Source organism: Pelmatolapia mariae, linkage group LG16_19, assembly GCF_036321145.2.
Source record: "Pelmatolapia mariae isolate MD_Pm_ZW linkage group LG16_19, Pm_UMD_F_2, whole genome shotgun sequence".
NCBI lineage: Eukaryota > Metazoa > Chordata > Actinopteri > Cichliformes > Cichlidae > Pelmatolapia > Pelmatolapia mariae.
In genome coordinates, this window is record NC_086241.1 from 19609921 (window position 1) to 19682009 (window position 72089).

At 39.1% G+C, this 72089-nt stretch overlaps 1 protein-coding gene and 5 long non-coding RNA genes across 10 annotated transcripts; 3 read left to right on the forward strand and 3 right to left on the reverse strand.

Annotated features, from left to right (window-relative positions):
* The first annotated feature begins 27849 nt into the window (after positions 1-27849).
* Positions 27850-29283, forward strand: LOC134646221 (uncharacterized). 2 transcript variants are annotated; one of them, XR_010096625.1, is made up of 4 exons: positions 27850-28055; positions 28173-28295; positions 28763-28924; positions 29174-29283. It is a non-coding gene; the product is annotated as an uncharacterized LOC134646221 (long non-coding RNA). The 2 variants fall into 2 exon arrangements; XR_010096626.1 differs by lacking the exon at positions 28173-28295.
* A 2909-nt stretch (positions 29284-32192) lies between these two features.
* On the reverse strand, positions 32193-36558 carry LOC134646291 (uncharacterized). Of its 2 annotated transcripts, none has more exons than XR_010096648.1 (5): positions 36284-36558; positions 35042-35152; positions 34141-34298; positions 33661-33707; positions 32193-32746 (listed from the first exon to the last, which is right to left on the reverse strand). It is a non-coding gene; the product is annotated as an uncharacterized LOC134646291 (long non-coding RNA). The 2 variants fall into 2 exon arrangements; XR_010096649.2 differs by having other exon boundaries at positions 32194-32746; positions 35049-35152; positions 36284-36557.
* Positions 36559-43855: 7297 nt separating this feature from the next.
* LOC134646317 (beta-1,3-galactosyltransferase 1-like) lies at positions 43856-44977 on the forward strand. Its single transcript, XM_063500180.1, has one exon. It carries the CDS (start codon positions 43856-43858, stop codon positions 44975-44977), a length of 1122 nt encoding a protein of 373 aa, XP_063356250.1.
* Positions 44978-57134: 12157 nt separating this feature from the next.
* On the forward strand, positions 57135-58568 carry LOC134646220 (uncharacterized). 2 transcript variants are annotated; one of them, XR_010096623.1, is made up of 4 exons: positions 57135-57340; positions 57458-57580; positions 58048-58209; positions 58459-58568. It is a non-coding gene; the product is annotated as an uncharacterized LOC134646220 (long non-coding RNA). The 2 variants fall into 2 exon arrangements; XR_010096624.1 differs by lacking the exon at positions 57458-57580.
* A 2908-nt stretch (positions 58569-61476) lies between these two features.
* On the reverse strand, positions 61477-65912 carry LOC134646292 (uncharacterized). Of its 2 annotated transcripts, none has more exons than XR_010096651.1 (5): positions 65569-65912; positions 64334-64437; positions 63426-63583; positions 62946-62992; positions 61477-62031 (listed from the first exon to the last, which is right to left on the reverse strand). It is a non-coding gene; the product is annotated as an uncharacterized LOC134646292 (long non-coding RNA). The 2 variants fall into 2 exon arrangements; XR_010096650.1 differs by having other exon boundaries at positions 64327-64437.
* A 4792-nt stretch (positions 65913-70704) lies between these two features.
* Positions 70705-71365, reverse strand: LOC134646184 (uncharacterized). Its single transcript, XR_010096620.1, has 3 exons — positions 71294-71365; positions 70881-71198; positions 70705-70795 (listed from the first exon to the last, which is right to left on the reverse strand). It is a non-coding gene; the product is annotated as an uncharacterized LOC134646184 (long non-coding RNA).
* Between the last annotated feature and the right edge of the window lie 724 nt (positions 71366-72089).

A 72089-nucleotide genomic window follows, 5' to 3' on the forward strand; every position in this document is an offset into this window, starting at 1 on the left:
TTTAATGGTTGAAGAGGGTTACAAATTAAATTTATCAGAAGAATGCAAAATTCAATTCAATTGTTTTACTTTTTATCAACACAATGGCCTCAATGCAATTTATATGAAAAAGTAAAGACCCTACAATAATACTGAGAAAATTATCTATGGGTAGCTATCTAAGTCAAAGTTTTTTGTTTTTTTTGAAGAAAGCGCCATCTCTTGGTGACACTCTGCAAATGAATGAAAGGGGCATGTTTATAGTGGAAAGTAAATATGCTCCAAGGGAAGGAGGTCAGACCCACACCTGACATGACACATACACTACGAAAAACATAACCCCTTTGGATGAGGTAGTAATAAAGATAAAATGTAAAAAAAACATAAGTAAAAATAAATGTGAAGCAAGATCTAATGTGCTCTTATTAATTATAGTCTTCTACAAAAAAGGTAACGCAATATTGATATTTATTATTTAAATGGTCTTCTTAATTCTTGATAAAGTAAATAAACCAACTAGAACAAAATGCAAATATTTACATATTAGTGTGTACAGAAATATGGAGAGAGAGATAAAGAAGGGTGGAAGTGGAAAAGTTCTTGTAGTATCTTGTTTATATACTTTATTGTAATTATTTGTTAAAATAAAATATGTAATTAAGTCTAGACCCATTTCTGCCTAAATGAAGTAACTATTATCTGATTGGAACTGCATTACCCACCAGCCCTTAGCTGATAGCTAAGGATGCAGATGCCATAGTGAAGTAAATGAATTGCGCATCCTTCATTTGTTAGGACTGCTATGCTTCACATCAATGTTAGTTTGGTTATATTATGATCAAAATACCACTATTTTGTCACTGTCTTGTATATTTATCGTTGCTGCTTTTAGTTACATATTACCTGACTTAGTAATTAGTTTTTACCTGATATTAATAACTTATGAATATGATTTGAATCTCTCTTTTTTTCGGGGGGGGGGGGGGGGGGGGTGTTAATAGTTTCTTTCAATCTTTAATGTGGATTTTTGCATTGCATTGTGTGTGTGTGTTAAGCAGAGTCATTACTGGGCCATATTTCTGGCATTCAGAGGCTAATAAAAGTCTGAGCACTGACCAACTGCCTGAGTATAAACACGTACAGTACATTCCATCTGTTGGAGTGTCATCTTGTGGCACATTTTGGAATTGTTTAAAATATATTTTTGCATCCTTGTACAGCACAAATAAGATGATGCAATTCATTAGTGTGAATGTACTGTGGGTGTTTGAAGTCAGTTCAGTTTATGTATTCTGTATTTGCATTTTTTGCATTGTTTCCAGAAACTACAGCAGACCTAATCATGCATCCTCACATTGCATATAAACCAAACAGCATCCCAACCAACATAAAGTGTATTACTGCCACCTAGTCCTCTAGAGTAGTGATACAACACTGCACCAAGTGATGGAACATCATAAAGATTTCATAAAGACTAAAGTACTTTTTGATTTTTTAAAATATGTTTCAACACTAAATTGTATCCAGAATTCATCCAAAAACATCCAAAGTGCTGTTGTGCCACCACTGTTAACACTTTCCATCGAAACTTACTTCTTGCATACCCTAGCTACAGAAGGCTGGGGTGTGCAAGGTCCTCTGTGTCCACCTCACTATATAAATTCCGTTACGGTTTCCCTCTCTCAACATTTTTCTCACTACACTGCCTCAAACTAATTTGGGTGTACTGTAGTTCCATTATTATTACAGTTATTCTGACATCCTTTGCAGTTCAGTTATTTTTAACTTTGGTATTGCAAAATGAAATTCCTACATGACATGTTTCAGTATCTTTAGAGCCATCGGTTTTTGTCCAGATATTCTTGGTATAGGTTATCTATATAGTCCATGGAGAAATCTTTGCTACTGTTCCCATGTCAGGTAGCACATCTGTTATCTGCTACTATGTGTTAATATTACTGGTACAACTTATAACAATAGAAACAAATTAGCAATGAGGAGGTGGTAGGATCAACTCCACCTCCAGACCTACGGTAGCCTAGATAGGATGCCAGTATTACCGGCTACATTTGATGGTGATTTTGAATAAAAAGTCAGCTGTAATATTAACAATAAAAAAAACAGGTCATGCATTTAAAGAAAAATGACAGATGCAAAGTTGTGAAACCTTTCAGTAGCTTATACACCTGTTTAAATGCTATTATTTCATCATAGAGAAGAGGTGAACCTTGTATCATGGAGCTGATTTGTACAAAAGAGATCATCTTGATGGTAACCCCCCCCCCCCAAAAAAAAAAAAAAAAAATTCCAAATCTTCAGAATTTATCTGTAGATATAGAAACTGATGGCTGTGAAAGCACAAGTTTCGTCGAGAGCTGTTGACTGGAAGTTTAATGTTAATGGAACCTGAGTTTGTCAAAAAACTGTTACAGCAGCCATGTATGTGAAACTCCTTCTGATCAGGACACGGAATCTGATGAGTCAAAGAACGCAATGAATATATTGTCATAGTATTATCAGATAGTAAACTACAATCTAGAGATTCAGTAGTGATGCTCTTACAATAACTTTTTTTTCCCTTTGGTACATGTCCCAAGTCCTTAGAAAGAAAAACAGAAAATAATAGTAATAATAATAATGATAATTTTTTATTATCATTATCGCTGTCGATAAAAACATCAAGTTCACCAGGGAAGACACAAAGGATAACAAAGGATAACTGTTTGCCTTTCCTGGACTGCGCCCCCCCCCCCCCCCCCCCCCCCCGTCCCCTTCTGGCTACCTCTGCCTCAATTTTATCTCACAACTTAGACATTCACATTACTCACACTCTCATTACACATACATATAGGATCTTGGGGGTGGGCAGGCTACACGGAATCCAAATTACCATCAGGGTGTACACCTCACCCCTGGCGTCGTTGCCCACCTCTCAATTTTAAATACACGTAGACATTGAGGGCTAGCAGGAGGGGCTATGCGCTTACCTGCTGCTCTCTGGCAGGTAGCTCCATGCCCTCCTGGGTTTTACAGTTTTTTCTGAATGCTTAAACCCAAACTGTGATTCTTATAGCACAATTTCTAAAACTATTAATACTTATAGCAAAACCACTCACTGAGTTTGCAAAACTAAAAGCACAAACACTGCTTTGCACTCAGTTTGCCATTTTGTAACACACACTTTGCAAACCTGTAGCTACAATCCACTGCAGAGGCTGGTCTGAGAGTGCAGCCAAATCTGCAACGCTCTACAGTGGCATCTATTGTTAGAGTTTTCTGGCAAACCAACAGGTAACTTGTATTCTGCAAGGGCATTTGCACATTTCAGAAGTAAATAAGCTTTTGTGTAATTGTTGTTGCATTTCTGCTTAGGACTCAACGGTTACCTCACACAGGAGGGAGAGGACGGATGTTCACTGATGTGCAGGAAACTGCCATTGCTGATATGGTCATCAGAAGCAATGGGATAAAACTCACTGAAATTAGACACAGAGTCTTGGCAGACAACGTTACTTTCGCAAATATTCACAGTGTAAGCATAACAACAATTTCTAGAGTTCTGAAAAAAACATCAGGTCAGGATGAAACAGTTGTACACTGTGCCTTTTGAGAGGAACTCTGAACATGTCAAGCAACTCAGGAACCAGTATGTCCAGGTAAGATCACAATAAAATACAGATCAGTTTTTGAACAAAACCAAACACACACAAAGGCAATTTTTACAAATTTACTACTGTAAGAGCTTATGTTGCCTTGTGGATTTATGTTAGAGACTCATGGAGATTGAAGGCAGGCAAACACACCACATTTTCATCTTTGTGGATGAGGCAGGTTTCAACTTGGCCAAAGCACGGCGACGAGGGAGGAATGTGATTGGGAAGAGAGCCACAGTGAATGTCCCGGGCCAGAGGGGTGCCAACATCACAATGTGCGCAGCAATATCCACTGATGGACTGCTGTTACACAGACCACTAATTGGGCCATACAACACTGAACGGCTCCTTGCGTTCCTGCATGATCTCTATGGAAGGGTTGTGCTAGGTGAGGAAAGGGATGCGGAGAGAAGGAATCAGCCAACATTTATAATTGTATGGGACAATGTGGCATTTCATCACTCCTGTGCAGTCACCGAGTGGTTTGCAGCCCATCCCAGAATGGAGTCTCTTTTCCTCCCACCTTACTCTCCATTCCTCAACCCCATAGAGGAATTCTTTTCCTCATGGCGGTGGAAGGTTCACGACCATCATCCACATGATCAAATGTCCCTCCTGGATGCAATGAATGCTGGATGCCTGGAGATATCAGCAGAAGATTGCCAGGGATGGATCAGGCATGCCAGAAGATTCTTTCCTAGGTGTATTGCCCTAGATGACATAAGATGTGATGTGGATGAGAACCTGTGGCCAAATGGAGAAGACCGAGTAGATTTGCATTACTATTGTATGTGTATCAGTGGATGGTGTGTATACAAATTCTTGTATTTTGGGATTACTTAGTGCAAAAAAATAAAAATACATAAACAAATATTAACGAATTCTGCATGATGTCTGATTCATTCCAGTAACATATATTGAAATTATAAATGGAGATGTGTCCTTGTTTTACACAAGAAAACACTGTGTAATGCTACATGTTGTTAGTGTTTTTTAGGTCATTGTTTTGTGGGTGACAAAGTGTGTTTGTCGGCTGTCAACCTTTGCTAGTGTTCTGGAAGAATGAGTTTATTTGAGACCTGAATAAAGTGTTTTGGTAGTTGTAGTGCATTTTGAATGTGAAATGAACTGCTTTGCCAAGCTGAAGGTCAGTTAGGAGAATTGTGTGAAGAGTTTTGCAAAAGTGACCTAAGTATTGAGAAATGTGTCCTAGCGTCTGTAAAAAACTGTAATTGATGGCTTGTGTTAACTGTTGGATACGAAAATACCATTTTTACAAAGGTGTGGAGAGTTAAGCAAGGGTTATTCGCATTTACAAGAAAACTACAATGTTTTGCTGATTGGGTGAAGGGTTTTCTTAATTGTGTGTAGAGTTTTGCAAAAATAGCCAATAGTTACAAAAAATGTGCTTAAGCCATCAGAAAAAACTGTAAATGCACCTTAGAACACATATACATCAACACTACATATGAGTGGGTGGAGGGAGGTTTGGAGTCTTCTCACACCCCTGTTCTCTGCGGCCTGCTGGAGCGGGGGGGCTAGGAGTAGGAGTTGGCCATCCGACTGGGGTCTGGAATGTGGGGCCTCCCTGCTGCTGTGGAGTCGGGTGGGTCTGCTTCTCCCCACTGCAGGGAAAAGGGTAACACCACCTAGGTTTGGGTGCAGTTTCCCCCTCCAGGGGCAAGGGTACCTAGACCCGGTTCTTAGAGTACGCTTGGGGAGTGTGATTGTGTGTACAGTGTCTCTTTATGTCTGTCTCCACGTTGGTTGAGTGTGGAGTAATTGCTTATGAGAGCATGAGGGTGGGAATGGATGTTTGTATCTGTGTGTGCCTGTATGTCTGTGTCTATATGTCAGGTTGGGTATCAGACGCCACCTCTCTGGGGACATCTCAGGCCCTCCAAGGTATGAAGGCCTATCTCCCCCCCACCACTTCCCCTGCCGGTGGCGGACGCCCTCAGACATCGGTGCGTTGGTGGTTCTTTGTGTCCAGGGATGGGCGCCCAGGTACACACCAGCTCACTCCTTGGCAGCTGCTTATCGGGGCCTGGAGCCTGGAGCCACTTCGGAGGTGGGGTGCCCTCGGCCTCTCGGCCTGTTGCTCGGTCACTCTGGCACAGCTGGCTGCCGGCGGAGCTCACGGGCACGTCACTGCAACCCCACCTGGCTCCTGCTCCGCTGAGTGACCCCCTCATCTGGGACTCTCCTCAGCTCTTTCTGGGACAGTGGCGCGGCTGCCCCTCCGTTGGTCTTCCTTGGTCTCTTGTGTTCTGGGGGCCTCTGGATCAGGGCTCTAGAGTGCGACCATTTTGGTCGCAAATGCGACCAAATTTTTCCGTGGTGCGACTAAAGAAAAACATTTGGTCGCACCGGTGCGACCAACTGTTACCAACACTTGGTCGCACCTGTTTGGGTAACAAAAAAAAAATCTCTGCAACTCCGTGTGGTCAACAACAGACACACATTATGCCCCTATCGTGGACTAAACCAATCAGAGATAGTCAGGGGCGGGACCTCTCTGATTGGCCGTGGTCCAGTGGAAAGTGCAGGTAGAAGAGGGAGGTGAGTAGCTTTAATAAGGCGATATCAATTCATTAACGGATTCCACACAAAGACGTAAACACAGAGCGACCCGACGCATCAGAATCAGCTTTGTCTTTCTCGGCTTTCTCACCGGACGGCCCGCAGACGGACACGCTGTCGGAGCTTAGCGATTCTGATGCGTCGGGTCGCTCTGTGTTTACGTCTTTTTGCGCTGATTCTGAGCTGCAGGTTTTGTCTCTCCAACCAAAATTCGCCGAGCCAGCAGCAAAAGAAGCAGCAAACTACGCTTCACATTTGATCAATGTCGTCATGAATTCCCTCTGACTTTTGCTGTTTTGCTCCCACCACGATAAAAATTACACTTCCTACACAGCTCCCTGTGTGTACTTCAAGAACAGTTTCCCGTCTCAAATCTGTTTTCTGGATTATTCATTCGCTTATTACCCACCAGTCTACCGTTGTTTACAGCGCTGTCTTTTTCTTTTTTCATGTAAATGACGTCCGACAAGAAAGCCTAATTTCTGCTGTTCAATACTGAAGAAATTTAAACTTCTTAAAATTATGCAAAATTGCAGAATATTGCAGAATATTTTTAAGGTTATCTGTTATAAAAAGCCAGACCAGGAAAATCTCCTTCATGTTTTTCTGTGTTTTATTGTCAGTTACTTTGACACAAAGGCATCTACTGTGATGTTCACAATTCTGATGAAGTCTCACAAGTGTCAGTACTGATAAATGATCAGAATTATAATATTTCTGACTGTCTGAGGCTAAATTGAATCGAATCAGGACTTTGAGAACCGGAATCGAATGGATTATAGAAATCAGTGATGATACCCAGCCCTAGTGAGCAGCCTAGGCCCGACAGAAGTGGATGTAGCTGTGGGTAATAAGAAAAGATGAAAAGAACTATTGATAACTTTTGTGTTAAGTTAAGGCCTGATCTGTCTGAAATTCATAGCCAGCTCTGACACAGTGCCATCAATCTTTGAATGCTGAAAAAGCAGCAGTGTATCCAGAAAACACACTTCATGCTGCAATAAATGCACTGCCCAAGTGTCCCCTCTCCCCACTGCCTTTCAGCAGCAGGCAGCAGCAAACAGGTCGTCAGGCCAAGATGATGATTAAGTTTAACATTTTCTACAATATTGACAAAGCACTTTAAGCACAAGATTGTTAGTTAATAATTTAGAAGTGAATATTGTCTGTATGGACTTCCCCCCAAAGAAGGTGCACATGTAAAACTGCGGTGTTAAGCGAAGCGGTTGAAAAATCTGAGTGCGCCTAACTTTTGTGCCGGTACGCCTAACTTTTGTGCCGGTACGCCTAAATTTTTTAAGTTAGGCGTACCGGTGCGCCCATGTCAAAAAGTTAGTCTAGAGCCCTGCTCTGGATGTCTGGAGTTTTGATCTCCTCCATACCTGCTTCATGCCCTGGAGGACGGGACTGTGGCCCCCCACACCCTCTAGCAGATCATTACATGAAGGAACCTTTTAAAAAAACAAGCGCGCTCATGCTCACAGGCGTACACACGGGTGCTCACACACACAAACTACACCCTTTTTGGCTCCTACCTCAAAGCACACTGTGCGCTGTCGATCTTACGTGCTGCACAATAATGTTTAATATTTAGTATTTACTGTCATATTCCCATATATCATTGTGATGTTGTTTATTATGTTGCTCTCGTTTTCTTCTGCTTGTTTTCTTTTTTCTTTCTCAACAGGTGATCCAGGTGATCGATATATGTATTTTTTGTCTGCTTATTTTGTTGGTTTTTGTTTTTTGCCCATTTTCCCCGTCCCTCTTCTCAGTTGTTTTTCTTTCCCTCTTTCTTTCTCCCCTTCCTTTCCCCCAATCAAGTCTGTCCCAGATTCAGCAAATGAAAATAAAATAAATAATAAAAGGTGAATCAAATGGACCATTAAATACATATAATATACATATGCTGGGATGGTCAATTTGGTACAGTAAATCCGTTGGGCATCTTTCTTCACCTTTAGACAACAATTCTGATGGCAAAGGAGCCAAACGGGACAGGTTAAAAAAAAAAAAGAGAGAATGGCAACCTCAACATCGAAGTTTACCGGAAGCCCACACACACGGACCAGTACCTCCTCTTTGACTCCCATCACCCTCTGGAACACAAACTTGGAGTAATTAGCACTAGAAGTCCCAGGCTTTTCTAACCCTCTGTCAGCCAAGTGGAAGCTAACTTGGCTAGTCTGTTAGCATCAATTCATATGTAAATTGGGTCGTTACCTGAGAATTGTGGAGGGGAGTGGGGGTGTGTGAATGATTGCGGATTTCTAACTGCAAACTGCCTCTTTGTTTGTGTGTGGGGAGGGGGAACTGCTAAAAGCTGTGAACTTCATTTTGTGTTCGTCTTGATGCATTCTCAATCATCCAGGAAAATAAATCTCCAAAAGATTTATTGATAAAAACAGTACAAAAAAACCAAAAAAAATTTCTACAAAAACAACCATTTGTACACATATTTACAGATAATAATAAAAAGTGAGTGAGTACATTTCAATCACTCACAATCCTGGCACTGCCATGGTATCTGTAGTCTGCATTTACCACATGTGTATCTGTAGCAGTGAACACATCGCACAGTGGCATGATTGTTCTTGCATTTGTGTTTGACCTGACACGTGGCTCTTTTTCCAGGGCTAGGTGTGTAGGGTTGTGTCCGAAGCAACTGTTCTTTTCTTGCCTTCTTCCCAGCCATATGAGAGTTAGCCAACTCTCTTGCAAACTCCACCAGGAAGTCCGCCCGTCTTTCCTGCGTCCCGGTGCATGCTTGATACAGCACATGTGCATTCAGTGCTGCCATGTCAATCATGTTATAGGACCGTGTACTCCCGCACCATCTGGTCCATCACATCCACGCCACACTTTGTGGTGTTGTAAAGGGCGACAGTGTTTGGCTTCCTTTTGGTGGTGTTATCAGTCTGAACCACGCTGTGCATGCTGCTAAGAATATAGACTGTCTTCTTCCGTTTGGCTGCATACGCCGTCAGCGTGGCAGCAGAGGTTGAAAACACCTAAGAAATAAGATAAATTGTTATTTCCATAGCACTTTTACACACAATGAAACACATAAACATAGAACCACAAAAGACCTGCAGCCTACCTGAGTGGTGAATTCATTGCGATTTGTGTATCTAGCGGATTGAGGAATTTCCCGGCGAATCTTGCTGACTGTGCCGAGGATGGTGGTTTTCCGTCTAAGAAGTTTTTGCGCAAGTGAAAGTGATGTGAAGAAATTGTCCGTGGTAACATTTCTGCCCTTGTCTAGGAATGGTTCCATCAGCCTCATCACCCAAACTTGTCAGGTTTACTTGCAATATACTGCAGGAAACAGCACCGAGTCTTTGATCTTGATCTTGATCAAAGATCTTGATCTTGCGGGGGGTTACTAGGGTTCCATCACTACGTGACTGCTGGTCAGCAAACCTGGGAAACCCACAGATCATTGGAACTATGCCGCGTAACCGCTTCCAAGACATCATGCAACACCTACGCTTTGATGACAGGTCCACCCGCAGTGATCGAGCAAAGACTGATAAGTTCGCTGCAGTTTCCAGTGTGTGGGGATCATTTGTCACCAACTGCATCACGTGCTACAACCCTGGTCTACATATCACCGTTGATGAACAGCTCTTCCCATCAAAGACTCGGTGCTGTTTCCTGCAGTATATTGCAAGTAAACCTGACAAGTTTGGGATCAAGTTTTGGGTGGCCTGCGACCTAAAATCCAAGTACATTTGCAATGTCCTCCTATATCTTGGCAAGGACCCCAATCGTCCCAGTGGGGAGAGACTGTCTGAAAATGTAGTTATGAGGCTGATGGAACCATTCCTAGACAAGGGCAGAAATGTTACCACGGACAATTTCTTCACATCGCTTTCACTTGCGCAAAAACTTCTTAGACGGCAAACCACCATCCTCGGCACAGTCAGCAAGATTCGCCGGGAAATTCCTCAATCCGCTAGATACACAAATCGCAATGAATTCACCAGTCAGGTAGGCTGCAGGTCTTTTGTGGTTCTATGTTTATGTGTTTCATTGTGTGTAAAAGTGCTATGGAAATAACAATTTATCTTATTTCTTAGGTATTTTCAACCACTGCTGCCACGCTGACGGCGTATGCGGCCAAACGGAAGAAGACAGTCTATATTCTTAGCAGCATGCACAGCGTGGTTCAGACTGATAACACCACCAAAAGGAAGCCAAACACTGTCGCCCTTTACAACACCACAAAGTGTGGCGTGGATGTGATGGACCAGATGGTGCGGGAGTACACGGTCCGCAGAGGAACACGGCGCTGGCCAGTTGCCGTGTTCTATAACATGATTGACATGGCAGCACTGAATGCACATGTGCTGTATCAAGCATGCAACGGGACGCAGGAAAGACGGGTGGACTTTCTGGTGGAGCTTGCAAGAGAGTTGGCTAACTCTCATATGGCTGGGAAGAAGGCAAGAAAAGAACAGTTGCTTCGGACACAACCCTCCACACCTAGCCCTGGAAAAAGAGCCACGTGTCAGGTCAAACACAAATGCAAGAACAATCATGCCACTGAACGATGTGTTCACTGCTACAGATACACATGTGGTAAATGCAGACTACAGATACCATAGCAGTGCCAGGATTGTGAGTGATTGCTGAAAATGTTGAAATGTACTCACTCACTTTTTATTGTTATTTGTAAATATGTGTACAAATGGTTGTTTTTTTATTTTTGTTTTTTTGTACTGTTTTATCAATAAATCTCAGCAACAAAGGAAATACACCCATGTGTGTTGATTTCTCCCTAAGGCAAACTGAAACACAAGTTTCCTTGTGGCTCAGGAAACTAACCACTCCAAGTGGTTCAGCATGGCCCCACCTTATTTACATAACAAAAGCAGCTGTTCACAGGTGATTAAGGATATTAGCTAAAAGCCTACCAGCCATTTGGCTCGACGGTGGGTTTTATAGGTAGAAAAGCCAAATGGCTCTTCTCTGGGACTTCTAGTGTTAGGACCCTACACCACCGGGCAGAACATGTTCCCTTTAAGCCTGAGGGAAAAAAGAAGGAACACACACATGTAAAGGAAGCACTCAAAACATGCGGTTATCCTAACTGGGCGTTCATAAAGTCAGCAAAGAGGCACAGAAAAGAAGATCAGACACCAGCGAGGGAGGATAAGAAAGACAGACGCAACAACGTTGTCATCCCCTATGTAGCCGGTGTATCAGAAAAACTCAGGAGAGTTTTCTCCAAGCACGACATCCCAGTGCATTTCAGAGCCAGCAACACACTCAGACAGAAACTTGTTCACCCGAAAGACAAAACTCCAAAACACAGACTTAACAACGTGGTGTATGCTGTACAGTGCAGCGAGGAATGCCCAGACCTCTACACTGGAGAGACCAAACAGCCACTTCACAAGCGCATGGCACAACATAGAAGAGCCACCTCCACGGGACAAGACTCAGCAGTCCATCTACATCTTAAGGATAAAGGTCACTCTTTCGAGGATGCCAATGTTCACATTTTGGACAGAGAGGACAGATGGTTTGAAAGAGGAGTGAAAGAGGCCATCTATGTCCACTGTGAGTGACCATCTTTGAACAGAGGCGGTGGTTTACGACACCAACTGTCTGCCATCTATAATCCAGTTTTGAGTTCCCTCCCCAGACGCCTTAACGCCCACTCACATCCTGGGCCATCTGACCTCAGGAATTCACATGACAAGGTGGGGCCAGGTTTCACAATGAGCTCACCCGAAACCCTGGCTGATTAGGTCCCACACCCGCTTTCACACCTTGGCTCATGTGATTAGAGGATCACCAGGGGGTCCTTTGTCCCTCTTTGGGGGGATACTCCCACTGGGTTTAAATCTGGGACTCTCGGCCATTTGACCTTAGAACTGAAGAAGCTTCTCGGATGAGAGGTGAAACGTCTTCAAGCAACCTTAAGAAGTCCAGACGCTTTTCTCCTTTGACAATGATAATTTTTTTACACATAATGTCATGGTCACACACAACGGTCCAATGAGGTTTAAAAGAAATTAGTAACACTCTTTTCTCAGTGCAAGAATTACAGAGCAAACTCTGGAAGGTTTTTATTATTTCATGTGTAAACCAGTAGTGATGAACCGCTTGAAGCTGATGCTCTGGCGCGTGTGCCACGCCCCACGGCTCATGTATAAAACAGCTGTGCAGACGTGACACCGGCGATCGTTTGATCTCCACTTGAGTTGTGTGTGTGATTATCTTGAGAGTGCTATGTGTGTGTTGCGTCGGTCTCCCTCAGTTGGTCTCCCGTGGCCTGATTTCCCTCTCTCATCTCGCTAGCCTCTGTTCAGCCGCGATCAGGCTGTGTTCCCCTTGCGTGTTGCCCACTTCACTGGCTTACGCGTGTGGAGTTTAGATAAATATTTTGCTGCTACTATTCATAATCACCATCATTACCATTGCATTAATTATCATTTCATCAAAGCATTTATTGAAGCGGTTGGCCTTATGTTAAAACTTGTATTCCAAGTATTGTCATAATCTCATATTAACATTTTTATTACAGGTGCAGCTATAATTATTGTATACACATATTGCATTTAATGAAGAAGGAAGCTCAGTCAACTAGTGGAGGGTTGGAAGCTTTGTTTGGCGTTACGTCCAGACAATCTATTGTGTTAGGGACTTTGAGCTACGGAAAGAACACGCTTACAAAACACATATACCAGGTTGTCCATTAGTATTTCTTATATTTGTTTATATCCTTTTTGTTAAGCTTTGAGTAGTGGCATTTTGGTAAAGCATTTATTCAATAGATTACATATGTTCTTAGTTAAGATTGTTACACATATCACAGAGAGCTTCTGTCTGGCAAAAGGTCAGAAGCGTCAACGAGCGGGGTGAGGCTGAGTGTATGCTGAGATCGAGACACACATGCACACACAAACAGTAGATAGACTTATGTTTAGGTAAGAGTTCAAATATTCAAATAATAGTTTGCAAAACATTGTAGCTGTAAGATTATGTTTGCAGAAGAGACAGTTTGTTCTAGGGGATAAGCAGAGTTAGAAGATTACCGTGAAGGACCTGGCCTCGGGAAGAAGAAGATGTCCTTTTAAATGTGTCAAAAGTCGTCAACAGAACATTTGTTGTTTTGGAACTTATGCATGTATCCGGTCGTTCAGTGATGACGTGACGAATCCTACTTCCGGGCCTAAAGTAGTCTGCGTTTAATATGGCTTTTGTGTTGTTAACATGTTTAATGTTTTGTATTTTCTTCTATTTAATCTCAAAAAGCTCCTAAAACAGTCAGTGATCACTGTTGACCTCCCTCGGCTTTTATTACCGCTAATCATTTATTTAAGCTCAGTTTTTAAAACCTTAGGATGTAACTACAGCCCAGCACATGCAGCAGTATATTAATGACTAACCTCGTATTGTGGATGGATTATCTCAGTTGTTCTCCTGGCTGAAGTTTGGTCCTTTTACAGCATCCTGCCATGCGATTACATTTGTTCCTGACCACCGAGAACACTCACGTTAACTTTTATCGAGTGGAAAAAAAGTTAGCTTGTTTATATTATGCTAACATAGCTGTGTCGCTAGCGGTCACGTAGCACATCATTATATACCAGCTAGCCAAACTTCAGTAACCCTACAAACGTCACTGCTGTTTAGTTTTCTGTCTTCATTTATGTTGGAAGTGATAACAGAGCTGTACGTTTTAATTTGTTTCCTAAACCCCGCAGTCAGGACATGCTATATTGTATTTAGATAGAAGCTAGCGAGCTAACGTCCTGCTAACTTCTAACGCCGTTAAATGTCATAAATTCCATTTTCATGGATGCCTGGATGTTAAACTCAATTGTTACACCTGGTAGATCAGAACACTGATCATTTTATTAAAGATGAAAGACTTTAGACAGTTTTTCAACTCTCAGTAATGCCACAGTGATCGTTTGATATATGGACCTGCAGTGGAGTTTAGGCCCAGACACGGCCAGTGACGTCAGACTGAACGACCGGATTGTATGTGCTTGACGCATGAGGGGGCGTCATAAACAATACCCTGATGTTATAAAAACAACCGCTTTTGTATTATTGGGCGGAGATTGATGCTGATGTGTGCAGTGTTCATCTCCCAACGCGTGTGTTCATTAAAATCATTGTTTGACCGACTCTTCTGGACCAGTTGTTTTTGTGCTCTCCCTCAATATTTGAACCCGATTTTAACACGTGCCAGTCGGACCTCGCTGCTGCAAGTGAGGGTTCTCCAGCCTCTTAGCCAGGTTCTGTCTGGCATATAAGCTGCGCTCCGCCTCAGGCTGTGTTCCCCCGGCGTATCGACTCGCAGGCTGATGCGCCGGTCGGACCTCGCTGTGCTTCAGCCGGCGAATAAGCGTTCTCTGGCTTGTTAGCCCCTCTGGCTTAATTCCCGCAGCTCGTGAGAAGAGGGAGACACGGCTTCAGCGTTCCAAGTGTATGCTGTTGCCTGGGCGCTGTGTAGCTCGGCTACAGTAAGCATATACACAGAGGAGACACGGCTTCTGCGTTCCAGGCGTTCACTGACGGCCTGCTTAGCACTGTAGGAAATAAACAGTGGACAGGGGAATAGGGCTTTGGAGCGTGATGGCCCCCTCCCGCCATGACAGTAGGCCAAACGAAGCACATGGAAGCGTCAGCTATGGTTCGTACGTACTGTGTTGTCGGTTGCAACGTTAGATCACACGATAGGGAAGGCAAAAAGCTGGAAAATGGGCTCTCTTTTCATCGTTTCACCTCCTGGAGGCAACGGGAGGGATCTCATGTATCCGATATTACTAAACGAAGACGTCAGGCTTGGATTGCAGCGGTCAGACTTGGACCGGGTGTTCTGGGAATCCATCCTACCTGAAAAAACACGCAAGGCGAGTGCAACGAAAGCGAAAAAGAGCACCCATCGGAGGTAACCCCCGCCCCAAAAACATACAAAATTGCGCTCATTGTACGCTAATCTGCACATAACTTTCAGATGAATCACGCACCTGGAATACTGGTGTACATTTACCTTATGTGTATGCACTAATTTTTTCTTACATGCTTTCATTATGCAGCTGCAGAGTATGAAGGTGTGCCCCGTGCAGAAGTAGTAGATGAAGATCTGACAGAAGACCAACAACAAAATCGCCATGTCATGGAGGCTGTGGACAGGAGTTACTCATATCATGTGAGGGTGAAGTTGCACAGTTAAACACTTATATCTACAACCTCCTCCACCATCCTACATGTAGCGGAGGAACAGAAAAACATCTAAACATGCTGTTTAAGGCAAGGTTTACAAATTTAAGTACAACAATGGCAACTTTTATCCAAATAACCTAACAAAGTTCATAACCATTTTCTCTTTCCAGTTCATAATAAATTCTACCCCCAGATCAAAAATATGTATAAGAAAATTGGCCCAATATAATATTATTTATAAACATACCTGTCCAGCTGTCCAGTGATTAAAGTACCTGGAGTCAGAACCTCACAGCAGAAACATACTCCATAATGTGTTGTACATTATCATATGTATATTATATGTATTTTCTGTCTATTGTATTTATGAACAACAAGAAGTCACAATCAAAGAAAGACCACACCATGGCACATGTTTAAATAAGGAAAGTTAATTGATCAAACTTATTTATTAAACATAGTTTTTTTTCACCCCAAAAGACACATGTTCAAAGCAACACAACGGTGTCCCAGTATCAGACAGAAATGTCAACTCCACTCTGTAGAGCAGGCAGTCATAGTGAAGCCGCTCATTTTAATTAGCAGATTCAAGCTGTTCCTCATATTTTTGGCCACCAGATGTCATCAGAGAGGACTGTGTTGAAAAGCTTCGAGTATTGAACCATTTTTAATACAAGCTTCAATTCTTCAGGAAGCTTCGTTTGGTCATCACTACAAACCAGTGTGTCCTTGTACTCTCCATTCAAACTGTTTCTCATTTTTCATTTAGCTTTTATCAGAACTTTCTTTTTGTAAAGTCCACAGAATGAGCGGAGTCTCTTCAAGTGCTGCCTGTCATGTACACTGCAAAACTTTGGGGTTGTGAAGAAGCCTCCTGTGGATTGAAAGTTCAATTAAAATAATTTTTTATGAAAAAAAAAAAAACAGAATAGCAAGCAAACACTACTACTACTACACACTACTGTAATCCCACGCAAATTCACTCACAAGCTGGCAACACTCGGCCTACACCCCACCCTCTGTGACTGGCTACAGGACTTTTTGACTGGCAGGCCCCAGTCCGTCAGGATCAGCAACAGGACTTCAACCAGCATTAGTACTAACACTGGCGTTCCACAGGGTTGCGTCCTCAGTCCCATCCTCTACACCCTGTACACCCACGACTGTGTCGCCTCCAATAGGGATAACACCATACTAAAGTTTGCGGACGACACTGCAGTGATTGGTTGCATCACTGCAGGTGACAAAGCAGCTTATAGGAGAGAGGTGGCCAGTCTGGTGTCATGGTGTGAGGACAACAACCTCACCCTCAACACTGATAAGACAAAAGAGATGATAGTGGACACGAGGAAGAAGAGGAGGCCTCACCAGCCGCTGTTTATCCGGGGGCTTGAAGTGGAGAGGGTGAGCAGCTTTAGATACCTGGGCATCTACATCACTGAGGACCTCACCCGGACACTGAACTCCACACAGCTGGTCAAGATGGCTCAGCAGCGGCTGTATTTCCTGAGGAGGCTGAGGAAATTTGGTATGTCGGCCAAGATCCTCAGCTTCTATAGCTGCATTGTGGAGAGCACACTGACTAGCTGCATCACAGCATGGTACGGCAGCACTACTGCTATGGACCGCAAACACCTGCAGATAGTGTTAACAGCTGCGGAGAAGATCACCAGGACCCCGCTGTCCTCTCTGCAGAGCATCTACCATCGCAGAGTCCAGAGGAGAGCTGCCTCCATCCTCAAAGACCCCACACCCCCCCAACACGGACTGTTCACACTTCTGCCCTCAGGACGAAGGTTTAGAAGTGTGAAATCCAGAACATCTCGACTCAACAACTCCTTCTTCCCCACTGCTATCAGCCTCTTGAACAGCTGACCTATTTTAACAGTAACAATGATTTTTGCACATCAGGTCATCTCACATATCAACCAGCATATTAAGCTCATAGCTCTTTTGCACATAAATCTATTTAATACTTCAATTTTTTCTTTTTTGTCTCCATAGATTTATTCATACTATTTGTATTTTATCTATTGTACATATTAACCGGCTGTGTGTGGACAGCAGAGAAAGAATTTCATTGTACAGAGAAATGTTTTTTCTTGGCACACATGACAATAAAAGCTTTGAATCTCTTTGAATCTTTGAATCTTGAAACACAAAAAACAGCAGTAAAGCTGTAAAGAGAGGACATGACTGAAAAAAGTTACTCATTATATATTTTATTATCATCATCATCAGATAGCAAACCACAATTTAGACAGCAATCAGAATTATAAGATTAAGTCCACTCTTTAATCTTCTGTAAATGCACTATGTCAACGCATGCCATGCATACAAAGGCACCAACTATGGATTGTAAATGTAGATAACAATGGTCAATGGTCAATGGTAACTTTATTGTCCCTAACGGGAAATTGATTTGCAGTATGTCCGTACAAACAAATAAACAGACAACCAACACATCACATACACTCACCAAAATAATATAATATAAGCCTGATAAAACAACCTAGATTTTTCATCAAAAAAGTGCAATGTGCAATGGCAACAACACTCATGGTTTAGTGTTATTAACTGTGATAATAGCACTAGGTACAAAAGACAGTCTATGTCTCTTTGTCTTCACTGCAGGCACTTTATAACGACGACCTGATGGAAGCAGTTGAAAATCATTAAAGAGAGGATGATCTGAACACAACAGGACAGAGTTTGCCTTCCTCAGCACCTGCCTGTTATAAAAGTCCACAAGCTGGACCAGCCACTTTAACCAGGTTGTTAAGTCTGGTCTTATTATTCAGGGACATATTACCGTACCAAGCAATGATACAGAAAGTTAAAACAGATTCAATAAAACTTTTATAAAAAAGAGTCATCATTTCAAACATTAAAACCTCTCAACCTCCTTAAAAAGTACAGTCTCTGTTGAACCTTTTTCACTGTAGCAGCAAGATGTGAATCAAAGGACAGAGCCTTATCAAGAACAACCCCCAAATACTTATAACTGTCCACCAGTTCAATGGCTGCACCATTTACCACTGTTAGCGCAGGATAGGGGGATGTCTTCCTGAAGTCAATAACCATGTCCTTGGTTTTTAAGGTGTTAATCATTAAGAATGACTGATCACACCACGAAGCAAACTCATCCACAACAGGCCCATGGGAATCCTCTTCACCGTGAAGGAGACAATCTAAACATGCTGTTTAAGGCAAGGTTTACAAATTTTACAAAAGGAGACAATGACTGTGTCATCTGCGTATTTAATGAAATGCCTGTTGGCCTGTGTACTGCGACAGTCATTAGTGTACAAAATATACAGTAGAGGAGAGAGACAACAACCTTGTGGTGAGCCAGTAGAAGAGTTCAGCTGTTTGGAAAAACAGCCGTTTACTCTCACACACTGAGATCTGTCAGTTAAAAAGTCTAAAATCCAACCAACGAGATTAAAATCAAGTTTAAACTGGTTAAGAAGCTTATCAACTAAAACATGTGGCTGGATAGTATTAAAAGCTGAAGAAAAACCAATAAATAAGAGCCGAGCATGAGCTTTGGCGCCATCAAGATGGCGATAAAGGTAGTTCAACAGAGTGACCACTGCATCATCCACACCTCTACAAGGCCTGTACGCAAATTGTAGTGGATCTATAAGCTTCTCTACTTGCTGCAGGATCTCCTTCCTGACAAGTTTTTCAAAGGATTTCATCACTAAGGATGTTAAAGCGACAGGCCTAAAATCATTTAATGACGTAGGTTTTGTGGTCTTAGCAACTGGAGAAATAATACATTTTTTCCATACCTCTGGAACCTTCTGTTGCTGAAGAGATAAAAGAAAGATATAATAAAAAAATACTGCATAATTGCTCAGCGCATGTTCTAAGCACCAGGCCACATATATTATCAGGACCTGGACTTTTATTAGTCTTACTCATTTTAAAAAGATTTCCCACCCTTCTTTCATCAAAGAACAAAGCTGGGGGGCCCCTGGTGCTCTCTATTAAGAAATCAAGTGTATTCCTTGGATTATGATTATCATTAAATCTCAAATAAAATCTATTCAGCTCATTGGCTAACTGAGAGTCTGAACTAAAACCAGGCAGAGTGATCTTATTACAGTCACTGTAACAGTGACCAGTCATGTGTTTCATGCCTGCCCAGGCCACCCTTAAGTTATTGCTACCCATCTCCGCCTCTACCTTATCCTTGTATTTTATTTTGGCTTTTTTAATTTCTGATCTGATCTCCTTCCTAATTTCTCTAACTTTCAAGATATTCCCTTCAATAAAAGCTTTATTCCTTTCATGAATCAGCCTCATAAGAGCTTTTATAGAAACTACAAATGAGCATGGAAAGCAAACACAAGGGGGAAAAAACAGAAAGGCTGTAAAGTGAATACATGACTGAAAACACTGTGAGAAATGAGAATCATAATAATACAAAGTTATTCTAACCTTTCCTCCAAGCTGAACATGATGCACATGATACTGGACACAAGTCAAGGTCCTGTTGTTGTAAATGTTCTTGTTCAGGCACCTGGTCCGGCTTTTTCTGCAAAAGTAGAACTGTGACCATGCAGCACTTTCTATTTCACATTGTTTATGACTAACACTAAACTTTGTTCTACAAACTATGTTCTAATGCTGTTGTGATACTATTTAAATTGTAAATAAAAACAGGATGCAATAATTTCCACATCTAAAAAACTCAGATTTTATTGACAATAGAAAATGAAAAATGCAGCAAGTGTTTAAATGAATATTTTACTTTTTCATTTAAAAAACTATTTAAAAAAATTTTTTTTTGAATTTGATGGTAGCAATGTATTTTAGAAGAATTGGGATAGATGTGGCACAAGATGTGGCATACCTTCAGTGTTGTTTCAGTGTTGTTTATACTGCAGTATACTATGTATGGTACTAACAGGGCCAATGAATGCCATATGGCCAGATGGGTCAGTGGTTTGTGTTAATGAGTTTAGGTCTCAATTTTAATTACAAGACATTTTAAAACAATTCCAAGCAATCCTTACTTCAATAACATGATCTGAATTAAAGCTGACCAGATAACATGAATACCATGATGGAATGGAATGAAGCCTTGGAGGACTGTAGCATTAATCAAGAAATTATAACCATCTGATTTTATACACTTTTAAAAGCTAACCTAATTAGAGTTGTCCATTCCTTGATATTCCCTCACAAAACCTCAGTGGACAGCTCCAGGTAAACCATTGATTAGGAATACTTTCTTGCAACGGCAATAACTTTGTTAGAGACGTCATAGTGCAGCCAAACGAAAAACCCATTCAGTCAAATCCAAGCAAGTGGTAAAGCCACCTACTATTGCTAATTTCCTGCTCCATATTTCTATACTTTGGCTCCACTCCACTAAGTCTGATTCACAGTTTCAGAGAATCCTTATTTTATCTAATACTGGGCTTTGCATTTCATCCTGACCCTGAAACAACATGTTTAGTTCCTGTCCCCCTTCCTATAATGCAAACTTTCTTCTAAAAACAGGGATGCGAATGATTGAAAATGCCATGCTCGAAGCCAGAGGTGTGCCCCTGAGCTGAAGAGGCTACAGTAGCAGTGTTATCCTCCTTCTGATTGTGTTCCCTTGCAGTTCCTGCTTTGAAACATAAAAATGTCCAAGTCTCGGTGTAACTGTATATCTGGATGTCTCGTCAGCTTAGAAGTGACCATAGATTGAATTCTGCAACTCTGTATATTGACTCCTCCATGTGTTATTTTTCAAATGAGCAGTGGTAGCCTGTGGTTAAGAGAGACCCACATACAAAGACAAAAAAATACAAATAAAAATCAGGGGAGATTCTAAGATAGGAATTAAGGTCGAGATGTAAGAATGCTAAAGATAATAAAGATCTTATGACCTCTTCTGACTGAGGAGGAAATTGATCCTCGACTGGATCCTGATTCAGTGTCCTCATCATAAATCTTCTGCAGAGAAAAAGCAGTGACCATATTAATGCTGTCCAGCAGGTGCTTCAGTACTTTATTCTGTGAGAGCTGGTTAGTAAAGGCACTGTACTTATTACAGTGTATAAGAAACACAAGACACCAGTCTCTTTGAAAAGTTGCTAATAGTGATAAGGATAATTATTTACAATTGTATTTTGATATTTAAGTAGAGGAATGAATTATAGATGTAATGTATGAAACCATGGTTTTAATTACACGCATCAGCATGAAAATGTGAAAAAAATATGCGTGTCTATAAAGATAGTGGATTTAAATAGTTGCATATACAGTATGATTACTGTTTGTCAGTTCTTCTAGTTTGTTTAATATTCTGGTTACTGCAATAATAGGGTTTAATTTTGCAATATTCTGAAAGGTCTTGATGCATGCTCAATTATCCGGGTAAGGAAATCCCAGAAAGTTGATCCTGTTCTTCTGGACGTAGCGTTTTCATTGGGACAAACGTTTCGTCACTCATCCAAGTGACTTCTTCAGTTTGAGCTGACCGCAGGTTTCCCCAACCTTATAAACAGTGCATTTGCACAATGACCAAAACTAGCATCACTGGTTAACACTGGTCTGTTAAAAAAGAAACAAAATAACTGACGTCTTTCAGTCTGGAACAGTTACAAAGCCATTTCTAAGGCTTTGGACTTCAGTGAACCACTGTGAGAGCCATTACATGCAAATGGAGAAAACTTGGAACAGTGGTGAAGTTTCCCAGGACACCAGCTTAACCAAAATTACTCCAAGAGAGTTTATTTGTTGCATTTTTTTGTTTTGTTTTTTTGATATTTTAAAATATGATGGCCACAAGTAGTTAGGTTTAAGTATGAAAGTGTTAAGCCTTAAAATAACACGTTGGTGTACATTTCTGGTTGTAGAGTGGAAACATGCAGGCTCGGGTAAGGTTACCACAAAAAAAAAAAAAAAAAAAATGGCTTCAGAGTCAGTGTATTAAAACCACATCTAACTATTTTTATGCTACTGCCATTTCCTCTTTGCACATTCGACCCTATAGAGAAACAAGCCATCAACAGGCTGGGTACACCTGTCAAACTTAGAACTAGTTTGCAGTATTTACAGACCATACCAACCAAACTATGTAATTACATTTTCTTTCTTTAATTGTCAAAAAAGCATTTAGGTTTTCTCAAACCTTTGATTATTTTGTAAACTAATAACTAATAAAACTAATAATTCAACTGGTTATGAAATAAAAGATTAAGTTTAGTAATAAAATAACCTTCTGAGCTCAGTGAATTCTTGGTCTGGTGTGAGCATCCGGCCTGTGAACACTAATGTAATGATTTTGTTATTGAACTCAATTGAAAGATATCAGTTCATTTAGACTTTATGAATCTGGATTAACCTGCAATGCAGCATACATTTTCTTTATTAACATTACCTTGCAATTAAATACATGCAATTAAATTTAAATCTTCAGAAATTAATGCCAATTTCCCTCTTTTTTTTTCTTATTTGATGCACACTTTCGATATTTGAACACCTGGACATAAACAAAATAAAACTAAATGGTATGGTAAACATAAGAATAATCATGCAAGGAGACACAATAGAAAATGGCATGTGAGTTTTATGATCAAATCAGTCTCCCCAGCTGACACTAAATATGCAGCAGCACAAAGAAGAGCTATATTCTTCAATCCGTTATGAAGTTAAAAAGGTTTTACTCACCTGCAGAGGAAAACAGCCAACATGATGCCGCATAGAATGAATCCAATTGCAGTTGACAGTATGGATAGAAAATACTTTGAAATTGATTCTGTAAAGCAGCATATATGTAATTTTCATTGGTTATTGAAGCTTTACTGAACGTGATTGGGAGATGTTTTTGTTCTACCCACCTTTGGGCTTCTCAGACACAGTTAAATTCCACGTAATGCTGTGTAGGCCATCTGCGCCAGTTATGCTACATGTATAAAGTCCTTTATCCTCAGGTTGAGCACTAAAAATAACTAGCTCTGTAGGTAACTCATGATTTATTTTCAGTTTATAAAATGAGAAATTTGAAAAGGTGCGATTCAGCACAATGGAATATTGGAAAACAGATCTGCCGTTGGTCCAGGAGATTTGCGTTGCATTTGTCTCAGATATGTTGCAAGTCAGTGTCACAGAATCTCCTGTTAACACCATCATATCTCTGTATCCTTTTTCAACAAACTCTATTGTTTAAAGGAAAAAAAATAATTAAAAATATATTTGTATTTGATCTGGATAAAAAGACATAAATATACTCTGTACCTGCAAAGACATGCCACACCACTAATAGCTGAGTGAAGAGCAGTGCTGCTTGGCTTAGTTTCAACATCATGATCATCAGACTGAGACAGAAGCAGACTTGAACTTCACTATGAGCTTTATTTGTATCTGAGGAGGAGCCACCAAAAAGGAAGTGGTCTGCTGCTGTTTTGCTGAACTCAAAAGTTGTGTGTGTGTGTGTTTCATCTTTTGTGGAATAAAAGAAGATGTTTTGTGGGAATAATGCATTCAGGGCATTAGGTTAACAAGAAATCGTCACAGTTTAAGTGATTCGCCCACTTGACATTTAGTCACTCATGTTATAAACTGAAATATCAGATGCACCCGATTAAAGGAGAAATTTTCAAGTGCAGTAAAACCACATCTGCATGGTTTAGCACACTTTACCCACAAGAGAATTCACAGCTGTACAACATGTTGCATACTTGATCATGTAACTGAACTTGTTACACCGGGCCTATCCTAATTTGGAATAAACATGGAATAAACACTTTTCTTTTGATATTTTGCACCATATTTTTGACTGGGAGGGTTAACAAAATAGGTATCGTCTCCTTGTGTAAATGTATGGTCGTCTTCAAAGTTTACAAAAGAGAATCTGTTTGTGTGCTCATGGGCAAAATCAGCTTCAGTGCAAAAATGACACATTATGATCAGTCCATATTAAGGTAATAAAATGTGTGCTTCTTTGTTTTGAAGCTGATAATTATTTCACCCATTTTGCTGTCTTCACTCTTGCTCATTAAGAAGTATCTTGCAAGCACCCCCTGCTGTACTCCAGCTGAACTGCAGCCAGTTTCTGTAAAAAATAAAAATAAAAAATGGCTTTTTGATTTTAGTTGTTTGGTATTAAGTTCTAACAAAATCATACAGTGCCATTAAAGATATCTGACTGAACATATTTATGCAAAGTTGATAAAAAAAAGTTAGATCACAGCAACAAAAGATAGGCGAAATAAAGACTGTCTTTACAAAGTTCTGTTTCACTGAAAAGTGTGATAACTTGCCCTCACTTAAGTATGAACAGTGACTCCACAGTTTAAAAGAGATGTTTATTCATTTATTATTCAGAGCCTCATTTATAGACCATTAAAATGAATAAAATAACAAAAACCATAGTGAAAATGCATTATTTCTCATTCTTTTTTTTTCTTTTTTTTAAATAAACTACCTGCTGTACCAACACGTTCTCACTCCCAACTCGTCAAATGTGTGACGCATGGTCAGGCTCCCTCTGCTTCACTTATCGACGTGCAGGGTACCCCCCTGGCGTCGAGAATTGACGTGCAGGGTCCTCCTATTGAAAACTATGCTGCTCCCTAATCGTTGTTTATTGACGAAAAGAGATTTCCGCGGAAGAGCCTGTTGTTCGTATATTTATACATTTCCGAAATCACATTGTAGTGACGTGTACTGAACACAATATATTATATAATGTGAACAACTACCTGAGAAACAGCAGAAACAGCAGATAAATTAATTATAGGCCATTACTTTTGTATCGTTTATTGCATTTATGGAGGGAGAGGTGTATGCTGGGTAATGGCACAGCTAGCGACCGGGTGACTTTATTCACCCGCTTCGGCTGTTATCAGTCCATACAATGGGCGTTATTAGCAGACATCAGTCCCATAGATGTGGGCCATCCACCTGCTAGATTGTTCAGAAGGTTGTTATCATCCATCCAGATGGAGGATCACTGACAGGAGCGTGGAAGATTCCAGAATCCACTCTGGCTGGAATCCGGTGGATACAGCAGTGTTACAGGTAAGACCATTTAAACGGACAGCATTTATAGAATGACTATTAAAAGTCAGCGAGTGTCAATAATGTTAATGTGGTTATGTTAGTAATACAGCGAGTGCTAATATAACAGCTTTAAGATGCATTTGTAGATATTATTACGTGTTTTACCGTCTTTATGGTGCTAGCTTAAAGTTACGGTGTAAACGTTAGCTTATATTGTAGTAAAGCTGTTACTGTTTAAACGATGTTAGCACAGAAATATTAGCTTCTGTCATGACTGATGAAGTTACTAGTTAATAAAGTTTCCAGTAAAGTGATTAATCGCAGCCACAGATTGACAGTAAATATCCAGATTAGCTTCAATGCATCTGTAATAAATATGTGCAAGTTTCAGTGCTTCGTTCAAACTGTATGATACTTGTACTGACCCAGGGTCAGTGTAAAATACAATCCTAGCTGTGTGAACAAAGCCTGGCTCTTTTAATCCTGCATGACAAACCTCAGGATGCAGGTTATTATTACTCTTTCCTGCTGGCACACCTGTCACACCTGAGAGTCAGCTAGAAACTTACAGTGACGTGGAAAATCATGCAAAGACTGCCAGACTCTGTAATACTGTAAATGATCAGTGACTCAGGTTAACAGTAAACTTTAAACAGTCCCTCTGTGTCTCTGTGTGTGCTGAACATTTAGGATTGAGTCAGGCTGCATCAGCTGAATCTGTTATTTGTAAATATCAATATTTTTTATTCAGGTGTGGGGAAAATATGTAAGACTGCAGTGAAGCGATGTACCAGATTAATCCCTGGCCAAAGGTATCGTACTTAAATCAGACTATTGATCCAGGCACATCAGACTTTTGTGAGGTCTGTTTAAAGTAGACTTAAAATGAACTGCAGGTTCCTGAGAGGTGGACTGAGAGCACAGAAACACATGTTCATACATACAGCTGTAGCAAGCTTACATTAATTTTAAATAGATTTGTTACTCTGATGTCTGTCTCTCTGTTAGTCCTCTGACAGACTGGTACCTGTCCAGGTGTGCTCTACCTGTGACTACTGGGACAGGCTCTAGCTCCTGTAATAGAAATTTTCTGTTATTCTCATTTAAAGTATTTAAGTGCTTATGCATATGCTTAGTTGTGACACTGTTATAGACTGTTCAGTGAAAGTTTCTAACACTAGATGAACTTACTTCAGCGTCAGCAGTTTGAGAAAACAACTCCCTTTACAGGTGCTGATAAGGCCAAGGGCACAAAACAGCATAACCATTGATCCGTTAGGTTTCATAGCGAGGCGCGTGAAGTGTGGTACGATCAGTTTGTAACTTCCTCCCTCTTCCTTGGAATTCATAAAGGAGTAGGAGCACGATTTCTGTGGCAGAGCTGACATGACTGAACTGCGATGTTTGATGTGTGTTGGCTCTCCTGCGCGCAGTAATAAATAGCTTGATCACAGCTCTTTCTCTGTTGCAGACTTTATTTACAAAATTCCACGACACCCCCCACCCTCCCACTGTGAACCTGAATTGAATATTCAGAAGAAAATGAATGGATAGACTGACATTTATTTAAATAGTTCTAGAAATCTGAGCTGTTGGTGTGGTAATAATATTAGAGCTGGCAATCTTTCTTACTGAATCTCTACTGTGAGTCATGTTACCTGGGATTAATTCTATGTTTACCTGACAGCCTGGACAAATGTGCTCTGTGAAGGATGTAAATCAAATCAGATTTTAACTGCTTACAGTTAAAGAACTTGTTCATATTTAATTGTAATATGAACCAATATTTTTTGATTGCTGATTCTAAGAGAGTCTTTGTGGAAATCCTGTTTGGCTTTTTGTCATTTTAATTCTCTTTTCCATTTTCCAGAACAGTTCGCCACAGTCGCTGTCCACATGGGTCAGTGGGACCAAGAAGCACTCTGCTAATGTGAGACTCTGATCAGCAACATCCAGCAAGACCCAGGCAGTGTTTTCTATCTCCCAGCTGGTGTTTTTTTGTTTGTCTGTGACTGGAGAGTCAGATTTTTGTTGAAGCTGGAGGAACAGCCTCACACTCGCAGAGGTAAGTCAGTTTGTAGAGATCCCTCCCATCTTGACTTTTATGTGCTAGATTTCTTATCTGAAACGGTAATATTTCAGTGACTGCTGCTTATACCACAGGTTAACACACGCTACTGATCCCTGATGGGAGAATCATCACCTCTGCCAACAAAGAAGCCTGGTGGATATTTGTTTACAGTCTGATGATGGGACATCATGCTCTGCATCTTCAAAGTTTGTCTCTTGATTATTATTCATACACAGTAATGTGAAGTATGCTTATATCTACTATAACTGAACCAACCTGGTACTCTTCATTTATGGAGGCTGTTGAGTCTGAATGTTGGATGTTGTGTATCTCGTGTTCTCTGGGATTTGTTGTCCTCAGTCTGTTTGCAGGATTAGAAAACAAAACCAGGAGGCCTGTAAATGTTTCTTCTCCAATTGGATGATGATAAGACTGTGACACGGGATGCCACCTTTAGTCTTGTGATGAAGCAAAGCTCAGGAAGAAGTGTGATTAAATGGTACCCACATGTGTGCTGCTGAGAAGGATGTACAAGGGCACCTGCAGCCAAATCCAAGCCTCCTCAGGTTAGTTGTAGTTGCAGAATGCTATAGGACTGAGACAGCTGAGGCATCAAATGTTTGATTAAACGGATGAAAAAGAGAAGTTTCTTCCCTATAATTATCACTTTTTAAAATCTGTAGCAACTTCAAGTCTGTCAGTGTGCTGAGGTCACAGAAACAAGAAAAGAAGCTTGACTTCAGAGTGTTGTTTACAGTTTTCTGTCATCATGATCTCCCCTGAAGTTTATCACTGTGAGCCAAGCAGTAAGTCCACAGTACTGTAATGATGATTCTGACTTTGGTCACGGTTGCATAATATTTTAATAATATACAATTATTTTTTGTAATTCATATTTTTTCTGTTAATCAAAAATTTACTTTGTGAAATTTGTATTTGAGAATGCAGAATGTGACAATATATTTGTTCAATATTTAATTTCTTTCAGTTGCAATTGTTAAATCAAAAATTAAAAAAATATATATTCTAATTTAGCAAACTAATTTATCAAAAATATATATACATATATCTGTATTAGTTTTAATACATTAATTTGACACCTGTATTGAAAATACCATATTGTATTCATACAGAATCAGTATGGTATCATTGTTTGTCTGATTGCTGAGACTAAGAGCTAGTTTGATCTGTTTAGATCTAAAGTATCCAAAGTTGAGCTCTAATGTTTCTTCACCCTTGTGTGTGTGATATGTGATTTCCTACATGCTGACAGAGCAGAGCAGCAGTTTGTGCTCACAGATGGAGACGGTGCGGAGAGACGGTGGTGTTTCCTCAGAAGAACTAGCAGAGTCACCAAGGGCACCAGTCCATCTCACCACCTTGACTTGCTGACTGATGCTCGTCTGCACTGCACAGAGGAAATCAACTGACCGAGGTTTGTCCAGTGCAGTGTTATGAAATGTATATTTGTTTTATGCTTACAGATATGTTTTTCTTGACAGAGGCTCTGCAGAGGTTAGACAAAGCAGAGAAAATATGTGCTTTACATTTTACTGTGATTTACTGGGACATTTGTTGCCTGATGTTTAGCAGGAATGGAGTAATGGAATCAAAGGGAGATGTTTTTGATGTTTTTGTAATGTGAGTAAATCTTCGGTATTATTTATTTGCTTGGTTATTTTAGGAGTGTTTCTGGGTGAGGGAGAGAGGAGTCATCATCCAGGTAAAGTGACGTGGATCAGTGGACACACTTGTCTCCCCTTTAAAGGAGATACTCTTAGAGAGAGACGATCCAACTCATCCCTAAATGTTAGTGCTTTCAAATACACAAACATTTTTAAAGGACAAAAACGAACATCCAACTTTGACTGTAATACAATTAAATTTTTGCATGTGTGTTTTCAAACTCTCAGATGGGCAGGATATCACTATTGGACTGTGTAACCTGCCGGAGCAGCACTGAATGACCACCACACATGAGCATGTTCCTGCAACATTCAGCAGCTTTGCTTTTGGTAAGTAGAGCTATCTAACTACAGTAACTATAAACACATGATATCCATTTCTAACGGCCTGGTTACTTCCTGTCAGTTTTTTTAGAAACTATGTGGTCACCTGACCTAACACTGTTTCTTCTTCTTCCCCTTAATGTTGAAGTGTCAAATGTCAACCACCTGGAGAGGAAACTACACCAGTACTGGGATGTTTCACCAACACGTGCCAGATGCTGTTCCTTCATGGTGACATCACCAGAGACAGCCCCGCCCACCTCAGGACCTCGCCATTGATCATGATGATTATAATGATGACAGCGAGCGGAACTAAGACTGTAAAAATCCACGACCAGAATGTTTAGATGCTTTCTAATTATTCATGAATACTGAGAGCCTCTTTCTGTGTTTTGTCTGTTTTGGGTTGTTTTTTTTTTTACCTCATTTGTTACTAAGAAAGTTCACCAAACTCACACAGTTTACATTCTGTATGTTTCCATCTTTACCAGCCACACTCTACCTGCATTTAGAAAACAAACCTTAGAAATCGTTGTTTTTCTCTTTTGTAATTTTGTAATTCAGTGAATATACTGCGCTGCTTCCTTTTATTGCATCACACATTGCTTTAAGTTTTTCAGTGTCCAGTTATTTTTTACTGCTGTTTGAATTCTCTGTATGTTTGACCCTGTAGACTGTTTGATGGACTGCTTGTCTTCCTGTTTGTAACCGACGCCTGTTTTTGACTAAAGATTTGGATTTCTGACTTTAACACAGCCTCTGCGTGTCCTCCCTTTGTGTCCTCTTCCTCTGTGAATGTGTTGCATGTGTCACAGATTCATTTTATTAACAGCTTTCCCACAGTGAGTTGCATCAGCATTCATTCACAGCACATTTCAGAAGGATTCAGATTAATACAGTGATCTTATAATCAGAATTATCCTGACAGACTGCCACTGTAAATTATCTTTCATCAAGTCAATTTTAAAGCTCAGTATTTCAAAGCAGGAGTTATGAAGAATCATATTGGCATTAGGACTGTAACAATATGTACTTACAAAGTCAAAGTTTTTTTAATTATGCTAGAATATTGGAAGGCAATCAACTTTTAGTGTTTTCTGCATATTAATTATACTGAAATAGAGATGGTGACCCTAACTGTACAGAAGCACACTAAACAACTGACAATCTAACAAACATTATTGGCCTGAGCCGTCATGCACAGTGAGTCTGATCCTGTGCTGTGAGAGTATGATAAACATGTTTCTGGTCAGTTTGGAAGAAATAATATCACAATGTAGATCTTTTTTTCAATATTCCTTCTCTTTTACAACATAAACTGTGATCAAAGCTACTTATGTTCACAGCATGTAATAATAGTGACAGTCCAGGGCATTGTGGTCTGTTGAGCTAGGGTTAGGGTTAGCAATTCAGACATATGTAATCAATCTCTTGCTGGATATAACAAACACCTAGGAATTCATATTATAATTTGATTTTCATGAAATATTCATATTCAGTATCAGCCATTTTATATTATAACCACGTATCCACCCAGGCTCATGGTGGGGCAGGGCTCTGTCCCGGGATGCTTGAGTGAAAGGTAATGTACACCCTGACCAGGTATCCAGTCTGTCAGAGTTGTTTTCAATATTTGGTTAAAAAATATGAGTGAAAACAAAAGTCCAACTAGGATTCTTGCATATGATGGATGAAGTCTGTCTTTGACTGTATTGTCCAGCTGATCCATCAAACCCCCAGCAGGTAAACCTTATCATGACATAACACAGTAACAATGTCAAAAATTAAACTGCAACAGTCTAAATGTAAAGTGCATTCTAAACTCCTCTTCAATAAATTATTTGGATGTGCAGTGAGTCATTCAGGACTGTAAAACGTGAACTACAGAACCCAGAGTCTTCATCATTAAATCTCTGGTTGCTTCATTTTTCTATCCTTGTTGCATTCACCATGAGTTGCAAAGTGCTTTATGTGTGTGTGCATGTCATGAACAGCTATAAAATGGCTTTTTATTAAAGAACAAAGCGGGGTTTGAGTTCGAGTTACGGCAGACTGCCGCTACTTCTAAACGGAACGCAGCCTTCCTACGGCGGACAGCTAATAACAGGAATCGGACGCGCGGTCCACCCTAGTCCACAGCAACCACCATAGCAACCGCCTAGCATGACTTTAAAAACATATTCTGTCTTCATAACTATCAAAAACGTGAAATGATTTGTAAAGTGTTAAAGTGTTACAGCTGCAGAGAGCTATGGCGGTATCTTTGGAAGCTGTTTGCATAGCTAATATACGATATAACCATGGAGACAGTCAGTCACGTGAGCTAGCGGTGCACGTTTACTACAGCGTCCACACGCTGCACAGGGTAAAGACATTACTTCAGTATTGTTTTATATTTATATATATTTGCCTTCTGTTGACCATCACCTCAGGTTCACCATTACAATTTCAGCATAGAGATGTACACTGTCTAAATGTGAACACATTCAAAAAAAATCATGTCTCAGAAATAAGCACAGCTGTTCATGTTTGTCATTATAGTTTTATTTGTAAGAAAATTGTGAACTTCAAATTGTTTATCAAGTCAAAGAACATTTGACAAGTCTGAGTCATTCCTTTGCCCTGTGAGAGCTGGAATAAATATATATCCTGACAGTTACAGTTGAAACAGTAGAGACAGGTAGAAATGGGATCAGATTAATCTTTGCTTAGTCAGACACGTCCTGTGTTGGCCTTAACCCGAATTTCCCTCGGGGTCAACCTTCAGGATCAATAAAGTTTTATTGAATTGAATTGAATCATATTAAAAAAAAAAAAACAATAGCACGATCCGTGTGATTTTGCATCCATTTCCAAATTGGAGTCAAACAGCCCAGTCTCATAAATAGGTAACAGAAATGTCTCTAATGTAGACGTGTACAGTGTAGTGTAAGCATTAAAAGACCATAAAGGAAACACTAACATTTATGTGAAACTAATTGTAATAAAAAATGAGCAGGTGATCTGAAAACAACACTTTTTTGGTCTAAGTGGTCAAAGTAGAAAACAGAACTGATGTTCAAGAACAAACTGTAGCTGCACTGATATTACACATCTCGATTGTTGTGGTGAACAGACATGTTGCTTTTAAAACCACATGCAGTATGTGACCATGACTGTCCACTGAGACCATGAACGCCACTTCGCTGAAGTCTTCTTCTTCTTCTTGCCATCAAAATGGAAGCAGACAGAGCACGAGCTGCTTTGATCTACTGAAAGGAAAAAGCAGAACATATGAGCTGAAACTATTAAGATAGAAACAATCGTTCAATGCAGTCTCTCAGGTAGCTTAGCCTGTTACAGTACAGTTAACACAGTGTCAAGGAACTCCAGTGTGGGAACTAGTGGCTTTAGGTTTATAGTCATTTAACTTTCATCCATTCATTCATTTAATTCAGGAGGAAGAAATGTCAGGTTGGTGCAGGCTGGTTACATGCATTTGGTCCCATGCTGTCTTTAACTAAATGACTGGGTTCACTTTATGGTTGGGCTGTATGTGGGGTTATATCATGTTATTTGGGCAGGAGTGCCTGTCCCCTGTTAGGCTTAGAAAGTTTCTCCATAAGCAGAGCTTCTAACTCTTATAGCTTTTAGCACATCTGTAGCTGTGCAGGCTGACAGGTTTTTGGTGGCTCTTTTTACCCCACACTGGTTGTGAGTGTGTAAATAGCCCCACTAGTTCTTTTGGGTTGCAATTAACTTGGGAGGAAGAGGTGGGTCTGCCAGGACTAGATGAATAACAATGATCTGGGATACATAAATTTCATAATGCATGCATATATCTCTATCAATTAAACCTGGCCTGAGGGCTGCCATTTTTTTTTACATTCAGTTATTTCTCTTAGAAATGTTGGATCTAAATAATGAATGTGTTACAGTCAAACTGACACTGGTCAGTGTATCAATATCAAATACCTGATATCGAGTGTCAAACAATATCAAAGCTGTAAAAGCTGTTTACAGTCAGAATTTATAAAACTATGATTGTAAATAAATTCAAACAAGTGAGCTTTTCTCTTTGTGCTGAATATCAACACTGTGATTTCTTAGGCTGTAAGCTTCACATCAGCACAGTTGTAGAAGCCGTCACTCCAAATGTCTTTTGATAACAAGAAAAAAATACCTTGTCAGTCCACGGCCTGAAGTTTCTCCAAACATCTTCTTTGTCTGCTGGTTTGAAGACAATAAACCACAAAAAGATGATTTAGTCACTTTGTCTGCATCATGCAGCTCAAATGTGTCGTGTAACGATGTTAAATAGCTGTTATTATCCCTCTGCTGTGTCAGTAGGATTGTACTGTACAGCATCTCATTGATATGTGAGGAATGCTTATGTAACACGACAACAGACGTCTGGTCTTACATCATTAAAATATAACGGGCAGGAGATATTTAGATATTTTTATATTTATATTACATTTTATAGCTGACAGATATTACTAAATAGATAGAATTGACTAAATAGCTGGATGAACATGAAAAATATGTCCGTAATCACAAATGATCATGAGAGCCAGTAGAATAAATTGAACTGGACACTCAAAAGATGTCCTTAAATGCTCTTTAAGTGGCAGAACAAATGAACAAACAGTTAATCGCTTACTTGAGATGAAATCTGCTCAGCTACTTTGAAAACAGCTTCTAACTGGTTCCTCCTTTAACAGGATGACTGCTCAGGGGTAAGGCCATCATGCAGTCCAGCAACCTTTATGGTTCTGCTTTGATTCACCAGGAACTATTAGGGAAACCTTTCAGCGCCTCCTGTGAAAGACACAGGCATAAACACACAAACATTTATTAACATGTTCCACAGTCTTCCACTTTGATTTTCTCATCCAGTGGACAACAACGTACAGAGATGCAGGTTTATTGTTAACTTTTGTAAGGTTTCTTTACTGAACATATCCAGCTGCAGCTCCACTGTGATCCTGAACTGGATAAGCACTTAAGAAAATGTGTCAATAAATGGACAAACATCAGCTTACTATATTTATCCAAACAGACGGGACCAATAATGCTTCACTGAGTTAGAGACTTTAACAGACTCTTCTATGTAAGAATGTCTTGTGCTGATGGACCTGCAAACTTGACAACAAAGGTTTTTCAGACTGCATGTAGCTGTCCTCTATGTCAGCTAACACATTTACATTCATGTCACACTTATTTCTGCTTTCCCATTTTTATCATTATTACTTACATTTTGATTGGATACCTTGAGTTTGTAAATGATCAGATTACATAATTGGGATACAATTCAATACAATTCATGTATCCAATTCAGGGTTGTGGGAGGATGAAGCCTATCCCAGCTGATACAGGACAAAGACATGCTGCCAGTTAAGACAATACGTGTAACAGAAAATCCACTTAAATGTTTGATATTTCTAATAATAATCATAATTATGACTCTTATTTGAAATATTATTTAAAGGTTTCTTTATAAATACATTTCGATTTTTTTTATAACCCCTAGAATATAAACCTGAGCTGTTTCAGATTCTGACCTCTGACCTCAGTGACAGGCTGTGTCCTCACTGCAGCTCCCTCTTGGAAGTACGTCAGCTTCTTGTCTTCCCCCAGTGATGACCGCCTGCCCTTAATATCACGTACTGTACCTGAGGAACAAAAAAGGACAAACACTTGCCTTCATTTAAGAAGTACATTCATACAGAGGTAATCTATGGAAACACACTAGTTCACCCTTTGGGAGGAATCAGTTCCTGTGAAACATTTCTGTAAATCAACATCGTGGAGAATGAATGAAATGAGTTCTTCAGGTGACTCAGCAGTCCCACACTGACAAATGAAACTTCTGTGGAAGAAGAATCTGGATTTTTTTGAGTTCCAATCCAGTTAAACTATTAAGGATGAAGCAACAGTGCTCATCTTCGCTCTTCTGAAATCTGTGTTAAACAACAACAAACATAAATTAGTAACAAAAATACAGCTGAGTAGAAGCTTTACAAACCACCACCAGCCATAATGCTAAATTTTAATCTTCAAATGTTTCTGAGCCGTCTTCAACCTGCTTTTAACACAGAAAAGTCCCACAGTCAATGCAGCCTGACTCAATCCTAAATGTTCAGCACACACAGAGACACAGAGGTACTGTTTAAAGTTTACTGTTAACCTGAGTCACTGATCATTTACAGTATTACAGAGTCTGGCAGTCTTTGCATGATTTTCCACGTCACTGTAAGTTTCTAGCTGACTCTCAGGTGTGACAGGTGTGCCAGCAGGAAAGAGTAATAATAACCTGCATCCTGAGGTTTGTCATGCAGGATTAAAAGAGCCAGGCTTTGTTCACACAGCTAGGATTGTATTTTACACTGACCCTGGGTCAGTACAAGTATCATACAGTTTAAACGAAGCACTGAAACTTGCACATATTTATTACAGATGCATTGAAGCTAATCTGGATATTTACTGTCAATCTGTGGCTGCGATTAATCACTTTACTGGAAACTTTATTAACTAGTAACTTCATCAGTCATGACAGAAGCTAATATTTCTGTGCTAACATCGTTTAAACAGTAACAGCTTTACTAGAATATAAGCTAACGTTTACACCGTAACTTTAAGCTAGCACCATAAAGACGGTAAAACACGTAATAATATCTACAAATGCATCTTAAAGCTGTTATATTAGCACTCGCTGTATTACTAACATAACCACATTAACATTATTGACACTCGCTGACTTTTAATAGTCATTCTATAAATGCTGTCCGTTTAAATGGTCTTACCTGTAACACTGCTGTATCCACCGGATTCCAGCCAGAGTGGATTCTGGAATCTTCCACGCTCCTGTCAGTGATCCTCCATCTGGATGGATGATAACAACCTTCTGAACAATCTAGCAGGTGGATGGCCCACATCTATGGGACTGATGTCTGCTAATAACGCCCATTGTATGGACTGATAACAGCCGAAGCGGGTGAATAAAGTCACCCGGTCGCTAGCTGTGCCATTACCCAGCATACACCTCTCCCTCCATAAATGCAATAAACGATACAAAAGTAATGGCCTATAATTAATTTATCTGCTGTATCTGCTGTTTCTCAGGTAGTTGCTTACATTATATAATATATTGTGTTCAGTACACGTCACTACAATGTGATTTCGGAAATGTATAAATATACGAACAACAGGCTCTTCCGCGGAAATCTCTTGTCGTCAATAAACAACGATTAGGGAGCAGCATAGTTTTCAATAGGAGGACCCTGCACGTCAATTCTCGACGCGAGGGGGGTACCCTGCGCGTCGATAAGTGAAGCAGAGGGAGCCTGACCATGCGTCACACATTTGACGAGTTGGGAGTGAGAACGTGTTGGCTGTACTCATGAATGCTTCTTGCTTCATCCTGGATTCTGTTTGCTTTTTGATCCTCAGTGTGCTGGACTTTGGACGAAATGTTTGCACTTTGAGGAGTTGCTGTTTTCACATCACATCAGCTGACTTGTGAGACCAGAAGGCAGTACTTTTTTTTATTTCCCCAGCAGGGATCAATTACATGGGCAGGTTTTAATGTTTACAGTTGGTGAGTCCTGTTTTGTATCTCTGAGTGCAAAGAGGAAGACATTTGTGGTCCTCATTCTCACAATCGGCTGCTGCCTTGGCAATTATCAAAGTAAAATTGATTGCGACAAAATCTCATTGCTAAGGATCAGCCTCAGTGCTGTGATTTCTCCTCTCTCTGGGAGAGACAAATCTGGGAGCAGTGGGAGAGAAAGTCACAAACATTATGGTTAAAATAAGACTTGGAGAGACCAAGCTGAAAATATATCTTTTATATTTGCTAATCAGTGGCATAGCTCAGAAAGAGACTTCTTTGATACACTCACGATCAAGCTTAATTAATTATATATTGTGAATCAATGGAAAATCAGCTAATTATAGACACAAACGTATACACTATGCTTAAGATGCCATACTAATCACCACCAAAATATCTGAATGAATAAATGAATAAAGTGGTCATTTGTATAATGTTGATAAAGAGGATTATAGGACTGTATTATCCATTCATCCATCCTTTCCACTTAATCTTATGAGAGTCGTGAGATATATACCAAATAAGAATGTAGTACTGATGCTGGTCCAATCAATCTTCAGATCTTGTAAGAGCATGAAAAAATGTGGTGATACAGTAGCTTCTTATACTGTGAAAACTAACTTTAAACACTTTCTTTTTTGGCTTTTTACTGACTTTATTAGACAGTGCAGTGAAGAGAGACAGGAAAGCAGGGGAAGAGAGAAAGAGGGGAAGACCTGCGGCAAAGGGCCGCGGCCATATTCAAACCCGGTCCAGCTGCTCTCAGCCATATGGCCTATGGTTGCCTGCTCATCCCAACTGGTTAAACCAGTGCCCTACTTCTAAACACTTTTAAACTAATATTTTCTTGGATTTAGTCCAAAAGGGTCCAAAGCTCTGTTGTTTTATTTTATTTCTGTTTTGTTTTCTAAAATAACATAAATTTACTCCAGCAGGATGTACACAGGCAGATGAGTGACAGAGCGGTGGCTGTAAGCAAACTTCCCAGTGGACGTTATTATTTATTCGGGTGTGTAACTTAGGAGATAACCCACTGAAAGACAAACTGTAATTGTATGATATGTTGAAACCTCCCTTTGTAAATGAAAGATAATCCTCAGAGTTTACACAAGACAATCTGTTGTGTGTGCTCCACTTTCTTATTGGCAGGATTTCATCAGGAGCCACCAATGATGCAGTTCTCTTTGAATAGATGTCAATGAAGCTAAACAGCTAAAATAATGATGTGCTTCTGAGATTTAAGAACATTATATATATATATATATATAATTTTTTTTTCCACTACAGCTATGGGACCCAGTTCACTGTTGATGATCTCATGAGCACACCCTATGAGACCTGAAGTTTCTCTATGTGAGTTTCTAATACACTTTTTATTATGTTTCTAATTTCTAGCTATCAGTTGGAAATTACTTACAGTCATGGAGATTGTTGTGTAGAATACCATTAGTATTATGTTTATGTTTTAGGAGGTAAATCAGCTTTAGTGTAAGAAAAACAAAATAATTTTTCATTTCATCATTTACATTGTTTAGTTTTTTGGTGTTTGTTTTAAACAACAACAAAAAAAGATTTATTCCAAGCAGTTCATGTTTACATCACATTAAAAAGTGTGCTTTTTTGTTTCGAACTGGATAAAATTCTGACAGAATAGCTGGTTTAGTTAAACTGTTTGGTATTAAACTCTAGTAAAGTAATCTAAATCTAAATGCAAAGAGCTGTGGGACAGAAAGTCACAAACATTGTGGATAAAATAACACTTCTAGAGACCAAGCAGCAAAAAAAATAAAAAAGAACTCATGGATTTGCAGAAGCTTATTGGAGGTAACATATGCAGAAATGGAGCAGGGATGCAAGTTTGAGCTGACATCTTTATACCTAATCTACCTATTCACTTACAGTTTATTCATTTGTTAATTTTTTGACTTCATGTTTAAGAAAATAATAACCTGTTAGATTAAATACATAAATAAAAGTTATTTTTTGTGATATTTCGTTATGCAATCAAAGCAATATCATCAACATCATATGACCACCTCAACCTAAGTTAAACCTAACATAGTTTAACTTAAAAATATTCAGAAGTAATTTCAACTTGGTGGAATGATGTTTTTAGTTTCGGTCCGCTCAGTCATAGAAACAGGTTTCAGCGCAGAGTTGCATTCATGACTGCGACATCAGAATATCACTCCTTTTATCTTGGGGTGACTGTGTGACCGTGTACTCGTCTCCTTGAAACAAATTGTCAGTTTCAAAAGAAACAACAAAAACTGAAAATCAAGTAGAAAAACCCTAAATTTATAAAATTCACACAGGAGTCTAGAGAGTATTTTTTTGTTAGTGTTCTAATGTTCCGTTTTCTGGAAGGGAGCATGAGGTTGCTTCTGTTTCCTCAGTCCTGTCACATTAACCCCGATAAAACTCAGCCCAAACAGCTGATAAGTTACACGCTGTTGGGGTTCTTTTTATCTGAGGCAAGAGAGGGTCTCAGTCCCAATCTATCATTTATTGCCTCAAGCAGTTAAAAAAATTAATGTATACGGATCTCTTTCCCATTAAAAAAACACAGTCTGCAGGAGTTTGCTGTAGCCAATTTCCGGAAGACACATAGCCCTAATTTGGCAGTAAAATATATATATATCTATAAACAAGAACATGCTTCTCTCTGATTGGTCAAAAAACCATTGGGGAGGGCCATGGTTTAGACTTAAGCCCCCGTTATTGGCGCACAGCTTCACTGTCTGACTATCTCTTCTTATGCACACACGCACACACACGCACTGGCTTGCCTCTCCTTTACATGTTATCTAGTTTCATACGGCAGAGGCATACGGCTGAGGCAGCTATTGAGAGCTACCGAGCTATTGTTTGCTTGACCTCATCCTGGTTCACTCCCGCATTCCTGCAGACAGGAATGCAGGAGTGATCATGGCAGGTCCTGCCTTCAACTACCTGGATTCTCCTGTTACCAGAGTAACTGGTGTAGACATCCCCATGCCATACGCTAAAATCTTGGTGGACCACAGCCTGCCGCAAGTCAAAGACATCATCTTCTCTGTGAAAAAGACCCTCACCTACCTGAGTCCTTGTTTACAGATGGTGGCAAAATATCTAATGTGTAAATGCCACCAAACGCTCCAGATGTTGAACAATGCACAACGTTTAATATTTTGCTAACAGTTAATGTTTTTAATCTTTCTTTTCCACTCAATGTAATAAATCTTGTTCAAGTTTAACAAGGATCTGCCAGCAGTTGTTTTTATCTGAAGCTATCTTCTGAAAAGTATCTGCAGCTTTCTTTATCTGGTCTTTTCTTATATTGCAGATCTCACCTTAAATGCGAACAAATGAATGCAAACGAACGCCTATAAAGCGCCTTGAGGCGACTGTTGTTGTGATTTGGCGCTATATAAATAAAACTGAATTGAACTGAATTGAACCTTGTGCTGAAAATTTGAACTCATATGTAATAATTAGCTATTAACAAGAGTAGTCTTTAGGTCCTTTTGGAAAATCTTATTTATCCTGTCTAAAACATAATGTAGAACTGTGTATGAAAGAGCACTGGTAAAAGCTGTTACTTAATTATGCCCTGAAGTTTCTCTACCCTAACACCAATCACTTTGCAGCATATTCTTAGTAGCATCATCTCTACAGATGTGGAAGTAAAATACAGCGATGCTACAAACACATCATTAAAAGAGATGTTTGTATTTCTGACATGTAGTACCTGTTAAGCTTAACTGTAAAAAGATTGTTAAACACTATGAAACACGTCATACAAATCTCTGGATGTTAGGAGACTACTATTTTCATATTGTAAAAAGGGAGGGAAGTAGGCACACAGTGACACCGAGCTGACGTATACTACTATCTCACCAAGGCCCTATTCTATGAAGCAAGCTCAACATATCCAGGGTATCTTTCTGTAATGTGGATTCACTTACCCTAAGATTGTCGATCAGGATAAAGGGTCACTAAGATACCAAGGATTTCCCTTTCATATTCACATAAAAGAGCTGGTGCTGGCAGCATCTGACCAATCTAAAAGGATCATTTCACAGGTTATATGCCTTTTCTTCCACAGAAAATGATCAATGTTAGCGCCAATTATTCCAGAGACATTATCAAATTGTGATTAAAAATTTATAAACGACATGAAAAATATACCAGTAAAATGTAAATGTCTGAAAATGTTGGACCACTTTTGCAAAAAGACTATCTTGAAAAATTGACTGGACATTTGAAGATTACAACACTACATCCTCAGCTAAAAAAATATCAGTAGAGTATTTGGTAACATAAAGACAGTAGTACTTCAAAAAGTTACCTGTAGTTTTGGTCCAAAAGTCTAAAAGGGCTGTATGTATCGAGAAACACCCACTATAAGAATGGCCACTAGGCCAAACCAATGGTATTGACTTGATCAGCCTTAACCCTGGCCCCTGACTTTTGTGGGTGAGGTTGATTGATAAATTAATTCATGAACACTGCAGCAGAAGTAGGAGTGTCAAATAATTAATTAAGCGTGTTAAAAACTAATTAAAATTGGACTGAATTAATTATTTTTTGTGCATAATTTCCTCTAGGATTAATAATATTAAAGTATTCAAATTCTGATTCAAAATAAATAATTGCAAATAATTAAATATATAATTAATTAATTTAATGTCTCATTAATTAAAATAAAAAATAAGAAATAATAAATTTGTTATGAACAATTTAAATTAAATGAACTGATACTAAATTCATTGTTTATAAATTTTGAATATTTTTTCCAATTTTAATTCATTAATAACACATTTAATTCATTATTTAGTGATCTATGTTAATTTATTTTGGCATTAATGGCCCTCCATACAACATTGCATTATTATAGTTAGATACTAACTGGCTAGCTAACTTGTCAGTTAGATCATCTCTAACTGCTATACCCTAAATGTTTTGTGGATACATGGAACTTACGGCGACCATGGTTCACGGGGTTGGGAATCTCATCTATAACCGGAACGTTGCCGGTTCGATCCCCCAGCTCTCTCTGTCCTGGTCGTTGTGTCCTTGGGCAAGACACTTTACCCTACCACCTACTGGTGCTGGCCAGAGGGGCCGATGGCGCGATATGGCAGCCTCGCTTCTGTCAGTCTGCCCCAGGGTAGCTGTGGCTACAACTGTGGTTTGCCTCCACCAGTGGGTGAATGTGAGACTGAATGAATAGTGGAATTGTAAAGCGTTTTGGGTGCCCAGAAAAGCGCTATATAAATGCAATCCATTGTTATTATACTATATTGTAACCCTAAGAGGAAAGCCTCACTGATTGTTTTATTGAGCTCGGTTTCTAGCACAAATACACTCACACACTTTTGTGTTGACACAGTGAATTCAATGTGAGTTTCCTTGTGATTGTTCTTTAGGTTCACATAATATGTCTTTCATTTCTTATCAGCAACACATGTACACACACACACACACACACACACACATTTGGTGAATGTATTATTATCGATCCATGTAGAAAGTATCATTCGTTTGCAGTTGGTGAAGTTGTACATGGACCGTCGGTGTACATTTACATTAGCGCAAGTAGACAATGAAAATAGGAAATACCCGCAAACTGGCATTTCTCATTATACAATGTCAACAAATGCAAATGAATAATGCTTTGTACACAGACCAGGTTCTGTCTTCAGAAAAGTATATATGTCTATTAACTCTCAACAAAGTTCCTGCATATGAGTTGTTTAGAAGTCATCAATACATTTTAGCTACAGAAATGTGGATTACACAGTGATGTGTTATGTGGTAGCATACATTCAAATTATGCCATGACATTGTAATACCTAGACTGAAAATAAAAGTCTGTTAAATGGCTGTTTACAAACTGACATGGAGCAGTGTAATACTGAATGTTGCTCTTAACTACTTAATATAATACTTAAATAAAGGATCTTGTTCTTGAACCAGTAATCATACAGGTGCGTATCGGTGTTATGCACAAGCCTTCCAAACTGGTCAAAAGTTAAATAATAGACAATTAATGTGAGCACCCTACAGCAACTTTCTGTCAAAAAAGTTGATATATATAACTAACACAAAATTGGAAAATATATTTTTTTTGTACACACAATGTGTAATTTAGTTACACTCAAGATCAGAAAAGGCAAACAGGTATTCACGAAGCCTTAGGAGGATTAGGAGTCTTTCGCAGGCAAAACAAAGGTGTGGAGAAAACAAAGGTGTGGCTGCCTCATAGGTAAGAGACGTCACGCAATGCCATGGTTACTCGCTCAGCCTTAGAACAGACATAGGATGGGCTGTTAATCCCTGGAAAGCTTTAACACTGCTTGGTGCCTGCTCTAGTCTGTCCCTGTGAAACAAAATGCCTGAAGCGTTGACATGAATTTTTCAGCGAAACAACATCTCCTCAGTTTTTTCTTTGTATAACTGGAGAAGGAGCTTACAATTTTAGAAAACTGAATGTTAACATCCAATGAAGGTATGTAACCTTTCTAAATGCATTTTTTGTCTCTCATGTCTCTCAAATAAGGGAGTAGGAAAGCAAACTGTGACTAGTTGAGAGATATTTCTATAGAAAATTTGAATAAATATGAAGCTAAAACATTACCACTAAACAGATACAACAGCCCGTGTGAGTTAATAGCAGTCTAATAATTTGCATTTAATCATTGGATGAATTGATTTGTTTGCAAGCAAAACCACTGACAGAAAGCTATCTCAATACCTTATGTCTCCTCTTAGCCAAGAAATGGTGGAAAGTGAGAAACCAGCAGAGAATGGGAAATGGTTCAAGTTTTCCCGGAACAAGTATTTCGTCTTTATTCTGGTATTTGCAGGTGTGTTCCTGATTTACAACAGAAATACAATGATACCAGACGGAAACCCAAAAAAATGGATGCAAAATCAATCAGCAAATTTACTGAATTTCTTCAGTGGTCAGAGACTAAACATATCCTCTCTAAACACTACAACTAATGACAACTCCACTACTCAAAATACAACTGTACCACCAACACCTGTTCCTTACGTGTCTCCTGGACCATATTTAGTTGAATACCCCTATGACTACCAGTACATCATAAATGAGCCACAGAAATGTGAACAGGAGAAGCCTTTTGTGGTTCTGATTGTTCCTGTGGCCCCAAACAATAGGCAACACCGTGACATCATCCGCAAAACCTGGGGGAGTGAAAGTCTTGTCCTGGACAAAGTGGTGAGGCTGTTCTTTTTACTGGGGCTCCACACCGGGGTGGAGGTGGAGCAGGTCCAACAGCAGGTACATCAGGAGAGCAAAGAGCATCACGACCTGATCCAGAGCAACTTTGTGGACTGCTACAAGAATCTCACCATTAAGACCATGGTGATGCTGGAGTGGCTAACTGCACACTGCTCCAGCGCCTCTTATGCTATGAAGACTGATTCAGACATGTTTCTGAATGTACATAATCTTGTCAGTATGCTCTTAAATGCTCAAAAATCAAACTATATGACTGGGCTTGTGGCAAGTGGCGCTACAGTACTGCGAAATCCAAGCTCTAAGTGGTATCTACCTCATGACATTTATGCTCCGCCACAGTACCCCCGTTATGCTCTGGGCCTGGGCTACATTTTGTCTTTAGACCTCCCAAAAAAGCTCACTGAGGCATCCAGACATGTTAAAGCAGTTTACATTGAGGATGTGTATTTAGGGTTGTTAATGCAGCACCTGGGCATTCCTCCCACTGACCCCCCAAACTGGGGTTACTTCTATGTATTTCCTTTGCCATATAATCGCTGTGCCTTCTCCAGGATAGTAGCCACCACAAGTTATCCACACACTAACCGTGAGCAGATTTGGAATGACTTTAAAAAACCAGGCCCGTACTGCTAACCTTAAACTGAAAAAATAAAATAAAAATGCAACATGAAACAACAGGGCACACTTTCCATGACTCTTTAAAAATATATATATTTTTATATTTACATATAGGCTATTATGATACTCATGTACTATCCTCTAATCTCAAATTTTATTGAAACTGAACTAGTATCGTTCCACTGTATATTTAAACTACACAGTCAGCCGTTTTATGTAGTTTATTATTTTAGGAGTGACATTTTTATTATCTGAGTCTTTGTTAATGAAGGTTAAAAAAGTGTCAAAGTGAAAACATGCAGTCACACCTGTTCTTAAGACTTTAGAAAACATGATCCTTGACCATGTTCTCAAGTTACAGTCCTCTCTGTGTTCACAGTTTCTGGGAAATGGAAGGTATACATGAAAGAAACAGATATCCTTAAGCATATTGACCTTACAGTGTATTAAACGGATATTTTGTAACAGGTCAGTAAATTATAGAATTTATTTCTCACTGAGCCAGCGATTAAGAAGTTAATAATTTTCCAAGGTGCACAAATAACATTATAAACAACCTCTACCTTTGAAGTCTGTTGTATATGTCCTGTCAAACTGTACCCGTGCGTTAATTATGGGAATATACTTTTTTGTTCTTTTTCTTATTTTTTAATGGGAATATACATAATACAGGGAGTGAAATAAATTCATCCCCGTGGCCCTAATTTTTAATTACTTTTTAAACTTTAGTGTAGAAAATGAGTTCAGACATGAGATTTCTGTTGATGTGTGTAGAAAATAGTTTAAGGGTTGAAGGAAGTTCATCTTGCTTTAATCACTCCTTCTGTTCATGTTCTAGGTCCCATCTTCACTTACCATGCTGTACATATAAAGGAAATGATGTCTTCCAAAAATTCCCTCTTTTAACTCCTGTCTGAATTTTTCTTGCACTAAAAGACTGGCTAATATTAACCAGGTCACCACTGACATATCTAGAGTAAGGTTTTGTTTTATGTTTAATAAATAAACTGTCAGAAACCACATGTTACAGTTTTTTATGAACGTATTATATTTTGGATATTTTAGTGATCCAAACAGGATAAAACATAAGAAAAATGAGAGTGGTGCTCACCCTAACCCTGGATGTTTTTAAAAATATTTTTTGCTTGTTGTTCTGTACAGTAAATGCTCTAACTTTTGTCTACAACTTTTGTCAAAAACATTTTATTGAATTATAATATATAATTATAATATAACTTTAACAGGTACACTATGTATACATTCCATGTGTAAATATGGTGTTAAAATGTTATTTAAAAAATGGTTACAGGGCAATATTTGTTTACAGTAACTGCTATGAAAACAGTTTCTTTTTTTTCTGTTATTACCAGTTAGAAAAATACTGGTGCCCACTGTAAGTTAACCTTGTAACTTAGTGGCAGCAGGTCACACACTACAGTTGTGGTCACCTTGTTCTCCTTAGACATTTCCACAGATGAAATCCAGAAACAGCTGGGAGAATTGGCTCAGAAAAATACACAGAGGTGTATTTTCTGTGTACACTCTCCTGACTCCACCCCTGAACCCTCTGCTCCACCTGCAGTTGAGCCGCAAACCACACCCTGCCACCACACTCTGCTTTGTAACTTTTCTTTCTTTCCCCTCTTTCTGTAAGGCCATTTCCTTGTTTTTTTCTTTGACTGCTTGTGTTTTGCCAAATGGGTCATTGTAACCCTGGGCCAATGGAAGAGAAGATTCTGCACCCTGTAGCAAAAACCCTGGGCCAATGGAAGAGAAGATTAGTCAACAGTCAACTTAGTAAACTCTGTTTCAGTGAACTCTGCTTTTCTCCTGAGTATATTTTTTGAGTGGTTTTATTTTTTTTTATTTGGATAAATAGATTACACATTTCACCAAAATGTTAGGGAAGGCATTTTTACAATGAGCCAACACTGCTTCCATGGGATCAAACTGGGAATTACAACATTGACTTAACTTGATTAGATAACCTATACTTCTTGTTCTTTCGTTTATGAGTTTGCGTGCATAATATACAGCACAGATTTCCAGACTTTTCTGTTTTCATCCTTTGCCATGCAACAGATTTTGGACTCAGAATGATTTAGACCCCATGCCTACAAAACTGCTCGAAGAAGTCCTGCCATTAATTAATGCTTCAATGTTAACCTCCTAAGACCAGAACTCTTTCATGGCATGCATTCTCAATTTCTCTTTGCTATTTGGGCTGATTGGGACCTGATGAATGTTAAAAAAAAAAAGAGAATTACCTGATTTTGTTTTATTTTTTTTAACAAAAATGAGATCCACATAAGATTTGTTTTACATTTCTATATAACAGTGGCTGTATAATGTCCTCATAAGTAGATATCAGGCCCTTGTAGAGCAAAATTTAGTATTTTGGTCTAGACAACCCAAAATGTGATGTCCACATAACCATCTCTAATAATCGGTACCACAGGCCTTCAAGCTGGCAGTAGTTAAACCATTTCTTAAAAGGCCATCTCTAGACCCAGATGTCTTAGCTAATTATAGGCCAATCTCCAACCTTCCTTTCATATAAAAAATTCTTGAAAGAGTAGATGTCAAACAGCTAACAGATCATCTGCAGAGGAATGGCTTATTTGAAGAGTTTCGGTCAGGTTTGGTCAGAGTTTCTCCTATATTGGCTTCCCTTCATTGGCTCCCTGTTGAATCCAGAATTGAATTCAAAATCCTGCTCCTTACATACAAGGTCTTAAATAATCAGGCCCCATCTTATCTTAATGACCTTGTAGTACCATATCACCCTATTAGAGCACTTCATTCTCACACTGCAGGCTTACTTGTTGTTCCTATAGTATTTAAAGGTAGAATGGGAGGGAGAGCCTTCAGTTTTCAGGCCCCTCTTCTGTGGAACCAGTTTGGATTCGTGAGACAGACACTATCTCTACTTTTAAGATTAGGGTTTCCTAATCTTTCCTAAACTTTCCTTTTTACTAAAGCATATACAGTGGCTTGCAAAAGTATTCGGCCCCCTTGAACTTTTCCACATTTTGTCACATTACAGCCACAAACATGAATCAATTTTATTGGAATTCCACGTGAAATTACAAATAAATAACTGCAAAGTGGGGTGTGCGTAATTATTCAGCCCCCTTTGGTCTGAGTGCAGTCAGTTGCCCATAGACATTGCCTGATGAGTGCCAATGACTAAATAGAGTGCACCTGTGTGTAATCTAATGTCAGTACAAATACAGCTGCTCTGTGACGGCCTCAGAGAACATTGGGAGCAACAACACCATGAAGTCCAAAGAACACACCAGACAGGTCAGGGATAAAGTTATTGAGAAATTTAAAGCAGGCTTAGGCTACAAAAAGATTTCCCAAGCCTTGAACATCCCACGGAGCACTGTTCAAGCAATCATTCAGAAATGGAAGGAGTAAACCTACAACTGTAAACCTACCAAGACAAGGCCGTCCACCTAAACTCACAGGCCGAACAAGGAGAGCGCTGATCAGAAATGCAGCCAAGAGGCCCATGGTGACTCTGGACGAGCTGCAGAGATCTACAGCTCAGGTGGGGGAATCTGTCCATAGGACAACTATTAGTCGTGCACTGCACAGAGTTGGCCTTTATGGAAGAGTGGCAAGAAGAAAGCCATTGTTAACAGAAAACCATAAGAAGACCCGTTTGCAGTTTGCCACAAGCCATGTGGGGGACACAGCAAACATGTGGAAGAAGGTGCTCTGGTCAGATGAGACCAAAAAGGAACTTTTTGGCCAAAATGCAAAACGCTATGTGTGGCGGAAAACTAACACTGCACATCACTCTGAACACACCATCCCCACTGTCAAATATGGTGGTGGCAGCATCATGCTCTGGGGGTGCTTCTCTTCAGCAGGGACAGGGAAGCTGGTCAGAGTTGATGGGAAGATGGATGGAGCCAAATACAGGGCAATCTTGGAAGAAAACCTCTTGGAGTCTGCAAAAGACTTGAGACTGGGGCGGAGGTTCACCTTCCAGCAGGATGACAACCCTAAACATAAAGCCAGGGCAACAATGGAATGGTTTAAAACAAAACATATCCATGTGTTAGAATGGCCCAGTCAAAGTCCAGATCTAAATCCAATCGAGAATCTGTGGCAAGATCTGAAAACTGCTGTTCACAAACGCTGTCCATCTAATCTGACTGAGCTGGAGCTGTTTTGCAAAGAAGAATGGGCAAGGATTTCAGTCTGTAGATGTGCAAAGCTGGTAGAGACATACCCTAAAAGACTGGCAGCTGTAATTTCAGCAAAAGGTGGTTCTACAAAGTATTGACTCAGGGGGCTGAATAATTACACACACCCCACTTTTCAGTTATTTATTTGTAAAAAATGTTTGGAATCATGTATGATTTTCGTTCCACTTCTCACATGTACACCACTTTGTATTGGTCTTTCACGTGGAATTCCAATAAAATTGATTCATGTTTGTGGCTGTAATGTGACAAAATGTGGAAAAGTTCAAGGGGGCCGAATACTTTTGCAAGTCACTGTAGTTAGGGCTGGATCAGGTGACTCTGAATCATCCCTTAGTTATACTGCAATAGGTTTAGGCTCCTGGGGGATTCCCATGATGCACTGAGTATTCTTTCTTCCCCTTTCTCACTCACTGTGTGTTAATAGACCTCTCTGCACTAATTCATAGCTGTTATTAATCTCTGGCTCTCTTCCACAGTATGGCTTATATGCTGTATTCCTTCTCTCACCCCAACTGGTCATAGTAGATGGCTGCCGATTCCTTGCCGGAGGTTTCTTTCTGTTAAAAGGGAGTTTTTCCTTTCCACTGTCACCAAGGTGCTTGGTCATAGGGGGGATCATATGATTGTTGTTTTTTTTTTGTTTTTTTTTATGTGTTATTGTAGGGTCTACCTTACAATATAAAGGACCTTGAGGCGACTTTTGTTGTGATTTGGCACTATATAAATAAAGAAGAATTGAATGGAACTGAATACGTACATTGAATTTCTATCACTTGTTTTTGTTGTCAGTACATCTTTACTGGCGTTTTGTACAGCTAAACCAAATAACTAATTTAACTGATCAATAACATGATCCAAATCTGAGGCCATGGTCCTCAGCAGGAAAAGGGTAGAGTGCCCACTCCGGGTCAGGGACAAGTTCCTGCCCCAAGTGGAGGAGTTTAAGTATCTCGGGGTCTTGTTCACGAGTGATGGGAGAAGGGAGCGGAAGATCGACAGACAGATTGGTGCAGCAGCCGCTGCATCAATCTGTCTGTTGTGGTGAAGAGAGAGCTGAGTGTAAAAGCGAAGCAAAACAGTTTTATGTTAATGTACATAAAATTTAAGGTCATACATCGACTAGGGAGAATGACATTTGTCAAAAGAATCACAAATGGAACAACTCAGGAGAATTTTCTCCAAGCATGAAATCCCAGTGTACCCAGCCACACCCTAAGACAAAAAGTGGTTAATGCCATGCACAAAACTTCAAAATACAACCTAAGTGTATGCTGTGCAGTCCAGCAAGGAGTGGTCGGACCACTAGATTGGAGAAACCAAACAGCAACTCCATAAATGCATGGCACAACATAGAAGAGCCACCTAAACAGGACAAGTCTTCAGCTGTACCTCTGCACGTAAAGGATAAAGGTCAGTGCCTCATTTTGGAAAAAGAACACAGACGGTTCCTCAAACTTCCTCAAAAGGTAAAACAGTTACATATATAAGTTCTGAGAATAGCAGAACAACCACTGACCACTTCCTGTTTTTGTGGTTCCTCCTCAGACACAAACAAAGCTGACAGGAGAGTTCACATGTTGGTCAGTCTCTGTCTGATGGACTATACATCTCCAACAGAATGCTATGAAACCCACATCAAGCGCATCACATCACATAGCTCCAGGTTCACACAAAAAGAGAGAGACTAATTGCCTGCACCTGTGCTTAGAAAAAGAAAAACAACCCAGCTCTGCGTACAAAGGGCGGTTCACCTCTCCTATATATAGTTCCTGTACATCAGATAGGCAACTCCAGGCCTGCAGGTTTTAGATCTTACCCAGGGCCAACACACCTGAATTTAATTGCTTAATTACCTCCTCAACGTGTCTTGAAGTTCTCCAGAGGACTGGTAATGAACTAATCATTTGATTCAGGTGTGTTGACCCGGGGTAAGATCTCAAACCTGCAGGTCACCGGCACTCCAGGCCTGGAGTTGCCTACCCCTGCTATACATCATCATTTTAAATGTAAATTGGTGTATTTCAGCTTTTGTAAACCAACACTGGCCATATAGAACACAGCCACTTGCACCAGTCCAACACAGTGCTTTACAGTAAATTGACTGCAGTACAGCAAGCTAACGTCTTTATCCCATACTGTTAGGTCCATAAATATTTGGACAGAGACAGAGGCTCAAAAGTAAAGTTGGACAAATTAAACAACTGAAAATAAAATGTTCATTTTTTAATACTTAGTTGAAAACCCTTTGATGGCAAGGATGGTGTGAAGTCTTGAACTTACTGACATCACCAGATGTTGGGTTTCCAACTTTTTAATGCTCTGCCAGGCCTTTACTACCGCAGCCCTTAGTTACTGTTTAGGCCCTTTCTGTCTGAAGTTTAGTCTTCAACATGTGAAATGCATACTTAGTTGGGTTAAGATCAGATGACTAATGGTCATTCAAAATTATTCCACTTCTTTGCTTTAATAAACCGCTGGATTGCTTTGGCTGTATGTGTTGGGTCATTGTCCATCTCTATTATGAAATGCCGCCCAATCAATTTGACTGCATTTAGCTAGATTTGAGCAGACAGTATGTCTCTGGACACCTCAGAATTAATTTGGCTACTTGTCCTGTGTCACATCATCATTAAACACTAGTGTCCCAGTGCCACTGGCAGCCATATGCTTAGTAAGATACCTCACAACAACTACAACTGTAAAAAAAATACTTTAAAACTCATAATAATCTGCATAATTATTTGATTAATAGGAGGTTAGTAGGGGTGAATAGAAAAGGTGTTCATTATTTTTTTTTTTCTCCCTTCGTGATATCTAGCTATCTCTGACAGACTTAATGCCAGCTAACTGCATACACCGTTGCTACTCAACCTCGCTCCCGCAGAAATTATTCTTTTGCTTTTTGAGATGGCACATGGCAGTTCAGGTGCAGCTGTTGTAAAATTAGCTGTTTTTTGATCACTTTCCAGCAAAACTGATTGCTTTCCCCAGGTAAACATGTTGTGACAAAAAGCGTTGCTAGGTAGTGACTGCATTAAGAGAAACAATATTGGATGAGGTGAATTTTGACAAGGCACACACGCTGTTCCCATGAGTGACTGTTCCCATGGCCATGGTGAAGCTTTTTTTTCTCCATGGCTTTGAAACATTATAAATTCCATTATGTGAGATAATTTGGGTGACACTTTATATGGTTAACAAATGGTGAACTGATAGTTATTTAACTTTTTATAAACCATAATATTAACATTATTTCCATTAATTAGTAACTGTAATTTTATAACCTAGCTGTCTTTCATTAGATTGTGTCAAAAGGATTTATACATTATATAAATGTAACCAAATATACAAAATATTGTACCATATTTCCTAAAGCAAAATGATCAGCAATGACATTAGAATTAATGACAAACATTTTTAGCAACATTTTTAAATTACTGGTTTAAAAAGTGTTAATTATCATTTCATTGTTTGACAATAAAATTATTTTTAATTAAATAAATATTTTTTTTAAAAAATCTTCTCCTGCCCCTGCAAGCAGTCTATCCTTCAAGCTTGGGTCCTCTACCAGAGACCTGGGAAGGTCCTGAGCAATGTTCCCTCTAATTTTTCATGTGTCTGAGCAAACACACAAACTCCCTGAGCGATCCCGTGGACCACTGTGAGCAACAGCAGACGCGTTCACTGTGGTCACGCCAGCATCGAATCCATCCAAGTTACATGGTTTATTAAAATAATCAAATTACAGCATTTACATTTATGTTAGACTACTTTTAATTAACTGCTTTAGCCCACTTACAATGAAATTTAAAAAAAAAATCTTGTGCATCACCTGTGTAGTATGTTAACACTATTGGAAGTAAAAATAACTTGAACTCCAATTTTGAAAACACGGCTTTCTTCTTCTTCTTCTTCTTCTCATTTTTTTTAAATAAAGCTCTGACTTGTATTATGAGTATGAGTCTGTGGTCTGGGAGAGAGTCCTGTAACTCTGTCTGCAAAATACAATATATAATGACCAATGTTGGACAATTAATTATATAGTTACTTCTTCAAAAAAGTAACTGAGTTTTGCAAACAAAGTTTTTTTGCAGCTCTTTACCTAAAAGTGCAGCCAAGGCATTTTTTAAATAAACATTTCAAACTATTTACAGAACAATCAGCTGTTCTGCATCAAATTTGATGCCACACAAATTATTTGTGCCACTCCAAAAAATAATTTCTGTCCACTATGAGATAAAGGAGAACAACAGCCTGATACCTGCAGGCCTGACAACAGGAGATGCATCACTCCTGTAACACCTGTAACATTCAGCAGTCGCCTCATTGCTCTGACACACACAACAAAACTATTGACTACACTACACACTGACTACACAAGATTTGGGCTAAGCGTTGCAAATCTCTTACATCTCAAAACACCGCCGTCACTCCTAAAACTTCCCCCTCCATAAACAACTAAATGCCATGTTGCCATATCATTTTTTTGATTTGTCCACATGGTACATTTTTTCCACCAATAGGAAAGTGTGGAGGGACGAGAGGTTTGTTTTTGCTCACAGGCGGAGAGTGCTTTCCTTATAAAACGCAGCTTTTACCGTTTCTTCCCGCAGTAAATATAAACAATGATAGTATTCAGGAAGAAAACCAAACATTTTTATCATAACTCTGGTTTTACGTGGCCTATCACACAATTTAAAAACTGGTATAAAGTCCACACTTTTCCCGTCAATTGTTCCGTCTGTCCTGCTCACATCTCCAATGGTTGTACACGTTGTCATTAACGGGGCTTCACTCCACATCAGCCACGCCGCTTTGCTAGCTAAAACACCGGTGTCTGCACATAAGGACGCTGCCATAGCCTGTCAACGACGTTGATTAGTTGCGTATATATGAATGGGAATCGCATTATTGGCTGGACTATGGGAAAAGGTGGCATCGTTCTAATCCAACACGTTCTCACTCCCAACTCGTCAAATGTGTGACGCATGGTCAGGCTCCCTCTGCTTCACTTATCGACGTGCAGGGTACCCCCCTGGCGTCGAGAATTGACGTGCAGGGTCCTCCTATTGAAAACTATGCTGCTCCCTAATCGTTGTTTATTGACGAAAAGAGATTTCCGCGGAAGAGCCTGTTGTTCGTATATTTATACATTTCCGAAATCACATTGTAGTGACGTGTACTGAACACAATATATTATATAATGTGAACAACTACCTGAGAAACAGCAGAAACAGCAGATAAATTAATTATAGGCCATTACTTTTGTATCGTTTATTGCATTTATGGAGGGAGAGGTGTATGCTGGGTAATGGCACAGCTAGCGACCGGGTGACTTTATTCACCCGCTTCGGCTGTTATCAGTCCATACAATGGGCGTTATTAGCAGACATCAGTCCCATAGATGTGGGCCATCCACCTGCTAGATTGTTCAGAAGGTTGTTATCATCCATCCAGATGGAGGATCACTGACAGGAGCGTGGAAGATTCCAGAATCCACTCTGGCTGGAATCCGGTGGATACAGCAGTGTTACAGGTAAGACCATTTAAACGGACAGCATTTATAGAATGACTATTAAAAGTCAGCGAGTGTCAATAATGTTAATGTGGTTATGTTAGTAATACAGCGAGTGCTAATATAACAGCTTTAAGATGCATTTGTAGATATTATTACGTGTTTTACCGTCTTTATGGTGCTAGCTTAAAGTTACGGTGTAAACGTTAGCTTATATTGTAGTAAAGCTGTTACTGTTTAAACGATGTTAGCACAGAAATATTAGCTTCTGTCATGACTGATGAAGTTACTAGTTAATAAAGTTTCCAGTAAAGTGATTAATCGCAGCCACAGATTGACAGTAAATATCCAGATTAGCTTCAATGCATCTGTAATAAATATGTGCAAGTTTCAGTGCTTCGTTCAAACTGTATGATACTTGTACTGACCCAGGGTCAGTGTAAAATACAATCCTAGCTGTGTGAACAAAGCCTGGCTCTTTTAATCCTGCATGACAAACCTCAGGATGCAGGTTATTATTACTCTTTCCTGCTGGCACACCTGTCACACCTGAGAGTCAGCTAGAAACTTACAGTGACGTGGAAAATCATGCAAAGACTGCCAGACTCTGTAATACTGTAAATGATCAGTGACTCAGGTTAACAGTAAACTTTAAACAGTCCCTCTGTGTCTCTGTGTGTGCTGAACATTTAGGATTGAGTCAGGCTGCATCAGCTGAATCTGTTATTTGTAAATATCAATATTTTTTATTCAGGTGTGGGGAAAATATGTAAGACTGCAGTGAAGCGATGTACCAGATTAATCCCTGGCCAAAGGTATCGTACTTAAATCAGACTATTGATCCAGGCACATCAGACTTTTGTGAGGTCTGTTTAAAGTAGACTTAAAATGAACTGCAGGTTCCTGAGAGGTGGACTGAGAGCACAGAAACACATGTTCATACATACAGCTGTAGCAAGCTTACATTAATTTTAAATAGATTTGTTACTCTGATGTCTGTCTCTCTGTTAGTCCTCTGACAGACTGGTACCTGTCCAGGTGTGCTCTACCTGTGACTACTGGGACAGGCTCTAGCTCCTGTAATAGAAATTTTCTGTTATTCTCATTTAAAGTATTTAAGTGCTTATGCATATGCTTAGTTGTGACACTGTTATAGACTGTTCAGTGAAAGTTTCTAACACTAGATGAACTTACTTCAGCGTCAGCAGTTTGAGAAAACAACTCCCTTTACAGGTGCTGATAAGGCCAAGGGCACAAAACAGCATAACCATTGATCCGTTAGGTTTCATAGCGAGGCGCGTGAAGTGTGGTACGATCAGTTTGTAACTTCCTCCCTCTTCCTTGGAATTCATAAAGGAGTAGGAGCACGATTTCTGTGGCAGAGCTGACATGACTGAACTGCGATGTTTGATGTGTGTTGGCTCTCCTGCGCGCAGTAATAAATAGCTTGATCACAGCTCTTTCTCTGTTGCAGACTTTATTTACAAAATTCCACGACACCCCCCACCCTCCCACTGTGAACCTGAATTGAATATTCAGAAGAAAATGAATGGATAGACTGACATTTATTTAAATAGTTCTAGAAATCTGAGCTGTTGGTGTGGTAATAATATTAGAGCTGGCAATCTTTCTTACTGAATCTCTACTGTGAGTCATGTTACCTGGGATTAATTCTATGTTTACCTGACAGCCTGGACAAATGTGCTCTGTGAAGGATGTAAATCAAATCAGATTTTAACTGCTTACAGTTAAAGAACTTGTTCATATTTAATTGTAATATGAACCAATATTTTTTGATTGCTGATTCTAAGAGAGTCTTTGTGGAAATCCTGTTTGGCTTTTTGTCATTTTAATTCTCTTTTCCATTTTCCAGAACAGTTCGCCACAGTCGCTGTCCACATGGGTCAGTGGGACCAAGAAGCACTCTGCTAATGTGAGACTCTGATCAGCAACATCCAGCAAGACCCAGGCAGTGTTTTCTATCTCCCAGCTGGTGTTTTTTTGTTTGTCTGTGACTGGAGAGTCAGATTTTTGTTGAAGCTGGAGGAACAGCCTCACACTCGCAGAGGTAAGTCAGTTTGTAGAGATCCCTCCCATCTTGACTTTTATGTGCTAGATTTCTTATCTGAAACGGTAATATTTCAGTGACTGCTGCTTATACCACAGGTTAACACACGCTACTGATCCCTGATGGGAGAATCATCACCTCTGCCAACAAAGAAGCCTGGTGGATATTTGTTTACAGTCTGATGATGGGACATCATGCTCTGCATCTTCAAAGTTTGTCTCTTGATTATTATTCATACACAGTAATGTGAAGTATGCTTATATCTACTATAACTGAACCAACCTGGTACTCTTCATTTATGGAGGCTGTTGAGTCTGAATGTTGGATGTTGTGTATCTCGTGTTCTCTGGGATTTGTTGTCCTCAGTCTGTTTGCAGGATTAGAAAACAAAACCAGGAGGCCTGTAAATGTTTCTTCTCCAATTGGATGATGATAAGACTGTGACACGGGATGCCACCTTTAGTCTTGTGATGAAGCAAAGCTCAGGAAGAAGTGTGATTAAATGGTACCCACATGTGTGCTGCTGAGAAGGATGTACAAGGGCACCTGCAGCCAAATCCAAGCCTCCTCAGGTTAGTTGTAGTTGCAGAATGCTATAGGACTGAGACAGCTGAGGCATCAAATGTTTGATTAAACGGATGAAAAAGAGAAGTTTCTTCCCTATAATTATCACTTTTTAAAATCTGTAGCAACTTCAAGTCTGTCAGTGTGCTGAGGTCACAGAAACAAGAAAAGAAGCTTGACTTCAGAGTGTTGTTTACAGTTTTCTGTCATCATGATCTCCCCTGAAGTTTATCACTGTGAGCCAAGCAGTAAGTCCACAGTACTGTAATGATGATTCTGACTTTGGTCACGGTTGCATAATATTTTAATAATATACAATTATTTTTTGTAATTCATATTTTTTCTGTTAATCAAAAATTTACTTTGTGAAATTTGTATTTGAGAATGCAGAATGTGACAATATATTTGTTCAATATTTAATTTCTTTCAGTTGCAATTGTTAAATCAAAAATTAAAAAAATATATATTCTAATTTAGCAAACTAATTTATCAAAAATATATATACATATATCTGTATTAGTTTTAATACATTAATTTGACACCTGTATTGAAAATACCATATTGTATTCATACAGAATCAGTATGGTATCATTGTTTGTCTGATTGCTGAGACTAAGAGCTAGTTTGATCTGTTTAGATCTAAAGTATCCAAAGTTGAGCTCTAATGTTTCTTCACCCTTGTGTGTGTGATATGTGATTTCCTACATGCTGACAGAGCAGAGCAGCAGTTTGTGCTCACAGATGGAGACGGTGCGGAGAGACGGTGGTGTTTCCTCAGAAGAACTAGCAGAGTCACCAAGGGCACCAGTCCATCTCACCACCTTGACTTGCTGACTGATGCTCGTCTGCACTGCACAGAGGAAATCAACTGACCGAGGTTTGTCCAGTGCAGTGTTATGAAATGTATATTTGTTTTATGCTTACAGATATGTTTTTCTTGACAGAGGCTCTGCAGAGGTTAGACAAAGCAGAGAAAATATGTGCTTTACATTTTACTGTGATTTACTGGGACATTTGTTGCCTGATGTTTAGCAGGAATGGAGTAATGGAATCAAAGGGAGATGTTTTTGATGTTTTTGTAATGTGAGTAAATCTTCGGTATTATTTATTTGCTTGGTTATTTTAGGAGTGTTTCTGGGTGAGGGAGAGAGGAGTCATCATCCAGGTAAAGTGACGTGGATCAGTGGACACACTTGTCTCCCCTTTAAAGGAGATACTCTTAGAGAGAGACGATCCAACTCATCCCTAAATGTTAGTGCTTTCAAATACACAAACATTTTTAAAGGACAAAAACGAACATCCAACTTTGACTGTAATACAATTAAATTTTTGCATGTGTGTTTTCAAACTCTCAGATGGGCAGGATATCACTATTGGACTGTGTAACCTGCCGGAGCAGCACTGAATGACCACCACACATGAGCATGTTCCTGCAACATTCAGCAGCTTTGCTTTTGGTAAGTAGAGCTATCTAACTACAGTAACTATAAACACATGATATCCATTTCTAACGGCCTGGTTACTTCCTGTCAGTTTTTTTAGAAACTATGTGGTCACCTGACCTAACACTGTTTCTTCTTCTTCCCCTTAATGTTGAAGTGTCAAATGTCAACCACCTGGAGAGGAAACTACACCAGTACTGGGATGTTTCACCAACACGTGCCAGATGCTGTTCCTTCATGGTGACATCACCAGAGACAGCCCCGCCCACCTCAGGACCTCGCCATTGATCATGATGATTATAATGATGACAGCGAGCGGAACTAAGACTGTAAAAATCCACGACCAGAATGTTTAGATGCTTTCTAATTATTCATGAATACTGAGAGCCTCTTTCTGTGTTTTGTCTGTTTTGGGTTGTTTTTTTTTTTACCTCATTTGTTACTAAGAAAGTTCACCAAACTCACACAGTTTACATTCTGTATGTTTCCATCTTTACCAGCCACACTCTACCTGCATTTAGAAAACAAACCTTAGAAATCGTTGTTTTTCTCTTTTGTAATTTTGTAATTCAGTGAATATACTGCGCTGCTTCCTTTTATTGCATCACACATTGCTTTAAGTTTTTCAGTGTCCAGTTATTTTTTACTGCTGTTTGAATTCTCTGTATGTTTGACCCTGTAGACAGTTTGATGGACTGCTTGTCTTCCTGTTTGTAACCGACGCCTGTTTTTGACTAAAGATTTGGATTTCTGACTTTAACACAGCCTCTGCGTGTCCTCCCTTTGTGTCCTCTTCCTCTGTGAATGTGTTGCATGTGTCACAGATTCATTTTATTAACAGCTTTCCCACAGTGAGTTGCATCAGCATTCATTCACAGCACATTTCAGAAGGATTCAGATTAATACAGTGATCTTATAATCAGAATTATCCTGACAGACTGCCACTGTAAATTATCTTTCATCAAGTCAATTTTAAAGCTCAGTATTTCAAAGCAGGAGTTATGAAGAATCATATTGGCATTAGGACTGTAACAATATGTACTTACAAAGTCAAAGTTTTTTTAATTATGCTAGAATATTGGAAGGCAATCAACTTTTAGTGTTTTCTGCATATTAATTATACTGAAATAGAGATGGTGACCCTAACTGTACAGAAGCACACTAAACAACTGACAATCTAACAAACATTATTGGCCTGAGCCGTCATGCACAGTGAGTCTGATCCTGTGCTGTGAGAGTATGATAAACATGTTTCTGGTCAGTTTGGAAGAAATAATATCACAATGTAGATCTTTTTTTCAATATTCCTTCTCTTTTACAACATAAACTGTGATCAAAGCTACTTATGTTCACAGCATGTAATAATAGTGACAGTCCAGGGCATTGTGGTCTGTTGAGCTAGGGTTAGGGTTAGCAATTCAGACATATGTAATCAATCTCTTGCTGGATATAACAAACACCTAGGAATTCATATTATAATTTGATTTTCATGAAATATTCATATTCAGTATCAGCCATTTTATATTATAACCACGTATCCACCCAGGCTCATGGTGGGGCAGGGCTCTGTCCCGGGATGCTTGAGTGAAAGGTAATGTACACCCTGACCAGGTATCCAGTCTGTCAGAGTTGTTTTCAATATTTGGTTAAAAAATATGAGTGAAAACAAAAGTCCAACTAGGATTCTTGCATATGATGGATGAAGTCTGTCTTTGACTGTATTGTCCAGCTGATCCATCAAACCCCCAGCAGGTAAACCTTATCATGACATAACACAGTAACAATGTCAAAAATTAAACTGCAACAGTCTAAATGTAAAGTGCATTCTAAACTCCTCTTCAATAAATTATTTGGATGTGCAGTGAGTCATTCAGGACTGTAAAACGTGAACTACAGAACCCAGAGTCTTCATCATTAAATCTCTGGTTGCTTCATTTTTCTATCCTTGTTGCATTCACCATGAGTTGCAAAGTGCTTTATGTGTGTGTGCATGTCATGAACAGCTATAAAATGGCTTTTTATTAAAGAACAAAGCGGGGTTTGAGTTCGAGTTACGGCAGACTGCCGCTACTTCTAAACGGAACGCAGCCTTCCTACGGCGGACAGCTAATAACAGGAATCGGACGCGCGGTCCACCCTAGTCCACAGCAACCACCATAGCAACCGCCTAGCATGACTTTAAAAACATATTCTGTCTTCATAACTATCAAAAACGTGAAATGATTTGTAAAGTGTTAAAGTGTTACAGCTGCAGAGAGCTATGGCGGTATCTTTGGAAGCTGTTTGCATAGCTAATATACGATATAACCATGGAGACAGTCAGTCACGTGAGCTAGCGGTGCACGTTTACTACAGCGTCCACACGCTGCACAGGGTAAAGACATTACTTCAGTATTGTTTTATATTTATATATATTTGCCTTCTGTTGACCATCACCTCAGGTTCACCATTACAATTTCAGCATAGAGATGTACACTGTCTAAATGTGAACACATTCAAAAAAAATCATGTCTCAGAAATAAGCACAGCTGTTCATGTTTGTCATTATAGTTTTATTTGTAAGAAAATTGTGAACTTCAAATTGTTTATCAAGTCAAAGAACATTTGACAAGTCTGAGTCATTCCTTTGCCCTGTGAGAGCTGGAATAAATATATATCCTGACAGTTACAGTTGAAACAGTAGAGACAGGTAGAAATGGGATCAGATTAATCTTTGCTTAGTCAGACACGTCCTGTGTTGGCCTTAACCCGAATTTCCCTCGGGGTCAACCTTCAGGATCAATAAAGTTTTATTGAATTGAATTGAATCATATTAAAAAAAAAAAAACAATAGCACGATCCGTGTGATTTTGCATCCATTTCCAAATTGGAGTCAAACAGCCCAGTCTCATAAATAGGTAACAGAAATGTCTCTAATGTAGACGTGTACAGTGTAGTGTAAGCATTAAAAGACCATAAAGGAAACACTAACATTTATGTGAAACTAATTGTAATAAAAAATGAGCAGGTGATCTGAAAACAACACTTTTTTGGTCTAAGTGGTCAAAGTAGAAAACAGAACTGATGTTCAAGAACAAACTGTAGCTGCACTGATATTACACATCTCGATTGTTGTGGTGAACAGACATGTTGCTTTTAAAACCACATGCAGTATGTGACCATGACTGTCCACTGAGACCATGAACGCCACTTCGCTGAAGTCTTCTTCTTCTTCTTGCCATCAAAATGGAAGCAGACAGAGCACGAGCTGCTTTGATCTACTGAAAGGAAAAAGCAGAACATATGAGCTGAAACTATTAAGATAGAAACAATCGTTCAATGCAGTCTCTCAGGTAGCTTAGCCTGTTACAGTACAGTTAACACAGTGTCAAGGAACTCCAGTGTGGGAACTAGTGGCTTTAGGTTTATAGTCATTTAACTTTCATCCATTCATTCATTTAATTCAGGAGGAAGAAATGTCAGGTTGGTGCAGGCTGGTTACATGCATTTGGTCCCATGCTGTCTTTAACTAAATGACTGGGTTCACTTTATGGCTGGGCTGTATGTGGGGTTATATCATGTTATTTGGGCAGGAGTGCCTGTCCCCTGTTAGGCTTAGAAAGTTTCTCCATAAGCAGAGCTTCTAACTCTTATAGCTTTTAGCACATCTGTAGCTGTGCAGGCTGACAGGTTTTTGGTGGCTCTTTTTACCCCACACTGGTTGTGAGTGTGTAAATAGCCCCACTAGTTCTTTTGGGTTGCAATTAACTTGGGAGGAAGAGGTGGGTCTGCCAGGACTAGATGAATAACAATGATCTGGGATACATAAATTTCATAATGCATGCATATATCTCTATCAATTAAACCTGGCCTGAGGGCTGCCATTTTTTTTTACATTCAGTTATTTCTCTTAGAAATGTTGGATCTAAATAATGAATGTGTTACAGTCAAACTGACACTGGTCAGTGTATCAATATCAAATACCTGATATCGAGTGTCAAACAATATCAAAGCTGTAAAAGCTGTTTACAGTCAGAATTTATAAAACTATGATTGTAAATAAATTCAAACAAGTGAGCTTTTCTCTTTGTGCTGAATATCAACACTGTGATTTCTTAGGCTGTAAGCTTCACATCAGCACAGTTGTAGAAGCCGTCACTCCAAATGTCTTTTGATAACAAGAAAAAAATACCTTGTCAGTCCACGGCCTGAAGTTTCTCCAAACATCTTCTTTGTCTGCTGGTTTGAAGACAATAAACCACAAAAAGATGATTTAGTCACTTTGTCTGCATCATGCAGCTCAAATGTGTCGTGTAACGATGTTAAATAGCTGTTATTATCCCTCTGCTGTGTCAGTAGGATTGTACTGTACAGCATCTCATTGATATGTGAGGAATGCTTATGTAACACGACAACAGACGTCTGGTCTTACATCATTAAAATATAACGGGCAGGAGATATTTAGATATTTTTATATTTATATTACATTTTATAGCTGACAGATATTACTAAATAGATAGAATTGACTAAATAGCTGGATGAACATGAAAAATATGTCCGTAATCACAAATGATCATGAGAGCCAGTAGAATAAATTGAACTGGACACTCAAAAGATGTCCTTAAATGCTCTTTAAGTGGCAGAACAAATGAACAAACAGTTAATCGCTTACTTGAGATGAAATCTGCTCAGCTACTTTGAAAACAGCTTCTAACTGGTTCCTCCTTTAACAGGATGACTGCTCAGGGGTAAGGCCATCATGCAGTCCAGCAACCTTTATGGTTCTGCTTTGATTCACCAGGAACTATTAGGGAAACCTTTCAGCGCCTCCTGTGAAAGACACAGGCATAAACACACAAACATTTATTAACATGTTCCACAGTCTTCCACTTTGATTTTCTCATCCAGTGGACAACAACGTACAGAGATGCAGGTTTATTGTTAACTTTTGTAAGGTTTCTTTACTGAACATATCCAGCTGCAGCTCCACTGTGATCCTGAACTGGATAAGCACTTAAGAAAATGTGTCAATAAATGGACAAACATCAGCTTACTATATTTATCCAAACAGACGGGACCAATAATGCTTCACTGAGTTAGAGACTTTAACAGACTCTTCTATGTAAGAATGTCTCGTGCTGATGGACCTGCAAACTTGACAACAAAGGTTTTTCAGACTGCATGTAGCTGTCCTCTATGTCAGCTAACACATTTACATTCATGTCACACTTATTTCTGCTTTCCCATTTTTATCATTATTACTTACATTTTGATTGGATACCTTGAGTTTGTAAATGATCAGATTACATAATTGGGATACAATTCAATACAATTCATGTATCCAATTCAGGGTTGTGGGAGGATGAAGCCTATCCCAGCTGATACAGGACAAAGACATGCTGCCAGTTAAGACAATACGTGTAACAGAAAATCCACTTAAATGTTTGATATTTCTAATAATAATCATAATTATGACTCTTATTTGAAATATTATTTAAAGGTTTCTTTATAAATACATTTCGATTTTTTTTATAACCCCTAGAATATAAACCTGAGCTGTTTCAGATTCTGACCTCTGACCTCAGTGACAGGCTGTGTCCTCACTGCAGCTCCCTCTTGGAAGTACGTCAGCTTCTTGTCTTCCCCCAGTGATGACCGCCTGCCCTTAATATCACGTACTGTACCTGAGGAACAAAAAAGGACAAACACTTGCCTTCATTTAAGAAGTACATTCATACAGAGGTAATCTATGGAAACACACTAGTTCACCCTTTGGGAGGAATCAGTTCCTGTGAAACATTTCTGTAAATCAACATCGTGGAGAATGAATGAAATGAGTTCTTCAGGTGACTCAGCAGTCCCACACTGACAAATGAAACTTCTGTGGAAGAAGAATCTGGATTTTTTTGAGTTCCAATCCAGTTAAACTATTAAGGATGAAGCAACAGTGCTCATCTTCGCTCTTCTGAAATCTGTGTTAAACAACAACAAACATAAATTAGTAACAAAAATACAGCTGAGTAGAAGCTTTACAAACCACCACCAGCCATAATGCTAAATTTTAATCTTCAAATGTTTCTGAGCCGTCTTCAACCTGCTTTTAACACAGAAAAGTCCCACAGTCAATGCAGCCTGACTCAATCCTAAATGTTCAGCACACACAGAGACACAGAGGTACTGTTTAAAGTTTACTGTTAACCTGAGTCACTGATCATTTACAGTATTACAGAGTCTGGCAGTCTTTGCATGATTTTCCACGTCACTGTAAGTTTCTAGCTGACTCTCAGGTGTGACAGGTGTGCCAGCAGGAAAGAGTAATAATAACCTGCATCCTGAGGTTTGTCATGCAGGATTAAAAGAGCCAGGCTTTGTTCACACAGCTAGGATTGTATTTTACACTGACCCTGGGTCAGTACAAGTATCATACAGTTTAAACGAAGCACTGAAACTTGCACATATTTATTACAGATGCATTGAAGCTAATCTGGATATTTACTGTCAATCTGTGGCTGCGATTAATCACTTTACTGGAAACTTTATTAACTAGTAACTTCATCAGTCATGACAGAAGCTAATATTTCTGTGCTAACATCGTTTAAACAGTAACAGCTTTACTACAATATAAGCTAACGTTTACACCGTAACTTTAAGCTAGCACCATAAAGACGGTAAAACACGTAATAATATCTACAAATGCATCTTAAAGCTGTTATATTAGCACTCGCTGTATTACTAACATAACCACATTAACATTATTGACACTCGCTGACTTTTAATAGTCATTCTATAAATGCTGTCCGTTTAAATGGTCTTACCTGTAACACTGCTGTATCCACCGGATTCCAGCCAGAGTGGATTCTGGAATCTTCCACGCTCCTGTCAGTGATCCTCCATCTGGATGGATGATAACAACCTTCTGAACAATCTAGCAGGTGGATGGCCCACATCTATGGGACTGATGTCTGCTAATAACGCCCATTGTATGGACTGATAACAGCCGAAGCGGGTGAATAAAGTCACCCGGTCGCTAGCTGTGCCATTACCCAGCATACACCTCTCCCTCCATAAATGCAATAAACGATACAAAAGTAATGGCCTATAATTAATTTATCTGCTGTATCTGCTGTTTCTCAGGTAGTTGCTTACATTATATAATATATTGTGTTCAGTACACGTCACTACAATGTGATTTCGGAAATGTATAAATATACGAACAACAGGCTCTTCCGCGGAAATCTCTTGTCGTCAATAAACAACGATTAGGGAGCAGCATAGTTTTCAATAGGAGGACCCTGCACGTCAATTCTCGACGCGAGGGGGGTACCCTGCGCGTCGATAAGTGAAGCAGAGGGAGCCTGACCATGCGTCACACATTTGACGAGTTGGGAGTGAGAACGTGTTGTCTAATCCCATACGGGAGCAGCCAGTCAATTACTGACTAACACTGCAAAACAGAATTGTTAAAGTATTAATGTTAATTTCAATTCAGGTTAGATTTTTTTTCTGTGCGCAATGCAGATTTTCTGTGCGCAGACACCGTGCCAGCAGTGCGCAATTGCGCACGTGCACAGCTTAGAGGGAACATTGGTCCTGAGCAGTATCTTTGCTGTTCCTAGGACTGCGCTCTTCTGGACAGAGATCTCTGATGTTGTTCCTGGGATCTGCTGGAGCCACTCACCTAGCTGGGAGTCATTGCACTGAGTGTTCCGAAAGAAACTTTAAAAAACTAAACCATATCTTGGTAATATATGTTGTTAGGTTTTTTAAAGTATTTTATGTGCAGCCAGATTGGTTCACATTTAAAAAAAAAACTTGATAAATTGAGTTCAGCTGACATGTTGTGAGTTCTTCTAACTAATATAGTTCAATCCAAATTATGTTATACAGCAAATTAAATCAATAAAATGCTTATAGTATCAACTAATTTGTTTAAGTGTAGTTAATTTGAAGCTTTACAAAGCTATAACTTAATTCAGTCAAAGCAACAAAATCACTTGACTGAGTCAAGTTGCGTCAACAAATCCCTTTTTACCGTGTGCGCTCATAGACTGAATGAACACAATCATACACTGCCTCCTGTGGTTGTTATATTTACATTAAACAGTGCCATCCTGTGGTTGAGAGTGAGTTGCTGATAAAGATACAAAGTGAAAATAAAAGTCAGTGGAGATTTTCTGGAGATATGTCCAACTAAAGTTTATTCCTGTACTTTTGCTCTTTTCAGTTGAGTCACTAACTTAATTTGCTTCACCTTACTCTTCAAGTCTCTACTGCTCTGTGTATACAAGACACATGTTTTTGTATTGTTTTTGTCATGTATTCAGTGTCCTGGCAATGCTTTTCTTGGTAGAGTTCCTGTATGCTTAGCGCTGCGTAGTTACACGGTGTTCCACCTACATACAGAGAAAGTACATTATGTTTTTTGTAAATGCAAAATTCCCTTGAACAAGTTAACACACTGTGGTATCTAAGCCGCAAAGACAGGTGACATAACGATGAAGGAAAATATGATGACCAGCAGAGTGGTGCGGGTAACCATAATTTCCATCACCGTGGTCTTGTGGCGAATGAGACATTGCAGTGCACTCTGCTCTACTGCAGGTTTAAAGTAAGGAAATGTCTCTTTAGCTCCTATAATCACTCATTAGGTAGAAAATTATGTATTACGATTTACACCATTCTATTTGGAAAAAATGTGTAGAAGAGTCTACTATCACCACATGATATTTCCTTTATTTATGTCTACACACAGGGTCTTACAGACTTGGCTGCAAAGAACAGGAAACCCACATTTTTCAAAGGTGTCAGAGACAAACGGTCCACATTATCAGTACACATTAAAGAGAAGAGACTCAGGACACAAAAATATCATTTTCTTTTACCATTTGTCACCTGGTGTTACTATGCAATCATTTTATTAGTCATTTACAGTGTGTACTGTAAATTACAGGCTTTAAAATGTTATATATATATATATATATATATATATATATATATATATATATATATATATATATATATATATATATATATATTTTTTTTTTTTTTTTTTAAATTAAGTGGAAAAACACATCTACAAAACAGATCTTCCTTTGGAAACAATAAAAAAACTCAGAGAAAATATGCTTTAAAACAGTCTTGTGTTGGAGCAGTCAGGCAATTGCACACAGCTAGTAGAATAAAGAGCACAGCTGATTGATACAGACAGATAAAGTGAAGCATAACCACTACTTGCACATATCTTTGTCAAGGTAGTGACAATAAAAGGAAGTGGTTACTTGCAGATGAAAAGACGCCATTTGTTTGAGGGTGCATTCTGTTTAAGCATATGGAAATTTAAAACATAATTAATATAATATTTAAATTATAAAATCATTCCATTAAACAAGAACGTAGATTAAACAATTCATTCTTATTAAAGAAAATTATTTCAGTTTTGCATGAAAAGTGAAATTAAAATACTGCAGGATGCTTTCGGTGTATGCCTGTATTGCAACGTTTAATAAGCATATAGTATTCTGCTGAATGCTATATGAGAAGGGTTTGAACAAACAAGTTTAAATAAGTTATAATGACAAGACACTTTCAAACCATTTCAAGAAATCCTGACATCAATAAAAAAAACCTGGACCAATGACACCACTCTGCATTTAACCATTAGTTATTATTAATCTCTGACTCTCTACCACCGCATGTCTTTGTCCTGTCTCCCTCCCCTCACCCCCAACCAGTCGTGGCAGATGATTGCCCCTCCTTGATCCTGGTTCTTGCAGAGGTTATTTCCTGTTAAAAGGGAGTTTTTCCTTTCCACTGTTGCCAACTCTTGGCTCATAATGGGACGTATGATTGCTGGGATTTTCTCTGTATTATTGTAGGTCTTTACCTTAAAATATTGAGTCCCTGAGGCCACTGTTCTTCGATTTGGCACTATATAAACCAAACTGAATTTTAATTGAACAACATATAAAGAAGACTGCGGAGGAATGTAACATTAATGAATTAAAACTATTTGATTTCAAATACAAAAAAGAGAACATAATGAGACCGACATAATCCATATACTTCTACTCAAAAAAGTGGCAAAGCATCTGGTTTTCTGAGAATATTCCATATGCATGAGATGAGTATTTGAAAGAAAATGCTTTAGTGAGCTTAGTTAAAAAAAAGTTAATAGTTAAAAAAAATAATTCAAAGTCACTACTCTCAAATACTCTTCTTATTAAAGACATCTGCCTCTAAAGTCTGATTCAGTTTCAGATAATCATTATCTAATAATGGGTTTTAGTGCAGGCACTTTATCCTGTCTCTGAAACATTATGTTTAATCCCCTTCCCCTCTCCCTTTATTCTTACTTTTTTTTAATTGACTGCTTCATTTAAACAAAGTGTTGTGAATGACTGGAACTGCTGTGCTCCCAGCCAGAGCTGTGTGTCTCAGTTGAAGATGCTGTAGCAGCCCTGTTGTACCCTTATTCCCTGTGACTGGAAGGCTTATAAGCTCAGAAGTGATCATAGATTGAATTCAACCTCTCCATATACTGACTCCTCCGCTTGCTACATTCACAGTGACGATTGGCACCTTGTGGTTGAGCGAGAGCTGCCTATAAAGACAGAAAGTAAAAATGAAAGCTAGAAAATTAAGCAGAAATATGTGAGTGTTAAAGATGACAAAGTTCTTCTGACCTCTTCTCCTGACTGAGGACTATTTTTGACTGGATTCAGATTTGGTGTCCTCATCATAACTTTTCTGAAAAGTTAAAAAGATAACACCTCTAATCTTTGTATGTCCAGGTACTTCAAGCACCTCAGTATATGAGCCTAGGTTCCAAAATACTGTAGACTTTAACGTGACCATAAGAAACACGAAGAAATCCTCTTTATATTACTTCTTTCATTATTGTTGATTTGAATGAAACATATTCACACGCAACACAAATGGACAGTTGATAGCAATGGGAAATGTGCAAATTGTTCTGGTGATGAAAACAAATTTAAACCATTTTACAGTATATTTACTGTATGTTTTAATACAATTATGTGTGATAGTTCTTAAAGCATTGTTATTTTTGTGGTTATTGCAGTATTAGGATTAAATTTTGGAATATTGCGCTATAACTTTTTATCCCAGTAACTCTGTTTGTGCTACTTTATCATAACAATTCAATCTGTACATTCACATACCAACCCATTCTCAACATTTCTCATGTTTATGCATCGACTCGGAGTCAAAGCAGAGATACATGTGTGGCCCTGGAACATATTAGCATGTCAGGTCCTTTGTTTACTGTGTCAAAACTGCAGCACCAAACAACATGCACAAGTTTTTACTTTTTTCTTCAATTGTGTGATTTTTTTTATTGAATGTGAACTTTATGTTGGTATTGTTTGAATCTATTGAGTAAAAATCCCAGTTTTTTGTAGGACTGGCTATCAAACCTTAATACTTAAACACTAAATAAAATATATGAGCACAGACACTAAAGCAAATGCCGTTTTATATTTTTAAGTAGATTGACTTAAAATCTACTTTATTTATGTTGTTTCTGAATAAACTGAAAAATGTTTGCAACATTCTGTTTTTGTTACATTGTACATTTAATAACAATGTGACTTATTTCACACAATGAAAGTCTGATAGACATTACTGAGACACATCATTAAAACAACCTGCCCAGGACTGAAACATCACATAAGCCCTGAGACCAGTACTGAAGGCCTGTTCTTTGTTATTTTAAAACTTGCTAGCCAAAAGTGATCTTCCAATCAACAAAAACCATGATATGAGCCACACAGATCATTTTAGAACCTTCAGATATTTCAAAACTTGGCCGTATGAATAAAACTGAACTGCATGGTCAACATGAAAAATACTCACTTGTACTGACAACAATTCTACAACAGTATAGAAAAGAGAGATGTTCATCCATTCATTACGAAAAAGGTTTTACTCACCTACAGAAGAAGAAGGCTAGCATGGTGCCACATAGAAGGAATCCAATTGCAGGTGGGAGTATGTGTAGAAAAGTCTTTGATGAAGTGGATTCTGTATAAAATCTGCAGTGAATTAATTTAAATGGCTTGTTTGACCTTTACTAGAAGTGATTCATCTGCCTTTTTTCTCTACCTACCTTCTGGGTTCTCAGAAACAGTTAAATTCCATGTAATGCTGTTTAGGCCACTTTTGTCTGTTATGCTACATTTATAAAGTCCTTCATCTTCAGATTGAGCACTCAAAATAATCAGCTTTGTAGGGAACTCATGATTTATTTTCAGCCTATACAATGAGAAATTTGAAAACTTGCGATTTAGCGCAATAGAATATTGAAAAACAGATCTGTTGTTGGTCCAGGTGATTAGTGTTGCATTGTTTTTGGATATGTTGCAAGTTAATGTCACTGAGTGTCCTATGGATGCAAACACAGCTCTGTTTCCTTCTTCAGCAAACTCTGAAATTTAAAGGGAACAGTGTATCATTAAATGATTATATCTGGTTTTAATTTGGATAAGAAAGATGAATCACAACCCAAAATGTGCTCTTTACCTGCAAAAATATGCCATATCACTAATAGCTGAATGAAGAGCAGTGTTGCTTGATTTAGCTTGAATGTCATGACCACCAGAGAGAGATAGAAACAGACCTGAACTTCACCGTCGGCTTTATTTGCACCCGAGGAGCTGCTGAAAAAAAAGGAAGTGGTTAGTTGCTCTGTTGCTAAGCAGATAACTAACGTTTACATGTAGGTGATTGACCTTAGCTTTAAATAATAATGTATGTGGAAGTAACATAGGCAATGTTTCATGTCAACACAAAAAGACAGACTTTGTTGTTTTTTATTACATTAAAAAAATAATAAAATAAAATCCACTGGGAATACATTTATAGTATATATATAATTTTATCAGATGCACGTTGAAAAGAAGCAGGGACATTTTGCAGACTCAATGATTCTTATAAATTCTGGGTGTTACAATGATTTTTCTTATATTGCTCAGTTTGCAACAAAGCCACTAATTCTTGCACTTATTCTGCCTCATGACATTTTTACTACAAACTTCCACTTTAACTTAGCCATTGTTGATTCATAAAAGAATGAAGATTTGTTAAAAAAAACAAAAAAAAACAAAAACTGCTGTTAAAAATAGTATCTAGAGGCATCTCCATCTTTTTTCTTCCACTTATCCAGTTTAGGGTTTAATTTTTGAACTGTGACATAAAAAAAAATCTGTGAATTTATCTATCCACCTCATGTGCAGAGCAAAGGTCCATAACCACCACAAAGACCACACACATGGTCTTACTGCCTTAACTGCAAAGAAAGAGCATCAACAGGAAATTC

What these genes read in the sequence shown, in the direction of transcription:
- LOC134646317 (XM_063500180.1), top strand. Translation starts at nt 43,856, where the DNA reads ATGGTGGAAAGTGAGAAACCAGCAGAGAATGGGAAATGGTTCAAGTTT.